Source organism: Peromyscus maniculatus, chromosome 11 (assembly GCF_049852395.1).
Source record: "Peromyscus maniculatus bairdii isolate BWxNUB_F1_BW_parent chromosome 11, HU_Pman_BW_mat_3.1, whole genome shotgun sequence".
Classification (NCBI taxonomy): Eukaryota; Metazoa; Chordata; class Mammalia; order Rodentia; family Cricetidae; genus Peromyscus; species Peromyscus maniculatus.
In genome coordinates, this window is record NC_134862.1 from 41,652,412 (window position 1) to 41,717,078 (window position 64,667).

Below are 64,667 nucleotides of genomic sequence, written 5' to 3' on the forward strand. Positions count from 1 at the left end.
CCGCCCTTGGAAAGGTTTTGAAGCAAAACTGGGCTACTGTGCATGAAATGCCTCAGTACTTAAAAGGAGTTACTTGGTCCTCAGGGGAAAGGCTCTCCTGAGGAAGAGCACAGCCAAGCAGAGCACATGCCCTCTGCAGCACAGGTAGATCAGTCCAAGAGAACACCAACAGGCGCTGAAACCCTGGGGACCAGGGCAGACCACACGAGATACAGAATTTCGAGATCATCTGGATTCAAGGGCTAGCAACGCTGTATCTTTAAATTGTGTTTAAATGGTGTGTATTTGGGTGGCCTTTGTCACAGTGGGCGAGTCCCATGGCCCTTGCTGGAGGATGTAACACCAGAGGGCTTCCTGGTGGAGGGGAGTTAGAGATGCGCTGGAGGGGTGGGGGAACAGCTCATGAGACACCAAAGCGCTCCCTTAGGCAGCACACGGAGTGAAAATGGAATGAGACGGAGAAGATTAACATGGCCCCCATGCAAGGGTGACACACAGACTCACGAAGCGTTCCGTGTTTTCTTCTAATTTTCTCTATGTGCATATTTATGTAGAAGTGAGTGTAAGCAGATGTCATGAAACTGAAAGGGGCCCATGAAGGGTTGGAAGGGGGAGGCTTTAATACAGTTCCTCATGTAGTGGTGACCCGTCCCCAACCATAAAACTATTTCATTGCCACTCCATAACTGTAATTTTGTTACTGTTTTGAATCATAATGTAAACATCTGTGTTTTCTGATGGTCTTAAGCAACCCCTGTGGAAGGGTCAGTCGACTCCCAAAGGGGTCACAACCCACTGGTTGAGAACCGCTGTCCTAGAGGGTATCAGCATGACAACACCAGCCATAGCAAATAATGTCACCCGCCTGGGAACAGTGGCCCAGGTCACAGTGCCAACTACTTGACATGCAGAGGCAAAAGTCAGAGCCTGGACAACATAGAGCTTGTCTCTAAAATAAATAACTAGCCCAACCCAGGTTCTTCCCCAAAGAAGAAGCCAATAGCTACACCTCTCTATCCATCCCACCTCCACTCCTAAGAAGCCCCAAATGTATCAACTCTTTCAGCACCCATGTCCACTTCCCAGTGATGTCGGCCCATGACTTAGCAGGTGTGGGCTACACAGCTAGAGCCAGGCAGGAGGACACCTGCCCCTGCTCCCTGCTGGACCGGAAGCTCCACAGACAGCCCTCCTCTTCCCCCAGCATCTCCCCAGTCCCCTGATTCTCTATCACCACTCCCAGATCCTGCCAGGCTGTCCTCAGTACCATGGGTAAATGTCACTCTGACTTAGCCCCGCCTATTCTTAAGAGCTCTGTCGCCTGTGGCTTTGGGATGGGGTTTTTGCCTCTTCTCATGAGGTTTCAGTCCTTGAGGGATGAGGAATTACCCATTAGTCATTGTTTGACAAGTTCCTGGCCTGTATATAGCTCATTGATAGGATAATTGGTAAGCATGTGTAGAGCCCTGGGTTCCATTCCCCCACACCACATAAATAATACAAATAAATTGCCAAAGACTTTCTTCTTTTGATGCAAAAGAAACTTTTGGTAAAGCCTGTATGTTCCTTTGAGGAGGACCTACTAGTCCCAGCTTCCGGGGTTCAGAGTTGCAAACTTAAGGCACCACAGCTTCAAACCCCTCTCCTATCCCCAATGCTGGGTCACTGTGGACATGTCACATGACCGCTCTGGGCCTTCATTGCCTTCTCTGGGAAACAGCCAATGATGGCGCTCTTCACAAACTCCTCACAAGGGCCCACACGGAGACCTCCATGCAGCAGTGGCTTTGCTGCCTCCACTCTGCATGTCACTGCCCCCTCCTTACACCGGGAACTCCAGCTTGCTCTCTTCCCAGGGGATCCCAGCCCAGGAATTACAACTGGAAATCACGTTCATTTTTCTTTCATTCTTCACCCATGACACGATCTCAGGAAGAATGTGTTAAGTAGAATCTACTTAAAATAATCTTGTGAGGGGCCTGGAGAGAGGGCTCAGGGGTTAAGAGCACTGGCTGCTCTTCCAGAGGTCCTGAGTTCAATTCCCAGCACCTACATGGTGCCTCACAACCATCTGTAATGAGATCTGGTGCCCTCTTCTGGCCTGCAGGGACACATGCAGGCAGAATACTGTATATGTAATAAATAAAATCTTTTTAAAAAATACCTTGTGAGGCTTCAAAAAATGACTTTAGAGATGAGCAGTAGTGACACACTCCTTTAATCCCATCTCTGAGAAGGCAGAGGCACACAGATCTCTGTGAGTTCTAGGCCAGCCTGGTCTATAAGGCAAGTTCCAGGACAGCCAGGGCTACACAGAGAAACCTTGTCTCGAAAGACCAACCACCACCACCACCCACAACAACAACAACAAAACTAAAACAGAGATGACTCTATCTGAGTTCTTTAATTTAAATTTTATTTTATGTGTATGAGTGTTTTACCTGCACGTATGTCTGTGCAGCACTTAACATGTCAGGTGCTTGTGGAAGCCAGAAGAGGGCAATCGATCCCCTGGAACAAGAGCTGCCACATAGGTACTAGGAATGGAACCTGGAGCCTATGGAAGGGCAGCCAGTGACCTTAACCACTGAGCTATATTGCCAGCCTTGGGTGTTTATTTGTTTGTTTTGTATTGTTTTCCTGGAGCTTTAAATGTGTCTGAAGTAAACAAAGGAAGAGAGTTCATGACAAAAAGCATTGGCTCACAGGTTACTCAGTGCAGCCTGGCTACCTTCTGAGGGCAGGAGTGCTCCATCCATAAGGGCATTTAAGCAGACTGGGGGACTGGTGAGAAGATGGACAGTTTGGGGGACATCACTCACTCTGACAGGTCACAACAGGTTCCTGAGGAAGGCAGCCAGGTCCACTTCTGGTTTGATTCTACCCCCCACCCACCCCCCTTCGTTTTGAGACAGAGTCTCACCATGTAGCCTTGGCTGGCCTTGAACTCATAGAGATCCATCCCTCAGCCTCTTGAGTACTGAGGTCAAAAGTGTGCTGCACCATGCCTGGCCTGACCCTGTTCCTTAAACTTCTCCCATTTGCTACACAGGGCAGCCAGGCACACCTGGCTGGTTAGACAGTTTCTAGGATTTCTCTAGTAAGACAGTCTCCAGAGCCTGGGGAGGGATATCTGGGGAGCTTTTTGTGCTTTTCCAAGTCCCTCCTCCCAGGACTTCAGGATGCAGCCAGCCGTTGGCTTTCAACTAAATGCCCTTTGAGGACCACGGATTAATCTGAGGTTCTGGGATTCCTGAAGCCAGAGTGTATGAGAGCAGGAGGCTGCCAGGGAGGAGCGAGAAGAAAGACCTGCTCTTTCTTCCTGCCTCAGGCAGACATCCTCAAGTGGCCACCTTCAGTCACCTGCCATTGCTGACGGAATCCAGTGGCCAGAGTCCCAGCCAGTCTGGATCTGCCAGCAACAGGCCTGCGCCTCCTACATGCTAGAATTACGGAGCTCACACACATCCACCTGCCTCTGCTGCCTCGATGCTGGATTAAAGGTGTGTGCCCCAACACCTGCTCAGAATCATTTTTACGGAAACATGAGTGTTAGAAAAATTTTTTTTGAGCCCAGCGTGTTAAAACACTAGAAGTTAAAAAATAAGTACAGAAATCTTTCCTTCTAGTCCGATCAAGGAGAAAGCAACTGTTTCAGAAATGACAAGCACGGCTCCAAGTGGGCGTTGCATCTGCGTTTCACAGACTTGAGCAGACATAAACAGGGGGAGCCGCTGTTGCAGGAGACTGCAACTGTCCCGCGGTAGCCGCCGCAGCCGCCGCTGCAGGTGTTTCCAGTCTCCTGAACTGAACGCGACTTCCACCTCCAGGCTCAAAGGTGTCTGAAAGTCTAAATGGATTACCATAAACAGGAAGCATCTGCTATACCGGGAACCTGTTGGAACCCACCTACCCTGCCAGGCCCCCCTTTCCGAGCAGCATGCTGGGGCCCCACACGGGAACCCACCTGCTCTGCCAAGCCCCGCCCCCAGGGGCCCCACTCCCTTGAGCTCAACCTCTTTAGACTTCACTGTGTTTTCTTGTTCCCCGCTCTATGCCCGCAGGTGTTCCTAGTCACAGAGAGGCTCTGGGGAGCTTCAGCACATGCTGCTGGCTGGCCGGTTAGCATCAGGAAGGGGCTGTGCCCACTCCTCAGCAAGGCGCCTTGTCCTGCTCCCTTTTGCATGCTCTGCGGTCTCACTAATCCATGGCCCACGTACCCGGAAGGGGCCACCTTCTCCAAGCCTTTGCACCTCTCGCCTGGATGTCCTTCCTACCCCTCTGCAGCACCTCTATCCCAGTGAGCCTTGGTCAGGCCCCTTGCATGCGCTGGGACTCAGTGCTCCCATCTCTATCATGAAAATGGGCCCTAGATGCCTCATTGTCCCGGAAGTGCTGGGCATGGAACTCATGCATGCCGAGCATGTGCTCTACCACTAACGTACAACCTCGGTTCCTGAAGATGGGCTCCAGGCGCCTTCAGAACGCCCTCCCAGTCTTGAATAGCTTGCCAACCTATCCCTATACTGGGCACGACCCCAGGGATTTGCACATGCTAGACAAGTATTCTACTGCTGAGCTACATTGCCTGCCCCACTTTAAAGCTTTTAACTTAATTTTTAATTAGCATGCAAAGTAACAGATGTCCTTATGACATTCTTTTCGTGTGCGCGCGCGTGTGGTGTATGTATGTACAGGTATTTGTTTGTGTATGGCACACGTGTCTTTACCAGATATCAACATCACCTTTGTCTCAATTGCTCTCACCTTGTTTTTTGAAGCAGGGTCTCTCACTGGATGTGGAGCTCTGTGATTGGCTACACTGGCTGGCCAATAAACTAGGGATGAGATTCTGCCTGTGGTTGTGGGTGTCCTGTGCACCCCACCCAGTGCTGATCCTGGCTTTTTACCTGAGTGGGAGAACCCAACTCAGGTCTTCAGGCGTATGCCACAGGCAGCTTACTGACTGGGCCACCTCTCAAGCTCTTACGGCACTTTTTTTTTAGGATTATTATTTTTGCTTCATATGTCTGGATGTCTGTGGAACATGTGCATGCAGTTCCTGCAGAGACCAGAAGAGGGCATCAGATTCCCCAGGAACTGGAGTTAGAGACAGTTGGGAGCGGCCATGTGGGTGCTGGGAATCAAACCTTGGTCCTCTGGAAGAGCAGCTGGTGCTCTTCACTGCTGAGCCGTCTCTCCACCCCCAGCCCCCATGGCATTTTCATACATGATTTGTTTTGGGTGCCCCCTCCACTTCCTCTCCCCACCTCCCGGCTTATACCATCCCACCCCCAGAATCCCCCTTCCCACTTTTACACCATGCATCTTCTATTATTCTCCTCCTACCTACGTGGCAGCTCTTGTTCCAGGGGATCTATTGCCCTCTTCTGGCTTCCACAAGCACCTGACATGTAAGTGCTGCACAGACACACGTGCAGGTAAAACACTCATACACATAAAATAAAATTTAAATTAAAGAACTCAGATAGAGTCATCTCTGTTTTAGTTTTGTTGTTGTTGTTGTGGGTGGTGGTGGTGGTTGGTCTTTTGAGACAAGGTTTCTCTGTGTAGCCCTGGCTGTCCTGGAACTTGCCTTATAGACCAGGCTGGCCTCAAACTCACAGAGATCTGTGTGCCTCTGCCTTCTCAGTGATGGGATTAAAGGCATGAGCCACCACTGCTCATCTCTAAAGTCATCTTTTGAAGCCTCACAAGGTATTTTTTAAAAAGATTTATTACATATACAGTGTTCTGCCTGCATGTGTCCCTGCAGGCCAGAAGAGGGCACCAGATGTCATTACAGATGGTTGTGAGCCACCATGTGGGTGCTGGGAATTGAACTCAGGACCTCTGGAAGAGCAGCCAGTGCTCTTAACCCCTGAGTCCTCTCTCCAGGCCCCTCACAAGTTATTTTAAGTAGATTCTACTTAACACATTCTTCCTGAGATCATGTCATGGGTGAAGAATGAAAGAAAAATGAACGTGATTTCCGGTTTTAATTCCTGGGCTGGGATCCCCTGGGAAGAGAGCAAGCTGGAGTTCCCGGTGTAAGAGGGGGCAGTGACATGCAGAGTGGAGGCAGCAAAGCCACTGCTGCATGGAGGTCTCCATGTGCGCGGCCCTTGTGAGGACTTTGTGAAGAGCGCCATCATTAGCTGTTTCCCAGAGAAGGCAATGAAGGCACAGAGCGGTCATGTGACATGCCCACACAGGAACATACAGGCTTTACCAAAAGTTTCTTTTGCATCAAAAGAAGAAATTCTTTGGTGATTTAATTGTATTATTTATGTGGTGTGGGGGAATGGAACCCAGGGCTCTACACATGCTTACCAATTATCCTATCAATGAGCTATATACAGGCCAGGAACTTGTCAAATAATGACTAATGGGTAATTCCTCATCCCTCAAGGACTGAAACCTCACAAGAAGAGGCAAAAACCCCATCCCAAAGCCACAGGTGACAGAGCTCTTGAGAATAGGCAGGGCTAAGTCAGAGTGACATTTACCCATGGTACTGAGGACAGCCTGGCAGGATCTGGGAGTGGTGACAGAGAATCAGGGAACTAGGGAGATGCTGGGGGAAGAGGAGGGCTGTCTGTGGAGCTTCCGGTCCAGCAGGGAGCAGGGGCAGGTGTCCTCCTGCCTGACTCTAGCTGTGTAGCCCACACCTACTAAGTCATGGGCCGACATCACTGGGAAGTGGACATGGGTGCTGAAAGGGTTGATACATTTGGGGCTTCTTAGGAGTGGAGGTGGGATGGATAGAGAGGTGTAGCTATTGGCTTCTTCTTTGGGGAAGAACCTGGGTAGGGCTATTTATTTATTTTAGAGACAAGCTCTATGTCGTCCAGGCTCTGACTTTTGCCTCTGCATGTCAAGTAGTTGGCACTGTGACCTGGGCCACTGCACCCAGGCGGGTGACATTATTTGCTATGGCTGGTGTTGTCATACTGATACCCTCTAGGACAGCGGTTCTCAACCAGTGGGTTGCGACCCCTTTGGGAGTTGACTGACCCTTCCACAGGGGTTGCTTAAGACCATCAGAAAACAGAGATGTTTACATTATGATTCATAACAGTAACAAAGTTACAGTTATGGAGTGGCAATGAAATAGTTTTATGGTTGGGGGCGGGTCACCACCACATGAGGAACTGTATTAAAGGGTCACAGCATTAGGAAGGCTGAGAAGCCCTGTGATGGAATCACCCGGGAAGACAAGCCTCCAGGCACACCTAGGATTAGATTACTTGAGGTGTGAGGACCCAGACCAAAAGTAACTTGGGCTGTATAAAAAGAAGATAGCCAGCCAAGCAAAAGCCTTCATCACCCTCTGCTTTGTGACTGTGGATGGAGGAGATGTGACTTCTGCTGTGTTGGACTGGTCCTTGAACTATGAGCTGCAATAAACCCTTTCTTCATTGATTTTCCTTTGTTAGGGTACTTTAAACAAGTACTTATTAATTACTATTATTACTACTGTGTGTGAGACAGGGGTGTGTGCTTGTGTGTATCTTATCATGGGAATGGGAATGGACAGAAGATTGATTATCACTGCTGTGACCAGCCTGACCACGTGGTTCTTAGGCCTTTGGAACTGGTTTGTGGGAGAAATGTGGAACAGCCTCGGAGTTTAGCTAAAAGGCCCTAGCATGGAGGAAGCGGAGCTTATGGGTCATTCTTGTGGGAGCTTGGAAGGCATGAATGGCGCCGAAACCCTGGCCATGGAGTCCTGGCTCCTGCGGTTTCTGAGGGGACAAAGACTGTATCAGCACAGCTGAGGGTCATTCGATATTCGGACCCAGAATCTGGTGTCTTTCTACCTGTGTCATGAAAATGTGGGTGAAATTGAATTTAAAGATAGTGGACCAGGAGCTGGAGAGATGGCTCAGAGGTTAAGGGCACTGACTGCTCTTCCAGAGGTCCTGAGTTCAATTCCCAGCAACCACATGGTGGCTCACAACCATCTACAATGAGATCTGGTGCCCTCTTCTGGCCTGCAGTCATACATGCTGTATACATAATAAATAAATAAATCTTAAAAAAAGATAGTGGACCAATCTGTTTGGCAGAGAACATCTCAAGAAGAGCTTCCAGTCAGGCACTGGGGAAACAGCTGTCATCGAGGTCAGCACCACTGCAGGGCAGCCTTCTGTCCTGCACTGGGACAATAAGAAAGGTGTCCTGAGGGCAGACCCCACCCACCCATCAGAGCTTCCATCCTGAGCTGATGGCCAAGCTTAGTAGCACTATCCACATGGTCCAGCTTTTGCAGGCATGAAAGGTGCCAATTCCAGAGCAAACTCCAAAAGGCACTCCATATATCCAGAAAGGAGCTCAAGATGGACCAGAGGATCTCTGGCAGTTAGATAAAAGCCAAAATTTCTCAGAAACTTGTGAAACCAGTTCCCATCTGCCGAAAGGAGCCATTTCTCTTACCCCTGGTGTAAGGGACATGTGGCGGCTGTGGCACCTTTCTGAATATCAATGCTCATGCTGACCTCCAGGTTCCCTCAGAATCACAAGCGGCTGCCACACATTTCAAAGTCCATGTTAGCATCCCAGCCCTTCTCACCTCCTCCCATACCCTAAACTCCCTCCAGCTCACGGGCTTCTCTACCCCGAGCCATTATAGCCTTGCTAGTCTCTATTTTTGCTAGTCTATCTATCTGTCTGTCTGTCTATCTATCTCTCTATCTCTATCTATCTACCTATCTACCTATCTATCTATCTATCTATCTATCTATCTATCTATCTATCTATCTATCTATCTATCTATCTATCTATCTATCTTGCTCTCTTATTCTCTCACTATGCTCTAGCCTCCATCTCTTGCTATCTCTATCTCCACTACTCTCTCCCACTTCCCTAGCTCTTGGCCATGTTCCGTCTACGTCTTTTCTGCTCTGGTTTCTCCAGATACCTCTGGATATCCCCCCCCCCCTTTTATCTACAATAAAAGTCTTAACCATATCATGGAACGGTCACATCGGCAGTTCCTTCACTGTGCCCCTTGCGCACAAGGGACAAGATTGGGGGAGCTGTGGGATCTTGCTCCATTGTTACAGAGAGCAGCCAGGACCAGGAGATGTGTGGCAGAGTCAAAGTTCCTGCTAGTCGACTGTGTGAAACTGTGAAGTGAAGCCTGAGTTGCTATGGAGATCACAGGCTCCTGGAAATGTGTGTAATGTGGGCTGTCCACCGAGGAAACCTATGTGTAGAGCTGGGCTGACTCAAGAGAGATGGAGGGGTGAAGGGCTACCCAACCCTTTAGGAGTCCAGTTGATTTCATTAGGAGCCCCAAGTGCCAGACATGGAGCTACAGGATTTGGTGGTTGTTGTTTGGGTTTGGGCATTTGTTCCGATCATTCCTTGCTGTGCCCGGGTTCCTCTCTTTCTGGATAGACATGCTGACTCTGTGCCATTATGTGTTAGAGATATGTAACATTTCTTATAAGAACTCACATGGGAGAGATTGCTTTGAGCCTCAGATGAGACTTGAACTTTAGACTTTTAAAAGGTCTTAAAATTATTAAAGACTGGAGGGCTTTTGAAGTTGAATTAAATGGTGGGTTTTTTTGTATTATAAAACTCATGAGATTATAGAAGGTTATGAGTTAAGTGATGTGTCTGTGTCAGCTTGGCAAAGGGGAGGCTTGTGGCAGGTGGTGTCAGCCTGGCATGATCTAGAACCGCATGGGAGACAAGCCTCCAGGCACACCTGTGATGGGTTATTCAGCCTCCGGCATGCCTGGCAGTGCCTGATAGGTTAATGGAGGAGGGAAAACCACCCTAAAAGTGGGCTTGGGTGCTGGACGGTCTCAGAAAGAGGAAGTGGGTCGCACACAAGCACTCATCCCTCTGCTTCCTGAGTGCGGGTGCCACGTGACCAGCTGCTTCGAGCTCCGTGGCCTTGGCCTTCCTGCCATGACGGCCGGTGTCAGTGAACCGTGAGCTGAAGCTGTCTCTCCCTTGAGTTCCCTCTGTCCGCGTATTTTATCACAGTAACGGGAGAAGAAACTGAGTCAGGCTGTGAGTGCCACAGTCACTTACTGGGTAGGGACCTAGCAACCCAGAGCTCGAGAGAAAGGCGGCCACAGAGGGACAAGAGCAAGCGTCTGAGGTGGAGGGAAGTGGCTGGGGGCGTCACGTCACGTCACGGTGCTAGTGCACGCTGGCCTGTCCGTCGGAGGAAGGTCAGCACACTCATCTGGAGCGAGCCACTGACCGCCAGCGGTGCGTGCCACCAGCCAGCGTCACCGCAGCTGGAACAGGAACAGGGCCCGCTGCCCTTTTACATGGATGAGGGGCAGTGGGCCCGGGGGACCCAAGGGAGGGACGGGTGAAGGTAGGGACACTTGACAGAGCAGGGCACAGTGACTTCTGGCCACTGGTGGGCTGGTTCCGCTTCGGCCTGGGTGTCTTGCTGTGAGTCTGGAGCACATGCTCTTCGGGACTTTTGCTGGACTATTCTCCCTGGCTGTGCACCCAGCTTCCCCCTTACTGTTCCTACCCCCACCCCCATCAGAGGCCTTTGACCTCACCAGCATGCCGGCCCTCACATATGCTGCTGCTGCTGCTGCTCCATCTTCCCCCGTTGGACTTCTGGCCAGTGTCCAGCTGGGCAAAGCTCATTTCCCTGCTTGCCCAACTGCTCTGTCCCCAGAGCCAAGCACACCGCCTGGCGCACAGAAATCTGTCTGAAGACAGGCCAGCTTGACCTGCGGGTCGGAGCTATCGGAATCCAGGAGGAGTATCTTGCACCTGGTGACTGTCCTGGTGCCCAGCCTGGGCCAGGGCACGGACGCTGTGACCAATGCCTATACTGATGATTTGCTTTGCATACAGAGGACTCAGAGGGTGTCGTGGAGTCTCATACCAGAAGCAAATGTCCAAACAAAGGTGAAAAGAAACGGACCACAAGCAGCCCAACCAAACACTTCGAGGAACTGATGAAGGGGACCAGGTCTCATAGCAGTACTGACAGGTGGCTGGCCACAGAGGCCAAGAGCAGTGAACAAGGGTGGTTTGCCAGGCGTCAGCCGGACCTGCAGCTCCAGGCTTCAGAGCAAGGTGTAGAAGCCCCCGCATCTTCCAGAACCTTCCTGTGGGGCCGCCTTTTGTGCGGCTGTGGGTGTAGAGACGTGAGTCTCACAGACATGAGTCTGCGAGGAGTCATCACGCCCAAGGAGCTGGTTTAGAAGGCTGACAGGGTCTAGGGATGGATTCCGAAGGAGAGGCCTGTGGTACCTGGAAGAGTGGGGCAGGGGAGAGCCAACCCTAGGTCCCATCAGTGGGAGCGGCTGACGGCAGCTGTTAAGTGGGCACGGGGGGGGGGGGGGGGGTCAGATGGGGCCCTGGGCGCTCCTGACCCAGGAACGAGGACAGTAAATGTGATGCCAGAGGGGACAATGACTCACCAGGGACACCAGCAGAAAGGCGTCTGTTTAGGAGAGCCGCACATCATCAGGAAACGACTTCTGGATACCCAGGAAACAGGGCTCCAGGGTCTGGGGCTGAGCCTGGTCCCTAGGGCACTAGCCCTGGCTCCTGGAGCCCACCAGGCCTGGCCGCTCATGGCTGGTCCCTCAGCCTTGCCTTGCTCCTGTATCCAGCTCTCCTCTCCAGAGCCAGCATCTCTCCCGGTACATGCAAACCTGGCATAAGCCTGACCTGCAGGGTCTAGCTCCCATCCCTCAGCATTATCGGCTTTCCTAGGGCGAAAGTTCCCTGACCCAGACACCCCTCCCTGTATCTCCACCACCACAGCCACAGCACAGGGACAGCTGCATAGGAAGACTCCGGAAGACGCAGGGGCTTCTGTTCACGGTGGGCCCACAGGGAGATAAATGATGGCCTCCACGGCGCTGCTGCTCCAGGAAGCTGCATCTTCCTGGGCCCTCCTCCTACCTGCTTCCTGGGTCTCGCTGTTCACATGATCCCTTTCTCTCTCCTCCTTAAAGACCAAGGAGGGCTGGGCTGCGCACAGACCTGGAGTTCTGGGATTCGTTTTTCGCCGATTTTGTTTTTCCTGGTGCTGAGTTTGGAACTTGGGGACCCCTGGAACGCAGGGACCTTGTCCGTGGTAGGCAAGCCTCTGCCTCTGAGCCCCACCCCCAGGTCCTAACAGACTTGGGATTCTAATTTGTTGTGTGACCTGAGGCCAGTCACTTCCTCCCTGGGAACTCCAGTGTTTGCTTGTGGGATCAGGGAGGAAGGCTGTGGTGGAGATTCGGTGAGATGGACCCCAGCATTGGAGGTGGGCACAGGGAAGGCAGCTTCGTGCATGGGCTGTCCTAGTCGTCATCTCCCTGGATCTCAGCCTGGATAAGGCCTTTCCCTTATAGGAAGCACTAATTATTGTCCGAGAAGTTCTGCACTTTGATGCTCTGACGGGGACTACTGTGGGAAATGGTGTGGGGCCAAGGACCAAGTCCTGGCCTACTCCAACTTCCATGGCTTTGGTGAGGAAGCAGGAGCCCCCTCAAGTTCAAAGACACAGAAAGATCAGGAGGCCTGCCTTCGGGCTTGGCATCCTGCATGGTCTTGGAGCAGATTTGAGCAGTGGATTAGAAAACAGCTGGGTTCTCAGCACTTAAGATCTGTGTGACAAGAAGGAGGGCCAGATCTGAGGGAGGCATTTGAGAGCAGCAGGAACTGGGTTCGAGAACTAGAAAGGGCTGAGCTTGCCACTGCCCTGGCCGTGACTACCTCAGTACCAACTGACCACACATCTCTCTCTCTCTCTCTCTCTCTCTCTCTCTCTCTCTCTCTCTCTCTCTCTCTCTCTCTCTCTCTCTCTCTCTCACACACACACACACACACACAGACCCACCTGCCTCCCTCAGTCCTGGGGTTAAAGGTGTACATCACTACCCCTGGCCCAATTCTCTTTTTATCTCTGTGCCCTTCTGTCTCAAGAAGCCAAGTGGTGTTGACAAAGCAGAGTGATCCACGGAAGCCAGACCCCATGGACCTCCTCAGGGTTCTCTCTGGGCTCTCCTCACTGGTCCCACCTCATAGACACACCCTGGGCCAAGGACAGGACACAGAACACAGATGCCCAGACCTATGCATTTTCTGCTTCACCCATGACCTTTGGGATGCTTTACCAGAGTTGAAATGGCCTCAAATGTAGCAGGGAAGGTAATCCTGGTACCAAATGCCCCCTCCCCCCAGCCCAGGGCAGGTTCAGAGATGTACCCAGACCAGACTCTCTTCACCGGTCTGTATGTATGCATAGGCAAGCCCAGACACTCGGGTCTTGAGCTCCTCTGTCTTCGGTATGGTTCTATTAGTCACCTTTTCTGAATGAGACTGCTCACTGCTTTCTGTACAACATGAATTAAATATATTCTCTGTCTTTGCTCTGAGTCACAGGACATTCACAGTCAGTGGGGGGAGGGGGGTTGGGGAGAACCCAGGCTCCAAGGGGTTGGGATGGGCGTGTGGGGCCCGTGGAGGAAACATGGGCTTGACCTCCCCTTGGCCTTTGCCCTTCAAGTTCAGCCAAGTGTTGGGGAGACCCTGGAAGATGAGATGGGTGCTGAGGAAGGGTGTGCCTTCTCCGGGTTAGGCTGTAATGCCAGCACGCTTACGCTCAGGACCAGCCTTTCTGGAGGCTGGTGCCAGGGTCAGGTGGACAGGGCTAGGAAGGAGGTGGGGGATGGGGGAGAGGCTGCACCAGCCCCAAAGAGTCAAAGCCACCTTGGTACCAGTGTCAGGGCGACCTTGCATATCTGGGTGCCAGCCTCGGGACCCTGAGACGGGGTCGACTTATCGACAACCTCGGGGCCGATAACACCCGCGTGTGGGAGTGGCTTGGGGAGGGAGGGACAGAGGTGCTAGGTCAGGGCTCCGAGAACAGTGTACACTCTACCACCTGCCTGCTTAAGGCAACCCTTTCCAGACTGGGGGATGGGCAGGGGAATGGCCGAGGCGGCAGGAGTACAACTGGGAGTCCCAGATGCCCTCCAGATGCAGCTGGACGTGGGCAGCATGCTGGGCTTTTTAGCCTTGGTTCAAGCCAGAGGGTACAGGGCTCCTGGCAAGGAGGGGACCATAGCATATTGGGGATGGTGACAAGAGGGCATACTTTTTTTTTTTTTTTTTTTTTTGATGCTCTAGGGATGTCTGCCTTTGGGTGGGCTTTGCACACACACACTGGCACAATTCCAGGGCCCCAGTGCCTTGTTCCTGGACTCTTCCTTGTTCTCAGAGGAGAAGAAGGTAAAGCGAGTGTCCAGAGGATAAGAGAGGGGTCTGTGGAGCTGATGAGCCAGGCAAGCCCAGGGTCCCCAGATTCCCCCGCACCTCCGCCGGGAAGGGGTCCCAAGTCCCTCCTTGGCTCTCCCTTCCTCCCGGGGAAGTAGCTCATGCCCCATCCCAGAGTGGACGGCAAAGGGGTCGGTGTCCAGGTAGAGGTCATCCCAGAGGTGTGTGGCAAGCAAGGAAAGGAATCGACCGCTACCACCAGGGCTGCCGAGTGGTCCTCCAGACTGGCCACAGGCGTTCATTGCTCAGCCCTCGGATGGCCACACAGGCCCCATACTTCCTGAATCCATGTTCCGTGTGGCCTCTCGCCCCGTGAGTTGCAGCAGGGTGGACGTAGCTCAGAAGATGCTCTGCCGCCGGTTCTTCCCTCGTCCTGGAGAATGGAGGGGGGCAGGAAGGAACAGGGGAAGGGGACGGGGATCAAAGGGGCACTTGCCCTTCCCATGCTCCGATCCAGTGAGCAAGGGCAGGCCCTGGGATCCAGGTCTCGTCTCTGTTGCTGGTGAGCTGTGTGGAACCGTGCCTTAACTTCCAGGGGCCTCGGTTTACCGAAGCGGAGAACATTTGGGGTGCCAGCCCCACAGGGTGTTTTAAAGATTGTATGAGACAAGGCATGGGAACCACGGTCAGTCCAAGGCCACTTGGCTGTGCTAAGGACAAAGTTCGGACTGGCCAGGAGCTCAGGGTCTTCACCGAGAACACACCAGGCACAGGGCCCACCCTTGCCAGGGCTTCTGTAAAAGGCAGTGTTCCATCTGGGTGGGGGTGGAACCTTCCATAAGGTATGTATGTGGGGTGTTGACTCCCCATCCCAAGGGTAGACTGCTGGGCCCATCTCTTTTTTTTTGTTTGTTTGTTTTGTTTTGTTTTTCGAGACAGGGTTTCTCTGTGTAGCTTTGCGCCTTTCCTGGAACTCACTTGGTAGCCCAGGCTGGCCTCGAACTCACAGAGATCTGCCTGGCTCTGCCTCCCGAGTGCTGAGATTAAAGGCATGCGCCACCACTGCCGCCCGCCCCATCTCTTTCTTAAAGGAGCATGTCGCGTCGTCCCCGCCCCCCCCCACACTCCCTCCTCTTGGAATAGGTGGCCTACTTGGCTACTTCTAACAAAGGGTATAGGGAGAACATGTGGCCCTACCTGGGTGCTGGAAGGCCAGGCCACGATAGCCTGGGTCCTTTTGGAGCTGGATCTCTTTCAGGGAGAAGATGGAGGCGGCTGGGCAAGAGAAGGGGGGGGGGCTGGGTGGAGCCACACTGCTCGCTCCTGTACCCCACTTCCACTAAATCCACAGAGCCGAGGCACCCTCTAGTCCAGACTCAGTTCTCCAAATGAGAACTGTGGAGGGGAAGCCATGTATCCGAGACCACTTCCCTGGATCCAAGGGTCCAGCCTCTGCTATCGCCCCACCCATGTCCGCGGCCCCCTCCCCTAGTTCTGGCCGGCCCTGAGCCCTGGGACACTCACTGTCTTCAAGCTGGTGTACACGCTCTCCCAGAGACAGGAAGTAGGGGTGATTTAGGGCCGCCTCCGCTGACATGCGACTCTTGGATTCGTACTGAAAGGCACAGGGTAGGCTCTTGGGTCCTGCAGGAGAGCCTTCTAGAAAACGGGACTCCCGTGCTAAGTTAGAGAGCCAAGGTGGGAGAAGGTCCCACCTGACCCAAACCAGGCAGCCTCAGTTAGGATACCAGGGTTCAGACACCAGAGAAAACCCGAAATGGGACTTCATGGGAGAGTGACTGCTTCTTGGGATGGGCATACATGACAAGGCCATGACAACCATCACCAGTGGATTCGCAGTCAACTACCCTTTATCCTGGGCTTGCTCCCAGGGAGGCGCTGCGCCATCCCCATAATCTCGGTGTATCCCCAGCATCTTCTCAAGGACGAACTGATAATCCTTCTGTCCTCAGGAAATGCCCAACCAGGCCTTGGGGGCCAAGCCCAGAGACTAGGGTCCCCGTCGGACTTTGGAGTCACAGGTGGTGTCTGAGCTACCGGCCTGGCTGTCTTTGGTTGTCTCTCCCCGGAGAGGATGGGAGGAAACTCACCAGGAGGAGGCTGGTCAGGAGGTTGATGCCGTCCGTATCCAACCTGCAAGGAGGAGGCGCTGGCACAGGCGCAGCCAGGGGCAGGCTGGGGACCTGAACCTCTGGGAGGGAGACCACAATGGGGAGCGAGGGGCCTGGCAAGGGACTACCTGGGAGCGTGGCTGAGCAGCGGCTGCGGCAGGTACCGGGGGAAGTTGTAGGCTCGAAACTCGGAGAGGGACGTCACACCCGGCCACGTCTCTTCTGTAGGAGTCCCTGGAGACACAGGACCGGTAGGAAGTTATGAGTGGAGGGCTGAGGCCAATACGGCGAGGGTGCAACATTGAAGGTGACAGCAAAGAGGAGTAGCCAGAGCTAGCTGGTTCCCCACCCTGCCCGGTCCTCCATGCTCCTGGGTGGACAGGGTTCTGGCGCCCCCTGGTGGCCAGGTGGAGGGTACAGAAGGAAACTAACCCAGGAGACGGAAGATGAGGTGTAATTCCTCCTTGACGGTGGAGCCTGGGAAGAGGGGCTTCCCGGTGGCCATCTCATAGAGTATGCAGCCCACGCCCCTGGGGAGGCAAGGGCAACGGTGAGGCCAGGAAGCACAACAACCCCTCCAATGACACCCTAACACAAGCCTGAGAGGTCACAGCTGGGACTTGAAAAAGGCTCCTAGAACCAACCAGACTCCCACTACAGTGAGACTCTCCTCTCTGTGAGCCCTGGGTCCCCTTAATTCTGCTAGGCGGAAAGACAGGTGAATATTCTCACACTCTGTGCTGGCTTTCAAGTAGAGTTGGTTTTCATTTGACACCAAACCATACATTTGTCGATTTTAACAATAAAATAGCATGTCTCTTCCAAGATGTTCTGGGGGGAAGACTCATCTACCCTCTGGCAATTCCCACCTCTACCCCTGGGGAAGCATTTCAGAAGTACAGCATGAGGGGGTCTACAAGCTCGGAGACCCTGATGCATTTCAGACTTAATTTGCTAACGGCAGCACAGCAGGAAGAAGTGGAGCTCTGAGCAAGGTCAGGGTCCTCCCGGGCAGAGTCTAAAGGCGCGGACAGTCTATCCTACACCCCTCTGCTGCTCTGCCCACTCACCACATGTCAATGGGGGTGGAGTACTCTGTGGATCCCAGCAGCACATCTGGGGGCCTGTACCAGAGGGTTACCACCTCGTTGGAATACGTCTTTGTAGGCACTGATTTGGCCCGGGCCAGGCCTAGGAACAGACAAGTCACTGAACCTCTGCTAAAGGGTCCCGAAGAACCAGGTATTCAGGCACCCCGCAGAATCCCTACATCCTGAGGAGGTTGTGTACCCCAGGGGTGAGACCCACTTACCAACCCTGACCCCTGACCCGGCGCATCAGCCTCACCAAAGTCGGCCAGCTTCAGCTCGCCCCGATCATTGATGAGCAGGTTCTGGGGCTTCAGGTCTCGGTGCAGGATCTTGCGGCGGTGGCAGTAGGCTAGACCCCGGAGCAGCTGGAACATGAAAATCTGGAGGCGAGAGAAGAGGAACGAGAAGCGTGGCAGGATGAGGTCCCACGTGGGAGACCCTGCACCTGGGGTCCCAGGCTGGAGAGGAATGGAGGATCAGCACAAGTCTCTAGGAAGGCTTCCCTGGTTCCGTTGCCCACCCTGCAGGCCACCTGGGACCTGTACACACCGGGGAATCACATATGGAGGCAGAGGCCAGGTATGCAGAGGAGGCAGGGAGCGTGAGGGGGCTGGTGCGGTATCCAGATGTGAAGTACGAAAGTACAGTGAGTAGGGGTCCCATAGGTGGGGATGTATGTGCTTGGTTATTAATCAACAGAGCCGGTCATTTATTCTCCTAGCTTCTCAGAAGCCTCCCTTCACTCTCCCAGGTAACTCATGCATGCTTGGCACTCAGAGTTAAGAGACGGATCTGTATCAGTAGCTAGTCAGGAGTGGAGGGTAAGTCCGTTCTTGGCTGAGATGCTCAGGATGGCTTCTAGACTAGCCGAGTGGCCTTTCCCTCCCTTCCAGTATTTGAGGCTCCGAGCAACCTCAGCAGCTGGTGCCAAGAGGAGCATCCCACACTGGGCCTGATGACAGATGATGCCCTGGGCTGGCCATGCTGAGGTCCCTACCTCAGAGGCCCTCACCTTGACGTTGTGCATGTTCATGAGGTTTCCACAGTGGTCTAGATACTGTTTCAGGTCACTGTCCTGGAACAGACAGTCAGGGTCAGTCTTGCCCCCTGCCTAGCCAGTGGTCTGGATTCAGGCTGAGAGGAAGCCCTCTTCAGTCTGGGTCCATGCCTGCTGGCGGCCCAAGGCCCCGGCTCTGAACCCTTGGCCCACTTCCGCATGGGAATTGAACTGGCAAACAGAGGCTCGGGTCCTCCCCTCCCCCCACCCCTCCCAGTCCCGCTCTCCCTCTTCTTCCCTACCCCACTTCACCCACCACAGGGGAAGAGGCTGCCAGCCCCAGGCCAGCTCACCAGGTACTCAAACACCAGGGTGAGGGACCGATCTGTGTGAATGAGGTCATGCAGGGTCACAATATTGGCGTGTTTCAGGTCCTTCAGCAGAGACACTGGGGAGACAGGCCCACCTGGGTCCCCAGGCCCACCAAACACCTCCCAGTCTCCCTTCCTGGGGCCAGCAATGGCCCCCCACCCAGGCTCCCACCAGGTGTGGGTTGTCGAGCCCCTCGTCCCAGAGGCCCCGGGTGCAGACCCGGACATTGTACCCTCTCGAATGGCAGTACAGGGCGCCCCTTCCTCATGCTCCAGCCGGATCTCCTTCAGGGCCACAAGGTTCTCTGTCAGCTTGCTGCGCCCCTTGAAGACGGTGGCATAGGTCCCCTGGGGCAGAGAGCATCCCTCGTCAGCCCTGGGAGTATTCGTGAGTTAGGATTCAAGCCTTACTCCCTCTGTCCAAATTCTGTTGGCTCCAAAGTCTGCTTCTCCTTAACATCTCCCTATCAACTCCCCGGCTGGAACGGACCGCCCACTCCTCTGTTCCCATGCCGGCTGCCCCTCTGTTGTTATAGCTCAGCCTCGCTCTTAGGTCATGGTCATATGGCTCTTGAAAGACAGGGCCTTCTTCCTCTTCGCAAACCTATACCCACTCCAGGCCACAAAGCCTGACACAGAGATGCACAAGCAGTTTAGCCGCAGGGCGCTTGCTGTGTGCCAGGCTGCCTGCCCAAGACAGTGTGACTCTGTCCGGAGGCGTGAGGGGCAAAGGAGAGTCAAAACCATCCTACCTGCTGCCCAGACGGAACCACCCCGGCCTTACCTCCCCCAGTTTGTCCAGTTTCACGTATGTTTCCAGTTTCCCAAAGCCGATATCTGACTGGGAAGGAGACAGGGAGACTGTGAGAGTCAAAGCCCCAGCAGATCTTTCTAGATAGCCCACGTTTCCTCCCCGTCCTCAGGAGGGAAGAAGTGACTCATCCACCGTACAGAGAGGACCCAAGGAGGACAACTTCAGAGCCTTCATTTTCTCCTCTCCCTTCATCCTCATGAGAGGTGAGGGACCCCTTCCATGGGGGGCTCCTTCCTCTATGAGTCACAGATGGACACACTGAGCTACACTGCCTTCCCAGGGTCCACCTCACTGCCTGCCTGGCTCTCTTGCTCCATAGGTTACTGACTCCTCCGGGGCGGGCCTGTCATTCTCCCCATGTGGAGTTAACTTCAGACTCCACCCCAGTTCATCTCTCCTCAGTTCATCTCTTCTGGCTCAGGACAGGACGTGTCTTAAAACGTCAGAGTTCTGAGACCCACTCACCAGAGAGGCTCCTAGGAGCGCCTCACAGGAAGCTGGGACCTGACAGCATGTGATAATGGGTGATCTGACGGGTCGGTCTTTTTTACTGGAGAGGTCTTTCATTCTTATTAAGCATTCCATAACATATGTGTGCTATATAAAGACTGCATGGCCTTCCAGCAGAAATAGATGACCATGGCTGAGTTTTTTGTTTTTCTCACCAGTCAGGAAAAGGCTTCCCTAATCAATGTTCTCCAAGGCCCTGAGCACACGGTAGTGACTGACCCCAGAGATGTGCCTATCTCTTTCCACCAAAGACCACCGGTGAGCAAGTGGAAACTCTCTAGTCTGGGTTCCCACTAGTGCATTAGTGAACGTGTGGGTGCACACGGGCATGACGAAACACATGCCCACAACAGCGAGGCCCGGGGGAGTCTCGAACCATGTCTCTACACAGTGAAACACAACCTGAACCCTATCTGGTTCCTCCGGGTTTTGGTTTTTTTTGAGACATGGTTTTACTATGTAGCCCAGGCTGGCCTTGAATTCTTGGAACTCCTTCTGCATCAGCCTCCCAAGGAATGCTGGGAGTACAGACATGAGTCCCAACACTGGTTTATTGGTCTTAACCTGGGAGACCCTGGGGCCTAACTTAGCGCCGTTGGTACCCAGGTGAGTCATTGACTCAAGGAGACGATTTACTGGAATCTGCAGACGCCAGCAGGTGGCGCCAAAGGCACAGGAATCTTTCTGGAAATCACTCTAGTCCTCAGCCGGGATGAACAAGGCCGGTAGTGCTCGACCCACACTGGTGTCTCCCGCTCAGCCAACAGCCAACGCTGACCCTCCTCGGACTCACCAGGGAGGCACGACGGGACATTCGGGTGAGTGGCTTGGGCAGCCCTGGGTTCTCCAGCTGTAGCTTCTGCAGGAATTCCTGGGGCAGGCGGATATCCATGGGCAGAGAGAGCCTCTTGTTGAGGTCCTGAAGTGGCAGAGAGGAGGGCAACACCCGCGTTGGTCCCAGGAGGCCCTTGCCCCTCGCCCTGGATTTATCTGTCCCTGTAGAGCAGGGCCAAGCCACAGGCGGTGGCCTCAGGCTCACAGCTACCTGGAGGGTGTACATATGTGAACCCTAGGAGGATTACTGTGTGTCCTTTAGGAAGTTCCTTCCCCTCTCTGGGCCACAGTAGCACTGACTGCAGAACATACGCCTCACACCCTCGCACCATAATTCTGTAAGCATATTTCTCCTACACTTGGCGTAGGTAACTGGGTCCTAAGAACAGTCGATGTCTAGCCAGGAATGTTCTAGCACTTGGCATATATTCTCACGGAATCCCCACCATAACCTACTCCAATTTGAGCCCTCGGTGACTGACTCTACGGGACCCGCCCTGCTCTGTCTGCCGCCGAGGATGCGCCTGACCTTGCAGCCTGAGGGGCACCCTCACCTCCATGGAGAAGCGGCGCTGACTCTGTCGTTGTTGATACTGCATGCCGGGGGACAGCTGCCCAGGCTCGTCCCCGCCATCTGTGGGGGAGAGCATGCTTGGTGTCAGCCCACAGGACTGAGCAGCTCGTCTGAGTAGGACAGGCGTCGGCTCCTCCCTCCCACTCCGCGGTGTCTGTCCGCAGCCCAGGGCACCCCACCCCACCACCCCGGCATGTACTGGGCAGCCAGTCAGCGGGGCTCACAGGGAGTCTGGGTGGGAAAGAGCGAGGTGGCCTGACCCTCACCCTCCTTCCTCTGGGTGTGGAGCTGGTTGAACTGCTCAGTGAACTCAGCCAGGGACTCCTCAATGGTCTCTGGGCGGGGCACGGACAGGGAAAGCCTTCTCTTGAAGTTCTTCATCTTGTTCATGGTCAGCAGGGGCCCGTTGTGAGTCCTAGGACAGAGAGGAGAGAACGAGGCAATGTGGCCACTCTAGACCCGTGGGAGCCAGGCACACTTTAGGTCACCCCGACCAGAGCTCTACGATGGCAGGATCTAAGCCTGTTCCTTCCTCCAGTGTCTCTTCTGTCCATGAATATTCCCTCCCCGGCCATCACAGCCTCAATGGGTACAGCTACAGGTTTGCAAGACGCCACTCCAGACACTCAGCCTTCGGCTGGGGTGTCTGGAGATCGCTGAGACAGGACGCCAGAACTGGATGGCCCTCAGGCCCTTGGCTCTCTCTGAAAGAGCCTAACTGGTTGGTGCCCACTTGTCAATAGGTTTCAAACTCCATGACACCTGACACGGGTCCCAGAATGTCCCCCTCTCTCATCCTGGATCCTCAGGAAGGAGGTCAAGGGAGAGCATGTCCCAGCCTAACCTCCGCTCCAGCTTCATGCCAGTCAGGAGCAGCGTGGGAAACTCAGGCAGCCCAGGAAAAGGGAAGCTGGAGTTGTTGGCCCCTCCCATGCCTCGGTCCTCTGAGCAGGCCTGGGTGCCCTGGGCTGAGGACACAGTGGAGCGGGAGCCGCCCTCTTCTATTTCCCTCTAAGTTCTGACCTCCGGATGGCACCACGAATGTTACTGCTGCCTCCCACAGACGGATGCTCCGTTCTCTCTTCCCCTCCCTCCTCCCTCCCCCCCTCCTTCCCTCCCTCTCTCCTTTATCTCTATTTTGAGACAGAGTCTCACTGTGTATTTCTGCCTGGCCTGGAACTTGTTATATAGACCAGGCGGGCCTCGAACTCACAGAGATCCATCTGCCTCAGCCTCCTGAGTGCTGGGATTAAAGGCGTGCGCCACCATGCTTTTCCCGAGGGCCCCACCCTCCCACAGGCTGCAAAAGCACTGTGCGCAGCCACATGGCCATCCTCCCAGGCTCCATACTGCTTTCAGCTGCAATGGGCTGCAGGCGCCAGAGGCCACACAAGCCCCCCTTAGCTCCCCACCCTGGCCAGGAAGGCTTCAGAAGGACCAACCCTGTTTGGGAGGGGCCATCTGCACTCTTCCCTAGGCCTACTTATAACCCACTTCTGGAGGATGCTCAGGCCTGCGGCAGGCCAGCACCCAGTTGCCAAGGCAACCAGGCCCCTCCTGAATCCTCCTGGTTTAAAGGATTATGGGTCAGTAACATGTTTGCTTTGCTTAACGATCATATCCTCTGTGAGCCTGGAAAAGGTCCTCTCCCTGGCACTCCATGCTCCTGGCTGCCCCTACCACTACGGAGCCAGGCCCTCGGGCTCTCTGACCCAGGCCTGCACTGCCAGCTGAGACCTCCTCTGCTGAGAAGCTTGCAGACCATGTCAGTTCAGGATGACCTGGCCCACCTGGGTCCACCCTGGATTCCCACATGGCCTCAGCCTGTATGACGTCACAGGCCTGCCTTCTGCAGGACTCTGAAGGCTCCCAGAGGATAGCCACCCTGCTACACGCCCTTGTGTGGGGCAGTCAGCTGAAAGGACCCCACAGAGGCTCTGGGATGGTGACTGGACAGATGGGCTCCGGTGACAAAAAGGCTCAGACGCACCACACACCCTGCCTGGTTAACTCATTCCCAGCAAGACTAGAGGCCAGCGATCACTCTGTGTACACGTCCATCGCTGTCCAGCTAGGGTGACCAGGGACATCGGACACATTCTAACTACCAGCTTCTGGAACTAGGGCCTGGGAAAGTGCTTGGGATTGAACCCAGGACCTTGCAAGTGGTAGGCAAGGAAAACGCCTTCAGGATTTTTAAAAATTGTGTGTGTGTGTGTGTGTGTGTGTGTGTGTGTGTGTGTGTGTGTGTGTATGTGTGTGTGTGTCTGGTTGTGTGTGTGTGTTGTATGTATATGTATGCACGTGCCCCTAGGGAGGGCAGAAGAGGGAGTGGGGTCCTCTGGAGTTGAAATTTCAGACATCTGTGAGCTGCCTGAAATGCACTCTAGGAACTGAACTCAGGTCCTCTGCAAGAGCAGCAAGCCCTCCTAACCGCTGAGCCACCGTCCCGGCCCGTTCTTCTTTGGCCATGGGTATTTCGATGCAGCCGTGGCTAGATTTGGATCTCCAAGCTTCCTGCCTCAGTCTCTCAAGGGCTAGGATTACAGGCCTGTCTTGGAAAGACAGGCAGAGAAGATACGTATTTAAAACAGGGTCTCCAATCATCAGCAGGGGAAGACAAGGCTGGCCGGATCCGGGGTTCAGGTGAGGGCCGACTGTCACCCCACCTTTCCAATCTACCATCTGGGTAGGAGGGGAACCCCTGGAGCTGGAGCTGCAGAGGATGCAGGAGAGAGACGGACACAGCTTCAGGAGCCCCACAGGGGAGCGGCCATGACTGGGGACCACACATAGAGACTCGGAGCAAGCCAAGGGGAATGGTGTGTGTGTGTGTGTGTGTGTGTGTGTGCGCGCGTGTGCGTGTGTGTGTGCGTGTGCGTGCGTGCGTGCGTGCGTGCGTGTATGTGTGTGTGTGTGTGTGTGCGCGCGTGCGCACGCGCACACCACCATGGCTTCCTGAGGGGGCATGGCCAAGGCTCTCAAGGGATTCAGGGGACACATACACTTGGCTCTTCATGGTTTCAGCTCTATCAAGACGGACTAACCCTGTCCAAAAACAACCCTCCCATAAGGCCGTCCTACAGTGTGGGCTTATGGGATGGTGTGAAGGGTCGCTGGCTCGGGATCTCCCGGGAGCTGCTATGATTTACACCCCGGGTTTTTGTTCAGGGCAAGTAATTTCTTCAAGACAAAGATCAAGCCGAAATCCCATCTGCTCTTTCTAGGTTCAGTGGGGAGAAAAGAGCCAATAGCTGGCCTAGATGGAGTGGAGGGCAGAAGAGGGAGGAAGGGCTGGACCTGCAGGATGGAGCCGAGGCTCTGGGCTCCAGGCTTGACCTGAGCAGCGTGTCAGACTACCGCGTAGCAACAGCAACCAGCTGTTCTCTCTGCCGGAGAAGAGGCCAAGAGGAAATGGCTGTCACTGCAGCATGAGGAATCGAGGTCAGACGTGAGGATGGACTTCCTGATGGTGACATGGAGCAGGCGGCAGGAATGGTGACCACAGCAGAGAGTGGCCACTTCTCTCTGCTAGGGACAATTAGGGCATTGAAGCCAACAGGGTCTTGGGTGTGACAGGACAGTCGGGGCAGTGAATGGTTTGTTGTTCCCCGACTCAAGACATAAGACGCTCTGTCACTCTTGCCTTGGGAGAATCAGCTCCTCGTATCTGGGGGCCGAGGGGGAAGGGAGACAGGAAAAGGGCCTGTCACCTTGGTGCTGTCTGCTCCTCGTCCCCAACTAGGGACAGAAAGGCCCAGTGTGACCCAGCCTCAGGCCCGCCCAGGGCCAGGCACAGTGTGGCCTTTGTCCCCCAGGCCAAAGAGCCATCTGGGTCTGTCCCGTGCAACTGGTGCCAGGGGAAGAGAAGTGTGGGGTGGGGTGCCAACCCAGCAGGGTGGCATGGGGGAGGTCACAGCAGAGGCCCCTCTGGAGCTGTGGGCTGGGTAGGCAGACCCTGGCCAGCCTGCCTCCCACCTCCTTCCTGCCCAGGTAAGCCTCTGTCTCCTGGGCACACACCAGCTGCCAGCACTTCCTGTTGGTGCCAGAGACAAGGGTGTCGCAGGGGGAGGGAGGAGGAGCCGGGCCTGGAGGAAAGGAAGACTTTGCTAGAGGCCACTGCATATCTCGAGAAGGCCAGCCGGGAGCCAGCAAGGAAAGGGCAGGTGCTTAGGGGGCACTTCGGTCAGCATCCACCGACTGCAAGACGGGACCGCCCTGTTTGAACGGAGGCAGCGATTTCCTGGTTGCCAAGCGCATGACAGTGACCACATCACTCCTCCTCCCCTCCAGCTGAGGTCCCCCGCCTCCCCGCAGTCCTGTCCCCTCTAGCCACACTCCAGCCTGGCCTCGCGCCTTCTGACGGGGTGAAGAGATAAACAGCCAGGAAAATGGGCCGAGTTGTAGAGGGCAACAAATGAACCGAGGAAGATCAAGTGGGAGGGAGAAATAGGGGAAGAGGCGTGAGTTTAAACAGGGTGATCAGAAAGGGCTCCCTGGGGCTGGCGAGATGGCTCAGTGGTGAAGAGCACTGGCTGCTCTTCCAGAGGTCCCACGTTCGATTCCCAGCACCTCACAACGTGGCAGCTCCCAACCGCCTGTAACTCCAGTTCCAGGGGACCGGACACCCTCACACGGACGTACACACAGGCGAAACACCAGTGCACAGAAAATAAAAATAATAAATTATTAAAATGAAGGGGCTTCTTAAGAAGGTGAAGCCTCAGAAGTAGTCCAGAGTAGAATGCAGGGGGGGGGGCAGGTTGGGGGAGGGGGCAGCAGGGGCAAAGGACTTGAGTGCTGCTGGCCTTTTCAGCTGTACTAGGGAGTCGGGGTGGGGGTGGGGGTGGGGGTGGGGTGGGGGCGTGAATGCAGAGCAGCTACTGTGTAGAGAATCTCAGCGTGAGTGGCAAGATCCCACTGATGTCTGAATGGACTCCCTCTGGCTGCCATGCTAATAACAGACGGTACAGTCCTGTCAGGCGGCTCCAGCAGAAACCCAGGTGAGAGACAGTGGCCTGGACCCCACACGGCAGCAGTGGAGGAGGGAAGTAGAGGCTGGGGGTATGGGGGGGGCGGGGGTAGATTTTATGTGGGGCGAGAAAGTGGTCAAGGACGTGTGGCCGAGCAGTTAGAGCAGGGAGGAGACCCTGGGGCGGTGGGCGTCCTGGGAACTTAGGTTTAGGTGGAAAGACCAGGAGCTGGATGGAGCAGGTAAGGTTTTGATATCAGATGACCTCTGAGTGGAGAGGGCTGGGTGAGCGGGCATCACTTGGGAAACATCAGCGTAGCCCCACAGTGGCTCCGGGTGCTGCTTCAACCTGACCACACAGCCCCCCCACCCCCCACTGTCTCCCCACTGGCCCAGACGCCAGCAGGGAAGAGGGCAGGCCCTAGGGACAAGAGGTCTGGGTACACTGGGTACACTGAGGAGTGGGCAGGCCCCCTCCTCAGACCACTCTGCAGGTCACACAGGGCCATGCCAAGCAGGGGACAGGGTCTTACACCCCTCTTAGGAGGAAGCAAGCGCCACGCAGTAGCTCAGACCAGCGGTAGAGGCCCATGGTTCAGATGGAGGGTAAACTTAGCCTGTTGTCCCCCGGCCCAGGACAACCTCAGATACCTCCTACCCCTGTCCTGAGCTTGGGACTCTGGCCAGGAGAGCATAGAGGATGAGGAGGCTGGCAGAACACAGGGCACTGGGAAGGAGCCAAGGGTCAGGTGAGCATCTCTTCTTAACTTCAGAGGCCAGCCCCGAGAATCCGCTCCAGGCACTCCGGGGCCTCCCCCCAGACATGACGGCAGTTACCCAGCCTGCACCAAGCACTGTCGGGACCTGGGCCTTCCTGATGGGCTTCCCGCCTCACCACCCCCTGCTCCATAGGGTCTGCCTCCAGCAGGGCTTTACACATGGTGCTTTGGGTCTTCAGTTTTGCCAACCCCAACCCAGGACAGCTGGGTGCCATACCTCCAGTGGGGCCTGACTTTACTGCTTGTCCCCACACCAGGGCACTGTGGTTCCGGTGCCTTGATGGCACCCGACAGCAGCCACGTGTGGACACCTTCCCCGTGTGTGGCGTTTGGGGGGGGTGAGGCTTTGTTTTGGCCTCCGTCTCTGGGCCAGCAGCCAGAGGCTGAAAGATGTAATTAGGGGCTGCCCACTTTCTGAAGCCCCAGAGACAGACAACCAACATCTGGGGACGTCCCCGACGCTCTCTGCTTCCCCTGCCCTGTCCATATCTCAGGCACCCAGCCACTGAACTAGAACTGCAGGCAACAGCTGACCAACTCTGCAGACGTCATAAGCAGGGCCTCAACACACATTCACCTTCAGGGAGAGCTGTACTTCAAGGAGCTGGCCGATCCCATCATCCTCTGCCCGCCACCTGACCCTGCTGGAGGATGAGGCACAGGGAAGCTGGCTGCCCTGGCTGCCTGGGGCAACGGCAGCAGCCGGAACTCGCCTCACGGACACCCTATCCCAGCTGGATGAGAAAGGCTGTGGGCCTGGGTCCTTCAGGGTGGCCAGGGCTGAGGAAGACAGACAGGCCTGCAGTCACGGCGCCAAGGAACAGATGCTGTGGACAGTCACTGAACTCAGAGAACATTCCTGCAGATTCTGGAATGCAGGAAGCAGGAGAAGGCCTTCTGTGACCAAGCTGGGCAAAACCTACAGGAAGCCCGGCCAGGAGGCTAAGTGCAGGGCTCTGGGCCCTGCAGCATCTTTGTCCGGCTTCGGTGCTGGGATGTAGCTCAGTGGTCAGATGTGCACAGTGTCTCATTCTGACCAGAAAGATCCTATGGTGGCAGCCACAGGCCGTGAGCCCCACTCGCCAAAGTTCCCCGTCTGTGACAAAGCATGTACACGTCCTGGCAGTGTGAGCTGGAAGGTACCCCATGTCATAGTCATGCCTGTTGGCAGAAGTAATGCCTAGTCTCTAATCCAACTGTGATGGACACCTATGCGCCACCTCCGTATGCTTCCTTCCAACATGACGCCCTGACAGGCTGAAAATCCCTCAAGTGAGCCCAGCCTTCACAGGAAGCCCAAACTCCAGGGCCCAGCACACAGGACTCTGGTGTCTGGATCCCTTGCCTCCCCCCCCCCCCCTCCTCCTCTTCCTCCTCTTCTTTTCCTTTTGGTGGTGTTTTTGAGACAGGGCCTCTCTATATAGTCCTAGAGTCCTTACTCTGTAGACCAGGCTGGCTTCGAACTCAAGAGACCCTCCTGCCTCTGCCTCCCGAGTGCTGAGATCAAAGGTGTGTGCCTCCACACCCAGCCCTCTTGTCTTCTTGAGGGTCTGCTCTTCGCCCTTCCAGGAGGGTCCCATTCGGTTGACCACCCCCACCATCCTCACACCCCACTGCTCTGCACACAGCACCCTTCTGGAATGTTCTTCCTCATTCCCTACCCCCCCTTGGTGCCGCCACCTGGGGAAGCTGTACACAGGCACAACTCCTGCCCCCAGATGAATCGAGAGGCATTCTCCTGCCACCATCTGCACAGCCTGCATGTGCTCAGAACCGGGCCCGATGTCCTTCTGGACCAGGAGAGGGCCCTCCTTACTCACTGTGTGGCCCTATTGCCTACCACACAGCGGCGCCTCGACTCAGCAGCTCCTCGGAAGGAATAAACAAGTGACTGAGGAGGCCGCTGGGCCCCCAGGTCACAGCAGCTTCGGGCTTCTTTCTTCTTAGATGGACACAAGCACTAGACACCTCAAGGACAAAGATGTCACCTTGGTCAACTGTGAGCTCCAGGACCCACTGCCACGTGTGGTCAGGGACTGGCGTCCTTCCTACTCTTTCAGGCAGCCAGAGACCTGTGGCTGGGTTTATCTTCCTCTTGGTAGGGCCATAGGAGGGCATGTCTGACTCTGCTCTCTCCTTGGGTACCCTAGAACAAGCTGTACAGCCCCCCGACACTGGATTCTCTCCCTTGGCTCTCTTTGGCTTCAGAGGGAACTGGATTGTAGTGAATGGGTGGGCCAGGGACCAGGGGAGAGCCAACTACTCACCCCCCAGACGCACATCAAGTATGACCTTCTCCACTGTGCCTCTGACATCTCCTCCAGCCTGGGGCTCTGGGGTCCCCAGCCATATCATTCTGGCACACCTGGCAGGACACCTGAACCCGCTCACTTCCCTTGCTTGCCCACGCATAGACAAGGGCTGGGGCTAACTCATCACCCCACCCGTGATCATGGTCTGCCCAGAGCCATGGGTGAACATGCAAAGGCTAGGCTCAAGGCTCCCCTTATCCCTAGCCCTCCTCATATGGGAAGATGGGGCAGAAGGGGCAGCTTCCTGGCCAGTAGACAGTCTCACAGGAAGTCACACAGCGTCGTCGGAGTTGGAGGCGTGCCAGTGTGGGCGGACAGTGAAAAGAACCAAATGCATCTGGCTGCTTCCAGAGCTGTGGGATGGGCTGGTGCTGTTCTGGGGCCGCTTTTTGGACTCCCATCACTCACAGGCAGAGTGTACCAGAGGCTCACAGGGCAGGTGCTCCACGAGGCACAGACCTAGCTACAACCCCACCCCTAGCTAGCCCTCCTTGTGGACACCATATCAGCCCTCCTGATAGCCACCCTCTGTACCTCTTGGCTTCCTGGAGCTCAGGGACCGCTGCACATATGGGATCCAATAGCTTTTCCTTGTGTGAGAGGGATGGGCCGGGTCCTTGGTTACGGTCCACCTGTCATTTTCCAGGAGGTTCTGGGTTTCCCGGGGATGAGTTAGGACAAACTGCCTCCTCTCCTCTGTCACAAACCATCTATCTGGGCTGGCAGGGCCTTCCTCCATCTTTCCCTTGGCAAAACCGCTCCCAAACTCAACAAAAGTGCCACTTCCCCGAGAAGCAGCCGGTATATGACCACACCACAGCCTGGAGCAGGGGCAGGGCAGGCCCAGCCTCCATCTCCCATCTCCTCTGCTCCCACTCAGCCTTTTTTCTCTCCTGCTCCTCTTGGCCCTCCATCCTAAAGGTCCTCAGCAATCCTGCCGGGAGGGTAGATACCCACAGGAAGGGAACTCTGCCCGAAGAACCTCTTCACTGACACATTGCTCTCGGTGCCCACGAAATAACAACAGCCAAGAAAGTCCGGGGCACATGCGTGGATTTTAAAATGGGGACCGCTCTGAAACCGTTAAGAAGGAAACCTTGCTGTTTATGCCATGAAGAGCCAAGTGGACATGACCTTTTCCAGTGCAATAAGACAAGACACAGACACAAACAGCAAGCTGCTCGTGTAGAAGTGGACGGTAGAATGATGGGTACCAGGGGCTGGGGCAGACAGACGGTAGGAAAAGGGAGAGCCAGCAGGACAGAGCTGGAACAGGGCACGGAAATCCTGCTCTCGTGCACAGGACGGAGGCTAGAGCTAGCTAGAAAAGACTGGGGAGCCTTCCTACCACGGAGGAACGATAATCCCCAGATTTGATCACTATGTGACGGATACATGTAACAAAACATCACCCTGTCCTCAAACTATGAGTAATTCTTATCAGACAACTAAAAATAAATCTGTGTATTTTTTTTTTTCAAATCCAAATTCTGCAACCTTATCTGGGGTTTTCTTTAAATCCTAAAGGAGCATCTGTTTCCCTTCCTTCCACATCTGCAGACACCACCACCACCACCACCACCATCACAACAAACAGCAGGAATGTAGGATGTCAAGTTCAGGCCCCTTTGATTTTCCTCGGTGGCCCATCACATCTCACGCTTTGTCTCCATGCCTAACTTTAGCACAGTGCTGCAGGGGCCTTTAAACACCCGTGTCTCGGGGGACCTCGAAGTCCCACGAGCAGGGAGTGTGTGTAGATGGGAATTTCCTGGCTTCTTTCAACCAGAGTCCTATTTAGTCTCCACCCCCCACCCACCAGCCTGGCCTCCGCTAACCCCTACCCACCTTCTGACGGTCCCTCTCTTCTAGCCTCCCTTGTTCCCATCAAGAGTGGCGCTCCCAAACAACAGTGTGTCACACTCCCACAAACACCACCAGGCTCTCCTGCCTAGCCCAGGCTTTGGGTAATTACACCAACCCTTTCTCCTTCTTGAACTCCACACAGCCTCCCCTTGGGGACTGGCCCAGGTGACCACCCTGACCCGGGCCCATTTCCCGCTCCTCCATAGAGAGAGCCTCTGGGTGGCCCTGGCTGGTCCACTCTTCTCTAAATATCTCTGTCAGTATCACTCACCATCCAGGGCACATGCCCCTCCAGGGCTCACTTCCACTTCCTGGGCTCACAAGCACGTGGTCGGCTCCAGGCCCTCTCCCAAGCCCTCAGCTCCTGGGCCTCCTCCATTTCTTCCCTTTCCCCTCCCCCCATGTCTAGTGAACTCACTTCCTCACCTGTCCCTGAATGGTAGCACACTCCAAGTTCCCTCTTGGGCTCTTGGCTCTTCTTCCTCTCTACAATAGATTTCCTGGGTGATCTCATCCTCTCCTGGGGTGGAAACCACAACCCCGTGCTGGTGACTCTCAGACCCACAGCTCCAGAACCCCGGAGCCCTGGGCCTCAGCACGCAAGGGCCGGCTATCTACCAGGAACCTCTGGCTGAATGTCTCCCATGAGTCCAGGTTGAGAGCCATTTTCAAGTAAAAAGGGCAGCTGTGTACAGCCTGGGAAGCTGCACGTCAGGATACAGATGCGTGCCCCCCTGCCCAACCCCACCCCCCCACCCCCGCCATGTACATATAAACACCATTGCAGCAGACGTAAAGCAGGCAATGGTCTAAATGCCATCAGTGGTCACCTGGGTTCTAGAGCTGTGGGTGGTTTTCATTTCTCCTCATCTGCATCTTCTAACATCTCCATACTGAACACTTAACGCTTACCTAGTACGAAAACAGCAATACCTCTTTGTAAATAAGAAGTATTTTTAGCGTGAGATTCCAGAATGATTTAGTGAAAGGCCAAGAGAACAGTATGATTACTCTGAGCAAGGGTCAGCAAGGTTTTCCTGTAAAACGTCAGCCAGCCACTATTCCCAGGCTTGTGGCTGACACTCTCTGCTGCAGCCCTGCAATGCCAACCTTGAGAAGGATGAGTGTCTTGTGTTTTAGGAAACGTTTACTTAAAGACACTAAGATCTCAATTTTACAGATTTAAATGCCATAAAATATTATTCTCTTCTTTTGAGTTTTTCCCAACCACTTTAAAAAAAATATAAAAGCTACTCTTTGGCCTGGAGTGGTAGTGCATGCCTCATGAATGAGAGACAGGAGGATTGCCACAAGTTCAAGGTCAACCTGGTCTACACAGCAAGTTCCAGGTCAGCCAGGGCTACATAGCAAGACACCGTCTTGAAAGGTCAAAACGGGCCTACAGATATAGTTCAGTGGGCAAAGTTCTGGCCTAGCATGCATGAGGCCCTGGGTTCAATCCCTGTACTACATGAACTATAAACGGTCACACAGGCCAAGAGAAAGGAGGACTGGAATTCCAAGTTGCCCCCAGCTAGCTAGTGAGTTCCAGGATAGCATGGGCATACCTAAGACCCCCAACTCAAAAGAAAACAAAACAAAACAAAACTATTCTTAGTTCATAGCATTCAAAAGCAGGCGAGATTTGAAAGGGGCCGTAGCTCTCAGCCCCGCCCTTGACTACCCAGCATCTACGCAGCATTTGAATCCTGCATCTACTTCTTGGGAATACTTTTCTCCTCCTACCCGACTGGAGGGTGAGGCCTCCTTGAGTTTCCTTGCCCCTCTGAGCCACGGCAAGGACTGGGTACCCAGACTTCAGTGGAGAGAAGTTTCTGGGCTGTGAAGTTTGGAGGGTGGCAAGGCTGAGACCCTCCTGGGGCCTCACAACACAGCTCACCGGCAAAAGATGGCGGCATGAGACGGGGGCTTGACAAGGTGTAGAAATCTGTGCTTCTATGTCTCAAACAAGACAGTTATTTGTCCAAGGCTCTTCAGAGTGACAGAGCAGAGCTGAGACCAGAAGTGAGCTTGTGACATAGATTTCAATGTCCTTTCTGCTCCCCACAGCTACTGGGTACCATTGTCAAGGAAGCCAGCAGCCTTCTGTCTGCCTTGCTTGGCGATGAAGCTTTAGGAGAGAATCTGCTCAGAACGTGGCACCCGGCTTAAACGCAGCAGTTAGATCCGGGAGAGGCTCTGAGACCCCCTGGCTGGCCGTACCTAGTCCGGGGACCCTGCCCTCCAACCACACACCCCCTTCCAGGCAGGGCATCCCATCAGTACATGGAAAGGGTAGCTAAGTCCCCTAGGTCTATTCACCCTGCCAGAATCTCCTTTTCTGGGTGGCTGGCACCAGGGGAAAGGAGGCTTGGTTCCCGAAGGGACTCCCCAGACAGAAGAGGGAGTGATGTGAAGTGTGTAGGCAGAAATCCCAGGAGCTCTCTCAGGATTTCCTGTGATAACAAGATAGAGCAGGTGTTCAAAGTGAGGGAAGGAATCCTGTCAGAGATTTCTCTTCCTACTTCGGGGACTGAGCCTTGTGTCCCTACCAGGAAAGATTCAGGTGCAGGCCCAGAAACTCCATGCACCATCACCCCTCCGTGATGACATCAGGTAAGGCAAGAAGGTGAGGCACACGCAAGACATGACGTCACTGCGATCCTCCCAACCACACCAACCACTGTGAGTCAGGGGGCTGAAGCTTGCAGGGAGCAGACTGCTTCCCCAAAGGCCACCCGACATTGAGCGGCGGGGGTGGATTTTATACCAAGCCTCAGCCTGCATCAGCGGCCAGCAGAAGACACGCACATGTAAACAGTGAATGAACAAAGTCAGTCGCCTCTTCTGGATCATTCTTTCCACTTCAGCTGTCTTCCAGGGAAGACTCCAGCTGATGGCGGGGAGAGGGAGGACATGAGTTCAATCTCCAGCATCTATGGAGAAGCCAGACACGGCAGTGTAGGCTTATAACCCCATTATCAGGCAGCAGAAACAGGTGACTCAAAGGACAGGTGGCTGGCCAGTCAGCCTGAGACTCCAGGCCCAGCCAGAGACTCTGGCTCAAGAAATGAAAAGATAGAAAAAAAAAAAAAAAAAAAAAAAGTGGGGCAGACACCTGACATCAATCTCTGGCTTAAACACACATACTGCTTGTTTGTTTGTTTGTTTGTTTGTTTGTTTTTAAGAAGGGTCAGCTTGGCATGGTGGCACACACCTTTAGTCCCAGCATTTGGAAGGGCAGAGGCAGGCCGATCTCTGTGAGTTTAAAGCCAGCCTGGTCTACATTGTGAGTTAGAGGACAGCCAGGGCTATGCAGAGAGACCCCCGTCTCAATAGGGGGATTCAGTATATCCAGGGTGTGTATCACCGTGTGGTGCGGTCCCTTCCAAAGTTTGGGACAATGTCTTCCGTGGCAGAGTCTCCTGACTTATCAGGGTCCTGCTGGCTGTCAGGTAGCTTTGCGACCTTCTCCAGTTCAAAGCCAAACTTCAGACTGCCTCCCAAGCCCACCTCCTCAGCTGACAGGGCCCTGGGAACATCAGGAGCAGATGCTTCCTGCAGGCAGTAGGTTAGGCTGAAATGCACCCGCATCTTTCCCCCTTTCTCCTGCTGCTGTGCCGCAGGCTAGTTCCGCCAGGCCTGGGGTCAGCTAGAAGCAGACCGATCCCACCTCTACATGGCCTTGGGAACATGCGCCCCGGTGCGGGAGTGATTACCCATAAGCACATGCCGCTGTAGGAGCCAGGGCTAACCTTGGTGTGTTCCCACCCTCTGAGATGGGAAAGTGCCTGCTCAGCAGCAAAAGCCTAGAGAGCGAAGGTGAGGGTCCAGGGAAGGAGAGAGAAAGGGTTACTAGGGACACGGAGCCCAGGGAAAGAAACATGACTTATTCCCAAAGGAGTGAAGCTAAGCAGGGAGGTCTGGACCTCAGCCAGCCAGTCCCTCGTGGGCAGCAAAGCACAGGGACTGTTCAGATTATGCAAATAATGAAGAGCCAGTGAGGGGTCCTTTCTCTCCAGGGGCAGGGCCCTGCTAGAGGGCTGCAGTCTGGCAGTTCCATGCCTACCTGACCCACCGGTCCAAGCACCGAGTGCTGGCCCTTCCTGGCATGTTTCCATTAAGCTCCCCCAATTCTCTTAGAGGGAACCTTCCTCTCCAACCGAAAGGGACAAAACTTCTAACTAAGGCCTTGGCTTGATGGGGCTTCATGGTCTTTGAACCCTAGAGTCAGCCCAGGGCATTCCCAATCCTTAACACACACACACACACACATACACACACACACACACACACACACACACACACACACACACACACACGCACGCGACCCCCTCTGCTTCCATGTGTTATCTCACAGAAGAGTATCTACAGTTCACACAACAGCCCCCCCTCTCAGAAGCCCCTCTTCACACAGGAGTTTGCTGGGAGCCACGGCATCAACGGGAGCAGGACATGGGTTCCAACAATGGCTTCGGTTTGGCCATCCTTCTTCCCCTTCAGGTCCCAAACTCAGGGAAGGAAAGAAGGAACCAGAGGAGGGGGAGGGAAGGGAAGAGAGGCAAAAGGAGGGCCTGAAGTGAGGTAGGGTGAGAAGACACAAGCCAGGCGCTGGGAGCAGGCTGGATTAACCAGCAGAGAACATCTAGTCTGTAGAGAAACACAGCCCCATCCCCTCTGGATCCCAGGGCAGGGACCCCCTCCCTGCACAATCCCAGACGAGGAATCTACTTGCTCCTCAGAGCTTGCCCCTCTGGTAAAGCCTGGTTCCATCTGCCTGGCACAGGACAGGGGAGCCTGATCGCTTAGAGAACTCCCCCAATCCTTCCTTCCTGAGGATTCCAGCACAGGCCGGGCCCTGCCCAGGTGGAGCAGGGTTGGGAGCAGGCTTGGGGTAGAAGCAGACTGATCACAGCTCTACATCGCCTCGGGAACATTCATTCCAAGGTCTGTTCCCCGGCTAGTGAAACGGTGATAACGACGCTCAGGAAATATCACGAGATTATTGTGATACCTTGCTTAGCACACAGCGGGGACTAGGGACCGGAGCTTGGCTGGGGCAAAAGAAACCTCTCTCTGGGCCTTTCAGGATGCAGCCCAAACTCACAGCCACAGCTGCCTGTTGGCCACACCCCAGAAGATACCCCAGGCCCAAGGCTTGATGAAGACAAGAGTTCTCTAGGACGCAAGGATTTGGCTCCCCGGCGCCCCCACCCCCACCCCACTGGGTGCTCTGTGTCTACTCTGACTCTCACATCTGATGTGGTGGGGGGCCAGCTGGTAGTGTTTGTGAACCACAGGGCCCAGGCCACAGACCACAGCTGGGTAGGCTGGGGAGGGTTGCTGAGGGCTGAGCTGGGCTGGGCAAGCGGGGCTGACCGCAGCAGTCAGAGCGCAAAAGATTCTGAGGACTGTCTCTATCCCACGGTCCTACCCCGTGCTCCCGTGAAAGGCTTAGCGAGAAATAAATGAGGCCACTGGGGCCTAGAGGGGTGCCGACCCCCTCAGCACAGAAAAACAACCACAGGGCCTGCAGAAGCCAGGGGCCTGTCCCCCCCACAGGGTGGAACACCCCGTTTTCAGAGTCCTGTTTGTGTCCTCCGATCGCAGCAGTCAAGCTACGACTTCGGAGCTCAGGTCTTGCGAGGCCAAGCCATCCACCCGCCTTCTTTCCCACACTCTATTAGCAGCGGCTGTCCCTAGCTGATGAAGTAGGGAGGGTCATTGCCTCTCTGGACTTCCCCAAGAGATAAGAGACACGTTCCCTAGAGACCCTCTTCACCACGCAGGCAGCCAACGCTGGGATCTCCAGGCTTCACCTGTCCTCGGTTTTCCCCAGGTCTCTGGCCTACCACCCACGGCCTGTGGAGCTGGAAAGTTCACTAAAGCCCAGAAAGCCCTTCAAGGAGGCAATCGGGCCCTGCACTCCAGGGTCCCTTCGTTATCCGGGACTCTTGACCCTTGTCCTTCCCATAAGGAAGGTACTTAGCGTCTGGCTTGCGCCTGGGTGGGAACTTTTGCTTTGGTAGGGCTCCGACGGAGCCCAGGGCCAAAGGGAGTCCCCGATCAGGAGTCCCCGCGGGGCACGCGTTCTGCCTCAGCACCTGGAACTTGGGAGTGGCTTTCCCAGGGCATCCTTCACCCACCCACCCCCAAAAACACAAGCGCGCCCGGCTGTCGCCCATCGCCCACAGCAGCCAGGGAATTTTGCTCGAATCTCTCGCTCCAGAGCAAAGGCAGACGGCCCCTTTAAGGGCCGCCCGGCTTACCTTTGCTCAGCTTGCCCGGCGCGGTGCCCCTCTCCGGCCGCCGCGCAGTCCGCGCGTGTCCCGGTCGCGGCGAGCTGGCTCCCGCCCGCCGCGGCCGCGCTGCCAAGGCTGGGTGCCCTGCCCCGCGCCCCGCGCCCCGCCGGGGTCCCTCCTCGGGACCCTGGCTCTTCCCGGCTCTGGAAAGGTGAGCAGTTCCCCCCCAAAGAAGCTGCCACCTGAGCTGCGGGAGGAGGGAGGAGGGAGGGGTGAGTAAGAGGAGGAGGAAGAGGAGGAGGAGGAGGAGGAGGAGGAGGAAGGCAAAAGCCCGGCCCCAGCCAGAGTTTTTCACGTGTACAAGTTGACTCCGCCCTTGTCCGGACCGGCCCTGCCCACAGCCGCTGCCAATCCCCTGCTCTCCTCCTGTCCTTGTGGTCACCCCTTTCTCCTACTCTGAGAACTGGGGCCGGTACTTCTTCCTGTTCTCTTCAAAGCTGTCCCTGAGTACAGGGTGAGGCCCTCTGGCCGGGACCACACCGGGACAGGTCTCTAAATGCCCCTACCCAACCTGCTGAGTGCCAACTTGCCCACTACACACACACACACACACACACACACACACACACACACACACACACACAGCGCCTAGCACCTAAGAGCTAATGTGCAAGCACAGGGCATAGGGCAGTTGGCCGTTCTCCTATCTTCTCTAAAGGAAGTGTAAGATGGTCAGGTATTGGCTAATGGCCTGGAGGAAGAACTCCTTCGGCACAGCATTCCACTTCCATTGTGAAGAGGAGCGAGCGCTGTCCTTTTGGCCAACTGAGCCGAAGACGTTTGCGGACAGCAATACTGATTGGTTCTCATTTTACACAGGAGGAAACCGAGGCTCAGAAAGGAGACTGAAGAGGCCCCAAGTCCTGCAGGGTATGCGTAGGGAGTCAGGATTAGAACCAGGTCGAGGATGATTCTATCCACACCATCTAACTTCAGGGGTCAAAAGAACCACCTCCCCCACCCCCACCCCGAGGTGGTGGGTGCTGGAGAGATGGTTCAACAGTTGAGAGCACTGGGTCCTCCTGCAGAGGAGCCAGGTTCGGTTCCCAGTCCCTATATGAGAGCTCACATCTGTCTGTAGCTCCTATTCTGGGGTATCCGACACCTTCTTCTGGTCTCCATAGCATCGAGAACATATGTTCTCACACACATAGACGCAGGTAAAACACACAAACACATGAGCTAAAAATAATAACTGTTTTTAAAAGCACGCACAACAGCAAAAAGCTGGGGTGGCTTGAAGGACAGTGCTCTCGTGTAGGGGGCCCCTCTAGCCTTATTTCCTGTGCTCTGAGGGGACTGGGTGAAGGAGGCCTATGTCCTCAGTCACAGGTCTGTGTCCTATGGCTTCCACCATCTGGTGCCCTTGAATCAAACTGTTGACTGAGGAGACTGCAATGTTGGGAACAGGACAGTTTTCTAAAAGACGTGGGTCACAACCACAGCTGGAGATAGAAGAAGAACCACACAGGGCCTAGGCATGAGAGTGACCTACCGGTGATTGACTTCCCACAAGGGGGGCCTCCCCACTCTTTGCCTCTTTTCTCTACCAGGGCATATAGAGTTTTTCTGGGCATGGGCGCTTTATAAAACTGTGGCTGCTCCAAGCTGGCGGCCTGCAGAGAGTGGCTGCCGTCAGACGCCTGGGGTTGGGGCAGAGGTTACACCCTGTTCCTGCTCCGTGAGTGAAAAAGAATGGGGTAGGTGTCGGGCACAGGCCTGTAAATCCTGCACACAGGAAGAAAAGGCAGATCAACCTGACCTCCAGAGTGAGTTGTTCCAGGCCGGCCAAGGCTACACAGTGAGACCCGGTCTCAAGAAGACAAGAAGATGGGGAAGAGGAGGAGGGGGGGAGGAGGAGGAGGAGGAGGAGGAGGAGGAGGAGGAGGAGGAGGAGGAGGAGGAGGGGAACAGTAACAGGGAGCAGGAAGGCAATGTCAAGTCCAGGGAGGGTTGGAGGGCTGGACTACGGCTAAGCATCTAGGGGATTAGAGATGATGGGACCAAAGGGTAGAGTTTCAGAGAGCCAGGGGGTAAGGTCAAAAGGGCTCCCAAACAGTTCTGAATATCTTCTGCATGTCAAGCCGAAGCCAGGCCTCTGAGCACAGAGGATAAATAAAACCCAGACCGTACTCTCCAGGAGCTTGTGGGGCAGGGACGCAAATGGGGTGGTCAAGTCCACTTTCCATTGCTGTATCAAATACCTGAGAGAGCCAGCTTATGAAGAGAACATGGGAGGGAGGGAAAGAGAGGCGGGGGGGAGAGAGGGGGGGTGCAAACATGGTTTTGGAGAAAACAACTCTGTTGCTTTCAGAACTATGGCAGCATAGTACGTCATGGTTGGGAGCACGTGGAAGATCGGAGTCACTCATCTTGGGGCTTGAAAGCCAAAGAGAGAAAAGAATCGGGCTGGGGTCCCCTCAGGGGTTCACGTTCAGTCACCACCAAGCCTGCCGTGTGGCCACAGGATGGCAACTTCGCCTTCAGAACATGGCCCATTGTGACACTACCAACGGCACAGAGGTCAGCGCCCGGTGGCCCAGGGACAGTCCCTGTGCTCCGTCTGAGCTGAGGGCCACTGGGAGAGAGAGAATCAGCATCCTGGCTGATGCTGAAGCCGGGATGACATGGAGCCACGTAGAGCATCTCAGGGAGGAGATCTCACCAGGTCATCTTAGGACACTCCAGCAGCCGAGTGGAAGGATGCTGGGGGGTCAAAGCCAGAGATGGAAGTCCCAGCCAGGGGCCAGTCCTAGTGAAGAGTGATGCAGTCTCAGACTGTGGCAGCCCCGGCCATGGAGAGAGGGGACCCGATTCGAGAGATGGTTAGAACAGTCACAGGACCGTGTGTCTGTGTGTGTCGCAAGATCAAAGAGTGTTAAGAGAGTCAAGGTTGGGAGCAGCCGTGTGATAAGCTGGACAAGGCCTTGAGGCTTCTTAAGGGTGCCCTCATCCCTGGCACCCTCTTGTATCACTGTGTGATCTTGGGCAAGTGACCTAACCTCTCTGAGCCTAATTTTGCAGTCTACAGGACAAAGACACTGAAGTCAATCTCGTGTGGTTGTGGTGAATATCAGGGGTAATGTATGCTAAGGGCCTAGCCCAGGGCCTGGCTCACAAGGACTCAATAAGCAGCAGAGATAATTACCATCATTTGTTCACCCAACAAACATTTATGAAGCGCTTGTTGTATGCCAAAGGTACTGGGTCCTTGGGCTCAGCCCCTGTTCTCATGGAGCTCACTGTCCACGGTGGGGAGAGAGGTGTGCAGAGGAACTGTCACACGTCAAGACAACGCTGCCTGGGGCAGAGGACAGAAGCCTTACTCTGCCCCAGTGCAACTTGACAAAGGACAGATGACAGTGTAAACAGTATAAGGTCACCTACCTGGCACAAGACTGTCAAATCATCTCATCTCCACTTGGGAGTTGCATTCAGAATTTCGAAACCACTCCCTTTAAAGACGTTGTCTTAGAGGAGCTTATGGCTGCAGCTTCTGCTCCTCAGGAGGCAGAGGCATAAGGATGGGAATTTCAAGGGGTGTCTGCTCTACATATGGAGTCCAATCCAGTCTAGGTATCTGAATAATGCAAAGGGCCGGGGTATAACCCAGTGGTAGAGTGCTTGCAGACCAGGCATATGGCCCTAGGTTCAATTCCCAGTACCAATAATAAAAAATAATTAAAAAAAAATAGAGACATTGTCTTAGCTGGGTATGGTGGCACCTGTGATCCCAATCCTGGGGGAGCTGAGGCAAGAGGATAATGAGCTGGAGGCTAGCCGGGACTACTTAGTGAGATCTCCTCTCCAAATAAACCTAAATAAAGGCATCAGTGGCTGCAGATAGGTATCTATATGACGCCTAGAGAATGGCACACAGCTCGTCAACATTCCCAGGAAAAGACACGGGAAGAAGGGCTAGCTAGGTAAGAGTGGAGGTGTGATGTGGGCAGGGCTCCAGCTGGGTCGTGAGTATGCGGTGGGCACTTCCTGCCCCTCCAGGCATATGAACCGACATGTAAAGCTTGAGCCATCCCTACCTGCTCCCCATCAGTAACAGTAACAGGATGGTAACCGTCGCTGTCTCATGGAGCTGCTGTGAGTTCAGTGAGATGTAAAGTTGGCACCCCAGACTTTACACCCCATCGATATTCCTTCCCTTCTCTGCAGCCCATCTGCCCCCATCTTTGCAGAGGATCGGACAAGGGTTCTCAGTGGGGGTGTTCCTAACACCCCTGCTCCTGGGGTCTTTCCTTCAGCATCCCCTCCCTTCTCTCTGGGGGAACTTGGGAATGTTCCTGGGAGGCCGGGGCAGTGGCCTGACTCTGGCAGACCTGGGCAGCACAGGGTCGGGGTGAGGAGCAATCCAACTTCTCCCTCTCTGTTCCCAGCAACATGCCACTGCTCTGCAGATAGGATGGCCTCCTCAGGTGCCCGAGGGATGTGTGGGGAATCTGGAAACTGCTCTCCCTCACAGACTGTGTGGGCAGCACATTTGAATAATTTCTGTAAACCTAAAGTTCAAGCTTGTTCCACTTCTTTCCCCAAAGGCTCACAGCATCCAACAGGGAGAGCTGGGCCAGCTGTGAGGCTCTTCTGGTGTACACACACACACATGTACACACACACACGTGTGTACACACACACACACACACACACACACACACACACATACACACACAGGTAGGTGGTCTCCAAAAGCACTTCAGGGACCCTTGGAAGACCAGAGCCCAGGGTCTTCCATGAAAATGCAGGAGGTGCTCTAGCTAGCCAGACCTCAGTCTCAATTTTTCTCTTCACCAGAATGGCACAGTCTGAATGTCCGTGTCTTGGGGCATCAGGATTTAAAGGAGCATGACTCCCATAGGCTGGGCGAGCTGCAAAACCATCTGCTTGAGGTTTGGGAGTCCAGTGAAGGTCAAAAGTAAGAAATGACAATCAGAGCGGCTTACCCTAAGAACAGGTATGTCCTTGGGAGGGAGGACAGAGATGGACTGCAGAGACCTAAGACTAGACCAACCTGCCTCAGCCCAAGTGGCCTCAGGTCTAATAATCAATAGGGACAACAGGACCTGGCAGGACAGAGCCCATTTTAATCCCTGGTCATTGTTTTTGAATGATGTATACAGATAGGGAATAATATGCAGGAAAACGTCATTCCAGTGTGGTTTCAGCTGAGTTCAGGATTTTTGGTTTTACCACTGTACCACAGGTGTCTTATCCTGCCTTCCCCAGTGTGCTAAATGCCCAGGCATGTGTATGCTCACACACACACACACACACACACACACACACACACACACACACACACACACACACGCACCTTGCATAACCACTCTAGACTTCATCGGAATGACAGCTTTGTTCCCAGAGGGCTTTAAGACAGGGTAGACACACCTGTCTTGTTGACCCTGGCAATCATCGAATTAGAACCCCACCCCTGCATTCGGCGGTAGTCCCAACACTTACCACACACAAGAGTCTGTTCTCTCTCTCCCTCTCCCTCTCCAGATTGATGCATTGCCATGGCAACAAAGCCATCCCACAGAGCCTGAGTAAATGGGAAGGTGTCCCTTAGCAACAAGCCTGGAGCAGGGGTTGGTGAGGATGCTGGTGAGGCTGCTGGGGCAGGCAGGCCACCGAGAGGCTCTCCTGGCAAGGTCCAAAGGAACAGTTCTTGGAGCTGGGTCTGGGGCTTGCTCCTTCCTGGGATGGGGTTGAAGGCTCGTCCCTCTGTTTCAGCACATACTCTGAGCATACAGTCACTTCCCAACTCATCGATGGGGATGGGAGCGATAGACTTCCTTCTCAGAAAAACCTTAAAAAAGTTGAAACTTTTGGGTACGAGAGTTGATTGACTGCTACAAAGACCTACGCCAAACCCTAAAACTCATCATGTTAAGTTTATTGTAGAGTGACCTCAAGTCCGGGTGAAAAACATCTGCTCGGTTGTCTACCCTGTGAAGAAGCCGGGTATTGGTTTCAGATGTGGTCAGGCAGACTGGGAGAACATCCTGGTGGAAACCTGTGGACCTGTCCAGGAGAGTATTGGATGGGCTGGGAGCTGGGAGCTGGAGACGGCTCGCTGCCTGGGGAGGCTGACCCCACCGGCTGCGCTTGGAAACTGACCCTCGCTTTGACCTCTTACAACTCCTGCTTCAGCTGGCCACCGGAGACTGTGACTAAAAATAGAGCTCTGACAGTGAGTTCCTCTGCCCAGTAGCTTCCAGTGGTGGCTGGGGGTCACCCAGTGTGTCTTTGGAACCTGATGATCCCCCCCTTCCTAAAATCAAACCCATGTATGGACCACAGCCTTTTCATGTTTAGGGGCTGTGGACCTCTTCAAGCAAGGGGCTTTGTCATAGAGGCGTGACATAGAGGCAGGTCCTTTGTGACCTGGCCATGCCTTCCTCATGCTCACCTTGACTCTCTCCCTCTTAGGCTGTGTACCCAGTTACATCAAATTACGTTCGTTTCTCTTTTATTCAACTCTACTTATCACTCTCAAGCTTCCCACGCATTCCTACCCACGAGAGAGGCTTTCTCCTTCACCTCTGGCTTAGTAAACTCCTATTCATCCTTCAAAACCCAGCTCAGTTACTGTGTCCCCGACACACATGGTCTCTGATGCTGTGTAGACAGGCTTGGTCACTCCTCATCCCGAAGCACTTGTATTCTACATAGAGTGCTCGTTGCGTATCTTCCAGGCACGGGGTCTCCACGTCTATTTTACTGGCTCGCGAGCTGCTCAAGACCAGAGACTCTGTCTTTCCCCAGTATCCAGCACAGAACAAACAGGGATTCTCCAGGGTCTGGAAAACCAAGATGGTGGAACTGAAGAACAGGAGCTAACTGGAGAAGAGGGGGAGCAAATGAGAAGGTAGGACCGGAGCCGGGAGGAGGGGAAGTAGTGAGGGGAGTCCGGAGGCGCCGAAGATCCGGGCTGTTAACGACCCCAAGGCAGCATTGAACTTGACAACCTGGAAGCTTTGGGGAGCCGGCCTGCTGTCTTGGTTTGCCCAGGACTTGCCCAGCCCTGCTGTCTTGGTTTGCCCAGGACTTGCCCAGTCCTGGCGTGAAATGGGCCTGATCACCTGACTGGTGACCTCTTCCAGGGCAGGTCTGGAGTCAGGAGCAGGCCGGAAGCCTGGGTGCTAGTCCAAGAGGTGAGTGGAGGGCGGGGGGGGGGGGGGGGGGGGGGGGAGCCAGGCTGGGGAGACTGTGGATGCTAAGCCACTGTACCTAAAGGAGGAGGGGCCTGACGTTGTGCCAGCCTCCTGGGCTATCCCCTGCCTTCTTCCCTGCCGAGAAAGCAAACAAAGTCACTGGCAGGACATCCTGTTCACACTTCATGGCTTCCTCCTTAACGCCAGGCCCCCAGCCCACTACCTGGGTCACTCAGCTCGTCCTGCCGGCGCTGCCCTAGTCCCCAGAGGAGGAGCAGTCCTGCGTCTCCTGACATGCTGGGCGGGCATCTGGGGGCTCTGTTCGGTTGGCACCATGGTTCCTGCTTGGATTAAGGCAGCTCTTCTCCGTAGAAGGTGTTGTCTGAAGTCTCACTTGGGGGCTGGAGTGTGGCTCAGCAGCAGAGCACTTACCTGCCATGCTGAAGACTTTGAGCTCCATCTGTCCCTAGACCTCCGCAAGCACACACACCTTGCCTTGTATAGATGACCCAGCCTGGAGACGGGGATGGGCCTCCCCGCTTCCCTCTCCCCCACCCCCTGTCCTCTTCTCTTAGTAGGCACTGAGTGCTGCTTGTTTCAGCGGTCAGCACTTCCCCAGCCTCCTGACCCCCCAAGGGAAGGGCATGTTACACCCCTGAGTTGCAGGAGGGCTCCAGATGTGACTTCCTCCACAAACAGTTTATAAACCCATCCTGGAGACTATGAGAGAGGGGCATGTGAAATACAGGGACAGGGGACTTGTTCGTCTAAAGAGAGAGTCTCCGCACATTAGCATGCTCGAGCAGTCCTCCTGCTGGGTTCCGGTCTATCTATGTGATGAATCGCTACGTTGTGCCTCAGTCTCTTAGTCTGTAGAATGGGGGAGAATAGTGCCCTTCTTACAGGGTCATATGATAGTGGATGGAACGTGTGACTCGGTGTGGTTCTTGGAGTATGTAAGGCCCTGGCCTCTGAGCCGAACTGCCGCCATTTCCCTGAGATCCGCTGTACCTGGGGACCACCGACAGGTGGGGAGGGTCATAACCACTCCTCTCAGCCAATCACGTGTAGCCTTGGGGTCTCAGGTAGGGACTTAGGCTGGAAAGATTGGGGGACTAGGGTTCGTCTATGCAGCTACGGGGAAACATCATCCGTGCTGGGGGCAGACCTTCTAGTCAGCTGCTTTAGTCGCCTGTGCTCCTGACAGGAAGCCCTCACCAGGGCTCTCTACAAGTGAACCCGATAAACTCATTGGCTGAACTGTGGTGGACTGAGCTTTGGTTTGTCATTAGGAGGAGGGAGCAGGTGTCGTTAACACTTCCCCCCAGGGAAGGAATTTTAGCTTTTAGTGACAGCCTAATGAGCTGAATCTTCAGCTGTTGTCAGTTTGCAGAGAGAAAGTTTTTGTGGGGGTCTCAGAAGGTTCTAAGATCCCCCCCCCAGTAGGTGACAGACACCCCCCACGTACAATGTGGCAGCTTCTGGGGCAGGTGCTGATGAGGACTTGTCTGAGGTGCAGTGGAGGACCTTGAAGCTCCTTTCTGCGTCATCCTGTGCCAAACAGGACACTGCTCTGAACAGCCGCTCAGAATAAAAGGCCACTGGGACTCACCCCCTCCCCCAGTGCCACTGAGAAGCGTGCCATGTTGCAACACGTTGGAGAAAGACCAGAACTCAACCCCTACCCCTTCGTTGAGTCAGAAAAAGCCAGAGAGGCTTTTGCGGTGATGGAGTTAAAGGCACTCACCACCACTGTAATCAGGTCCCTAAATTACAGAGCCCACCTGCCAACTGCCTGGTACCATCTTATTAGCCGGGTGCTGGGAGAAGGTGCCATATGCCCTAAGGGAGCACCTGACCGCCAAGTTCCTGCTCCATAATTAAACTCAAAATCCCCGACCTCACCCACACCTAACCCCTTCTCAGGAAACAACAAAGTTGAGGCCATCCGCCTCCCCTGCTCCAGGAAAGAGAAAGTCGAGGTGTGAATTAGGAGCTTCCAGCCTGGCCCTCCCCCCTCCCATGACTATGGGATTGAGGGAGACTTGAAGAGGTCATGTAGAACAGGAATGAGCCCTACATCTTGCCACACGGATACCCAGAACCCAGCCAAAGGCAGCAGGACACACTCATATACACATACACTCATATACACATTACCTAAAAACACAAGTGCAATTGCATGTATTCCCCATCATACACAGAGCGTGCATGCACACACGCACACGCGCGCACACACACACACACACTACATAAAAGTAAATTTTAAAGGGGAAGAGCAGGGGCAGGAGTAATCCTGCCTCAAGGTTTGTCCTAGAACAGTTAAGCACACCCACACACAACCTCACCCCCCCCCCCACTCCAGTGAAGGATGCATGGATGCCAGGTGACTGACAGAGTCAGTTGAGATACTCTCAGGGTCTTCTAGCCAGAGCTGTGTGAGCTGTGTCTGGCTGACAGACACACAGAGCATCTCGGCATGCGGGTAGAAGTGTGGGAGGAGAAATGGATTCACAGGCGAGTGTCCCTCCCTGAAGAGGCTTCCCTAGAGCCAGAGTGCTGGGCTGACCAGACAGAGGGGAGGTACCAAGTGATCGGCTCGCCATAAGTGCCCTCATGGCTCCAGCCAGCCAGCCGTGACCACCAGCCAGAGAAGAGAGGAATGGACAAGCCCAGCATCTAAATCCTCTGCAGATACTGCTGCCCAGAGAGAGGGTAGGGGCTGGAGGACAAGAGGGAGGTCATTGGCCTGGGCCTGGAGAGGACGCACCTCTTCCCCATCCTTACCCCAGAATTCTCTGGTCCCATTTGAGCCTTCTGGTTTTGCATGAGGCCAAGTTGCATGGGCTAGCTCGGGATTTGGTGGGAAGAACAGAGCTATAAAGAAAACTGTCCAGCCTAAGGGAGAAGGTGAGTTTACTGGGACAGACAGGATCAGGGCTTCCAGGCCTCTGCAGCAGAGATAACAGTTGTGGCTTCGGCTGGCGCTTTATATTAAAGCCAAGTGCTTGATTGCACTCAGCTCCCAGACAGAGCCCAAGAACTCGCCTCTGCTATTAACAGCCAGGAAATGTCCAGAACCTTCCCTGGTCCTGCCACTCCCCAAGGTGAGTCTGGCTCTGATTGGCACCGTGCCAATACTGATTTTGTCCTCCATCCCCCCTTCCACCCTCCCAATGTGGGGATGCAGAGGTGAATGAAGACAGCCTTGTGGTCGGTCATGAGTCATGGCCTCTGAGGGTAAGCACAACCCAGAGAAATGCCTAGGCAGGCTGTGCCCCCTTACCACTTGATCAAGGTCCCAGCTCTTAGACAGGGACTGGGCCAGGCCTGACATGTCCCGAGGGCCAGGGGGAACGCTACTGTCCGAGGCCCGGCACTAGACCTGGGGCCGGCAGGGTGTCCTTTGCAGTCACATCAGGTGAACCCAGCCCTGGGAAGATTGTAGTCTGCAGTTGTTTGCTTCCCTAATTTCCTCTCTGGCCAGCTTCCCCTTTTCCTGCAGCCTCGGAGCCCCTGGGGCCCCAGCGTAGCCAGGTGTGGCTTGAGTGATCAATCGTGGGGCCTGGTAGAACAGGGAAGGGCGAGCAGACGTCAGCATCAGGAGTCACTGTGGACAGGCACAGGACACTGAAGAGTGAGGAAGAGGAAGGGGCGTAGCTTTATATCTGGTTTCCTCCCAGACAAGCCCTGTGACCCGAGTACTGTGAGCCCCGAGAGTCTCCCAGGAACACAACCTGCCTATGTGGTATGACAGACCGGCCCACTGGCACCCGTCTGAGTGATCAGCTTGGTCCAGGGGACCTTATACCTGAATGATTCAGGCACGTCTGAATGTGCGGTCACTGACAGGTGAATGCTCAGGTGACCAAACAGTGGTGGCGTGACCAGGTACAATACCTAAAATACCAGGCCGTCCTGAGTCGGACAGGTGCCAAATGGACTGGCAAGAAACTACCCCCTCCGGAGGCCTGCATTCCAAGTGCCCAGCCCAGCCTCGCAAGTTGGTGGCAACAGACAGAGGCTCACGTAGCCAGGGGAAGGAAGGAATTTGTGGTTTGCGCTTCCCTAGAGCTACTGTTGGCCCCAGGGAGCCTGCCAACAGCTCCTGTGGACACAGCTATCTCTGAGCATTTCTTCCCAGGATCCCTGCCACGCACGGGCCATGACTGACTGCTCTTAATTAAACAACTGGTAGATGGATTTAATCTAATATTTACTCCTGGAGAGAGAAAGAAGGAACACGCGTCATCCAGGCAGCCTGGAGGTCAGTGGGCCAGGCTTCTCTCTGGAGTACCAGAAGGTTCTCAGACCTGAGGTTTCCTTCTACCTCCCCTTTGTCTTCTCTTCCTGGAGGGGATCTTTGTCCTTGAGAGGAGTGAAAGCTGAGAGGATGAGGGATATCCAGGCAGCACTCAGCAGAAACACAAACTGCCCTCTTGAGACCAAAGGCACCCGGAACTGTCCTGACCAGGTACCAGATGGAAGCTTCCAGAAAGGGAGGCACCCCACAGGAGAGGGCTGGACTCGCTTCCCTGAGAGGAGGCAAGGGGCAAGCCAGGGACCTGGGCGAGACCTTTGTTGTGTGATGGAATAAACGGGGACCTTCCGCGAGCACAAGCTGGCAGCCTTGTGCTCCAGCTGCCTCCTCACAAGGGAAGACTGTGGTAAGAACCCAGCAAAGGCTGATTTCCCCCACAGTTGACATTTCCTTTTATTTCCCCCTGGTGTGAGTGCAGTAAGCAGCCCTGGAAATCCAGGAGACACTGGTAGCTGTTAAGGAGTGGCAGCTGAGAACCCCCTGGCCAGTGCACCTGGAGGAGAAGCCGGGCAGATAGAGAACAGGTCTTTGGGGCTTCAGAGGAGGGCTGGGCAGCGCAGACTCAAAGACGAGCCCGAGTGATGCCCTGGAGAGGAGCACGTGGCAGTTAAGTAGCGGGTCACATTTAACCCGAGGGTTAGACAAGTGCTATGATTTCCTTTTAGGGATGTGAGGGGGGGGGGGGCTAGCAGAGGTGAGCGACTTTCTCAGTCACTCATTTCATGCGGATGTGTCTATCCAGAGCAGGTGTGCTTTTCGTCTATGGCTGAAGGGAGGTCCCCTGCAAGGCAGTCTGGGGCAGGTCCAACTCCAGGATGTGTGTGATGGATCTCTGCCACACATCAGAGTGCAGCTCCAACCCCACTGAGACTCTGTGAGTCATAGACCATAGAGCCACTGGAGAAAGAAATGTTCTCTGAGCACAGGAGAGTCTGGCTTAGATACTGTCAGGATGGCCTGTGGCCTTGGGCACTGGGTTGACTCCCTAAATTTTGCTTCCCATAAAGAAAACGTGGTCTGACTCCTTCTAGGGTCATTTGAAAGTTAAGTGAAATATTGTTTATAAAACGTCTAGCATGGGCTGGGGGCAGGTCCATTGCTGTGCAATCTTGAGAACCTGAGTTTGAAACCCTGCTGTCGCATTAAAAGGCCATTGTGGCTGTGCACACACATGCCTCTGACCCTAGTTCTCGGGGTGTGGCGGGGCAGAGACAGGGGGATCCCTGTGGTATTCTGGCTAGCTCCAGAGAGACCCTGTCTCAAAGGAATAAGGTGGAGGGTAATAGAGGAGGACACTCAACACACACACACACACACACACACACACACACACACACACACACACACACCACATTGTAGATTGCTTAAGAAATGGTAATTCTTGCCAGGAGGTGGTGGTACACCTTTTATCCCAGCCTTTAGGAGGCAGAGGCAGGAGATCCCTGAGTTCAAGGTCAGCCTGGTCTACATCATGAGTTCCAGGACAGCCAAGACTACACAGAGAAATCCTGTCTCAAAAAACAAAAACAAAAAACCAAAAATGACAAAAAAGAAGTAAATCTCAGAGCGGGAGAGACGGCTCAGTAGGCAAGAGCACTTGAATTTCTTGAAGAGGACCCAGGTTCAGTTCCCAGTACCTTCATGGCAGCTCACAGCTTTTTCAACCTCAATTCCAGGGGATTCAATGCCCTCTTCTGGCCTCTTCAGATACCAGACACACATGTGATGCATGTACATGCATGTAGGCAAACATTCATACACATACAATAAAAATAAATAAAATCTTTAAAGAGAAAAGAAAGAGTCCTTAGCCTCAGAGTATGTGACTCATCCTGCAGTCACCTGGACCCTGAACCCTGAATCAGCAGGGTCCCTCAGCGGTCCCATGCCTGGCTGAGTGGCCTGTTGCTGACTCCATGAGAGTCTCTAGAGTGCCCAGGCTGGCCTTGAACTTTTAATCTTCCTTGACTCAGCCTCTGGAGTTATGAAATTGCAGGGATGTAACCACCACACCTGGCTAAATTATTTTTTGTTTTTGTTGTTTCTGAGACAGGGTTTCTTTGTAGCCCTGGCTGGCCTAGAACTTGTTATGTAGACTCAGCAGGCATGAAACTCAGAGAGATCTGATGGCTTCTACCTGCAGAGTGTTGGGATTAAAAACTAAAGATGTGCTCACCACCTCCAGCTTTCTGATTAAATTCTCTCCCCCTTCCCCGAGACAGGGTTTCTCTGTGTAACAGTCCTAGCTGCCCCAGAACTCACTCTGTGGACCAGGCTGGCCTCAAACTCACAGAGATTCACCTGCCTCTGCCTTCCAAGTGCTGGGATCAAAGGCATGCGCCACCACTGCCCAGGCTGATTAAATTCTTAATACCACTGAACAAAGGACCCTGCATTTTTTTTTCATTTTCCTGTGGGTCCCCCAAATGATCTAGCTCATCCTGGATCTCACTTTGGGTTCAGCTCCCTGAACCCAGAAGGATTATGGTACCCAGCTCAAAACCAAGGTGCCATCTCTCCCTCCCATGATGCCCCAGGTGCAGGCAGTATCCCTCTGCCCCTCCCCAGTGTACTCTGTCACTTACACGAAATCGAAGCTCGGCAGAATTGCATCTCTCCTTGGCCTTCTGGACCCTGCAGAAGGATGCTTCCGAGGAGAGGGACTTCACCCAGAGCTTGAGCCCTGGTACCCGGCCATCAAGGGACATTCCCCAGGTGCCACCAGCTCAATTAAGGATCAAGTGCCTTTCAGAGTGAGGAGCCTGCTGTTCCCAGGGTGTTGTGGCCCACTCGGCACCAGCTGGGCCAAGGGCTGCAGGAACAGCAGACAGAGCCAAAGCACAAGGTCAGGAGCCAGGCTGCAGGCCTGCAGGAGGCTAGCCCACTGCCTTTCTGGGCTTACTCTGCTCCAGGCCTCTGACCTCCTGTGTTGCCCCTTAGTTGTTTTTAGATTTCTGCTCCCAGGGGTCCTTGCAGTTGCTAATTCGGCAGTCTGAGCCTCCTGATTTCTGAGAAGCAATACTGCCTGGAAGAGGGGAGAAGGGAGGTGTACCTAGAGGCTGGGGACTGGGCTACTTTCCTTTTTTAACCCATTTCCAGCTCTAGGGGACACTGGAGTGCCAGCTTTCACTTTTCACAGTGCTCCCCACTGTGTGGGCTGAGAAAGGAGACTCCACCAGGCCTAGGGGCAGGAATCTCAGTACTTCCACATAGGGAATTCTCCTCGAGCAGGAAGTCACTGCTCTTGGATCTAAATCCTGTCCTCCTCCAGCCAGCTCTGTGTGTTAGCGCATGTCTGATGCTGTGCACTTGGAGATTCACAGAACAGGAAGAAGTCTGGGTGAAGAACATCCCTAAGGGTCCAAAAACAGATCGTGATGCTGGGAGAGGGTGCTGGTGGAGGGAGAGCTGGCCCCAGACCGGTAGCTGGCTCTTCCCACCGTGCCATCCAAATCCTGAGGCTCCTGGGGCAGTACGGTGAGGCTGCTTCTGCCCGTGGCTTAGGTGAGTCCCAGGCTTAGATTTCTGGGGGGCCTCCTCTTGGAAAGGAGGGACCTGAGGGCTCCCTTTCAGGAATGATCTTGAAGATAACCATCATATGGTGGATCTGATGGTACGAGCCTGTAACCCCAGCAACTCAGGATGCTGAGGCAGAAAGATTACAAGTTCAAGGCCTGCCTGGGCTACAGAATGAGTTCCAGTTCAGTTTGGGTAACTGAGTGAGATTTTCTCAAAAGTCTCAAAATAAAATTGAAAATAAAAAAGTAAATAACCATAGTAATTGTTATTAAATGTCTCTAAACATTCTCCAAGTCCCAAACACTTCCACGTACATCCTGCACTCACCCAATTCCATGAAATAATGCCATCAGTATTGTCTATGTATGTACTCAATCATTGCTTGTATTATCATACATCCATACATATTTTTAAGTTTTATTTCTTAGGGCTGGAATTACAGATGGTTGTGAGCTACCATGTGGGTGTTTGAAATTGATTCTGGGTCATCTGGAAGAGCAGCCAGTGCTCTTAATTATGGAGTCATCTCCTCAGCCCCAGAGTGTGGATTTTTTTTTCCCCCGAGACAGGGTTTCTCTGTGTAGCTTTGCGCCTTTCCTGGAACTCGCTTTGTAGACCAGGCTGGCCTCGAACTCACAGAGATCCGCCTGCCTCTGCCTCCCGAGTGCTGGGATTAAAGGCATGCGCCACCACCGCCCGGCTTAAGTTTTCTTTATTTCAGACAAGGTCTCAATATGTAGCTCAAGCTGACCTATAAACTCAAAATCCTCCTGCCTCAACCTCATGTTCCACTATGTCTGAATCTTTGTCTCTAAGAGGAGACTGAAACATGGACAACGGCCACACAGCCCCATCCAGCTGGGATTTGGGGGCAGGCAACCTCGGGGTGTAGCCCACTCTCCCCAGCTCTGCTCCGGTGATCGCGGCTTTGAGTTCCTCTTGTCCATGTATCCATTGAGCCTATCCAGTAGGTTTTTAGTTGAAAAGCCCCAGGAGAACCACTCAGATTCAGGGTCCCACTTTCTTGCCTGTGGATCACAATCCCCCAACACAGGAGGTAAATCTAACATCCCTTCCCAGTCTCCAAGTACCCTCCTCGGTGACCTCTGCTGCCACCTGCTGGCCTACTGATCTTGGGGTGTTTTAGAGTTCTTTTTCTCTAAGTGACATCATCCTTTCCCCATAGCTGTGGGACCGTTTCCGGTGTCTATGGGCCTTTTGACCCTTAGACTCCCAAGCCGCCTTCTCTTCTGAGATCCAGGTTGGTATCCCCGTGCAAAAGGCTCTAACCCTCCAGCACCCCATAATTCCTCACCAAGTAACACGCCCCTGAGTGTAAAGCAGGCCGAGGGACTGTGTAGTCACTGCACCAGGAGTCCCCAGAGGGAAGTGACCCAGACCCTGTGCGGACTCGCGGCCAGGCAGGGTTTAGATCCAAATCGGAGAGGTGATAAAACGGTTGCTTTCTCTAGCACGCTGTGTGACCCACGGACCCCTGAACCACACAGCGATGGAAATGTGAGCCCAAGCTTTCTGCAGTGGTTGGATGCAGGCTCTCGGCTGGGGTGTGGCCTGAAGGGGTGCTTGAGGGGGTTCCCAATCAGTGGAAACTGGAAATGAATGGGTCCCATGAAGAGAAGACGGAGTGGGAGCAGGACCGTGGAAGGGTTCTGGTGAGGGGGATGGGGAAAGAAATGGAACAATGGGAAGGGCCTAAGCAGGAGCCGTCAGACCAGAGCGGAACCAGAATGAATATGGGGGAGACTCCCACATCTTAGAGCAAAGGTTGGGGGTTACAGCTTGCGGCCTGTTTTTGTACACCTGCAAGCTAAGAGTGGTTGCTCTTTTTCTTTGAATGCTAAGGATTGCACCCAAGGCCTTGGGCAAGACTTTTCATTTTTAAAATGCTTGAAAAAGATACAAGAGATTTTTTTTTTTTTGGTAATGAATAAAAATAGTATGGGGCTCCAAGGTTCAATGTCTGTAAATAAAGTTTTATTGACACATAGCCATGCTGTTAGTTAGCCTTTGTCCTTGACTGCTTCCTGTGAGCAGAGGTGGGTAGTTGCAAATCAGGCCTCCTCACAGTCTTAAAGCATTTATTATTTGGCCCTTTCCCGAAAAGCTTGTAGTACTATACCCTAGAAGGAAAGGGCGGTGGGCCTTGGAGAAGAGCCATGGGAAAGAAGGGGGACCTTAGGCTTCTGATGGAGGTGGAGGGCACAGGGGCAGTGCATAGGCTGGGTTCCCCACAGGCCTTTCTAGCTTCGGCCACAATAAAAATTTTCCTGTAATCATGAACCTGGGTCTTCCCGGGCCTGTTTCCCACAGCTTGCTCCACCACTAGGAAGGCAGTTTTAGACCTCTAAGCCTGAAGATCCCTGTCTGTACTACGGGACGACAGTGCCGACCTTGAAGGCTTGTTGCAACTTCTGTAAGATACCAGCTCTCTTGGGCCTTGGCGGTGTTACCATCAACTGACAAGGTTGTGAGGTGTATTCACTTCCCAACTCGTCCACTAGAGGGCAGGAAGGCCCTGCTGGCTGCTCGGAGGTCTGCAAGGTGCCCAGCCTGGGGAGAAATGCCCTCCCCTGCTGTTTACCACCGTGCCCTTTGATCCGCTCCCGCTCTCTCACAGCCTGCCAAGGACCAGGCTAATGCAGAGAGCTTCCCGCTGGGGCCGGCTGGGCTTCATTCTTGCCCTTTCTCGGTTTCTACCTCGCAGAACAGACTGAGGTGAGGCCTCCAGGTAAATGCTCCCTGCCCAGGTCTGCTTGCAATTTGCAAAGCCTTTTCTTCCTTCACCTTGCAGGAGCCTCCAGTGGCCCTGGGATTCGGCAGGGCAGGTGACATAATACTCTTTCACTGGGGCGAGGGAAATGGAGTTCGGAGAGACTGAGTGACTTGCTCACACCCGTGAGCTGGAGACTAGGGTGTGGGGGCTCAGAGCTGGGGTGGTGATGCCATGCAGAAGGCTGTGCTTACTGACCACAGTTTCCAAGGAGACTGTCTCCATCTTCCAAAGCTTCTCTTTGTGCCCCTGCTCCCACATTGGGAGGAAAGCTGGTAAAACTTCCCAACGTCCCCCTCTACACCCACCCAAAGGTGCTTCAGACATGAGTTCATTTCCACAGACTTGGGCTCCCCTGGGGTTAGTGAATAGGGGTGGTTCTCCAGGAGAAGTTGAGAACACACACATTCACACACTCATATATTCTCTCTCTCTCTTACACACACACACACACACAGAGTCAAAGGTCAGACAGAAACAAAGAAGCCATGGGCTGAAGTGGTCAGGGGAGGTGGCCTGGGCAGGGAGCTGTCTATCTCAGACAGGAGGATGTGTCATATTTACAAGTGTCTTCGGGCACAAAGGACATGTTCCTCTTTGCTCACACCCAACACCAGGACAGTTCGGCATCTGTCTGCTTCCATTCCCTTCTGCAGAGAATGACCTGCCTGCCTCCCTCCCACCGGCCCGCCCTTGTGGGCAGGCATGTGGGGCAGCTGGAGACATGCTGGGTGAAGGAGACTGGCAGTTCCAGAGGCGGTAGGCACTCTGCCCTCAACATGGCATGCAAGCTGCTCCAAGGAACGAGACCTTCTAAGCAGGTCGGCCTTTCAGTCTAAGAGACTGTGGCTGCCGGCAACGTTCCTGCATCGAGGGGCTTCCCCACATGCAGACGCCCGCCCTGGCATGACCTGACCGGTAGGGAAAGTAGACAGAATAGCTCCAGGAACCAACTGCTTTTGCTTAAAGTATTCCGGAAACATCTCACTGAGCCCTCCACCAAGGGTGCCCCTGCAGAACTGTGCTCCAGGACCCATGGGTTCCCGGCCCCACGGGAGTGTGAGCCAGGCTGGGTCAGGAAAGTCTAGGCTATCTGTTCTCAGAGAAAGTCCCTCCTAGTCCAAAGTGCTGCCTGTCCCCCCCCCCCCCATATTCCCAGCCTCCCCTACCCAAGCACAGACATGGGAATGCCCTCTAGGACTTCTCAGTGGGTCACCTTGCAGATTGCCACAGTCTCCTTCAGTTTGGTACAGGTTCACTTCTGGGGTTAGAGTCACACACCATGACCTTGTCACGGGGAAAGAGGTCATATCCCGGTGTCAGGAAAAACCTTGGGACACTCCATCCCACCTTCTGAAGAGCTCAGGGGCTGGCAGGAGCTGTCTTGCCCCTCCAGAGGAGGCACATACGGTAGGAGGAGGGACCCTGGATGAACAAAGGGTCTGGGGGATCCAGGCTTCTTTAAGAAACAGTGAGGGAGCAGGGGACCTGGGGGGAAAATGGGACAGGGAGGGAGGTGCAGGGGACCATGAGGCTGCATCTCCACCTGGGTGTCCCACAGGGACCTCCCAGGTAAGCGTGTCCCAGCCTGAACCCAGCGACCTCCAGAAGGCCTCTCTGTTCCTGCAGCCTGGCTGCCTGCTGGCACACACACACACACTCTCCCCTCAAGCACCCTGCCAGAAACAGGCAGATCCCCCTCACACCTCCCTCTTCCCAGCTTGGCACTCCTGCCAGCTCCACAGTTTGCCAAGTTTACCTCTCAGCTTTCTCAAATCCACCCCTGGCTCCTCCAGCAGCTCCTTTGCCTTCTTCCTGCCTGACTGCAATGGCCTCCCGCCTCCCTCCCCACCGGCTCCTGTCCCTGGGGGATGGCGGGAGGTTCCTCTCCGCACTGCTAAAGGAATGGCCTTCACCTTCTGCCGGCCTCAGTAGCACAGTGTGGGATTAGAGGCTAACGCCAGATATCCTAGGTTCAAATCCACCCTGCGGGTTTACGGCTGGGCAAGCCTACTTTATATCTAGGGAAAGCGAGAGTCTCGCTGTCACCATCCCTCATCAGGGAAATCAGAACTTAACAAAATAGGTCTCAGACCCGCCCTGAGGAGTAATGGGCTTCTCTGCATGTGAGTTCCTAGCTCCGCCCATTTCCTCTCCTGCTCCTCCTCTGTTTAATACTCAGCCCTCTTCTTCCTCCTCCCCTTTCCCCCCTCCCCTCCACCCCCTGTCATACCTACCTCAGTGGACCTGCATGTTCTGTCTCCTCTTTTCCTGCTCATTTTTCTTTTTTCTTTTTTCTTTTCTTTTTCTTTTTTTTTTTTTTTTTTTTTTTTTTTGAGCTGAGGACCGAACCCAGGGCCTTGTGCTTGCTAGGCAAGCGCTCTACCACTGAGCTAAATCCCCAGCCCTTCTGCTCATTTTATACTGCTCTCCCCACCATGCTGCCCCCCCTCCCCTGGCCAGTGGCCACCCCATTCTTCTTGGTCTCCCCTTCAAGACTGAGGGCTGCTGTGGGCAGACCTGGGTCCTCAGAGCTCTCATTCTGGTCTGCGCTGTAGCCATGATGCTCGCAAGTGCTAGGAGATTCTGTGAGCTACAGTCCAGGTATGCCTGCAACATCTGTGCGTTCCCCAGGCTCCATTCCTGCTCTGTTGCCTAGAGCACTGAGGATGCCGTGGGGACCAAGCAGGAGGGGGACTACATCATGGCCTCGGGGATCCACTGGGGACTTCTGAGCAGAGTGGCCAGCAGCGGGATGGGACAAAAGGAAAGGAGAGTGTGGCCAGAGGCTGCGGCTCTGACTTTGCTGGGGCCAGGAGGGGGTCCTGGGATCCACTGGACTGGTCCCACGGTGATGCAAAAGCGTTTTCTGGGCTGGAGTCAGAGCCAGGATCTATTCCAAGGTTCAGCCAGACTGGTACGGAGCCCGGAGACAGGTGATGGCTTTTAGACTGGCTTCCTGTGGGGCTAGGATGCGTCCATTCACGCTTCTTCACCCATCCAATCCATCCTTCAGAGCTTTGTGTATATGTGAATGTATGTGCACATGTGTGGACAGGCGTGCCACAGGCATGTAGGTGCCAGATATCAACTTTGGGTGTCTTTTCCTCCACCCTGGTAGCAAGTCCCCAGGATCCGCCTCTCTCTCTTCCTCATGGCTGAGCCCTCTGAGTGCTAGGAACCCCAGCTCAGGTCCTCACACTTGACCGTGAACACCTCAGTAATGTTTATGTTGTCACTGTCACCATCGCCAGTCGGTCGCCAGTCGTTTCTGGCAGCGGAACCCACTGCCTCTTGCTTGCTGGTCCAGCACTCTCCACTGAGATTCACCCCAGTCTCGCTCACTAACTTGATTGCATCATCGTTTGGGGAGCTGGGCATGGCACTAGATACAAGACACGGGACACTTGATAAGACACATTCAGAGCCTGGCAGTGGTGACACGCACCTTTGGTCCCAGCACTCGGGAGGCAGAGGCAGGCGGATCTCTGTGAGTTTGAGGCCAGCCTGGTCTACAGAGCGAGTTCCAGGACAGCTAAAGCTATACAGAGAAACCTTGTCTCAAACAATCAAAATAAATAAATAAATAAATAAATGACGTGTTCAGCACTGGCACCCAGTGAGGACAGAGCACCCTGGCTGCCCAGGAGTGGACAGTGGTCCTCTGCAAGTCACAGGGTGCTGACAGGGGTGATGGCTAGCTGTGTTTTATTTGTCCTGCTCACGGATCCTAGGACATGGTGGCCATCCGGCCGTGAAAGGCAGGCTGGGTGCATCCTCTAGGTGCATCCTCTGAAGCAGGTGCCCAGGGAAGGACTGACTGGCCCACCACCGAGCTTCTGGACCAAGGACGGCTAAAGGGACAATCCACATGGCCCTGCTCAGAGGAGAGGCAGTCTGCCGGTTAGGTACAGGAAAAGGGTACCCTAGGGATTTTGAGGTTCCAGGAAAGACAGGGTACACCTGGTAATCACCATAATAAAGTGGGAAGGAGGTTTGTACCTTCTGGGACAGGACATGGCTGGCCCTGGCCAGCAGAGCAGGCCTCATGAGGAGTAGAGGAGCCCCATGGTTTCCCAGCTGGCTCAGGGCTCAGGCTCCGATCACCGCATGCTTTCTGGCATCATGAAACACAGAGAGGTTGCCCACTCTTGGGCCTGGAAGCTCAGCAGACCCCTGAGTGAGCTCAGTAGGGCTCAGCCCCTGTTCTTGGCACACCCCCAGGAGGACGATAGCACCTTCTCATGGGGATTGCGTTCTGAGAACTAGATTTCCTTTTGTCTAATATGAGGCCTCGAGTCCCGAGTTCAATCCTTAGAACCTCCAAACAAACAAACAATAAAGGTAAAATAAGGTAGGGTAGGGGGCTGGAGAGATGGCTCAGCGGTTAAGAACACTGACTGCTCTTCCAGAGGTCCTGAGTTCAATTCCCAGCAACCACATGGTGGCTCACTACCATCTGTAATGAGATCTGGTGCCCTCTTCTGTACACATAATAAATAAATAAATAAATAAATAAAAAATAATGTAGGATAAAGGAAGGGGAGGGGTTTCTTGGCTAATGGTCAAGAGAGAACTGGAATGTTTGATTTCAGGTGAAGACTGTCTTTCTGCTCATACCTGCTCCGAAAATGGCCAACACCAACCTCTGTTTTCTCCTGTCAGCCTTTAAACCACGATAGATAGGACTGCTATGCCACAAACAGCCAGAAGTGCCCCCTCGCCCCTCCCCCGCCATCCTGCCGAAGGGACCGAGACACATAGGAGGGGCTTCTCAGGCCAAAGGACCCACGGAGGAAGCTGAAGGGTGCACATCCACCTTTCATTCATTTTCAGATTAACTGATGGTCTATTGCAGAGACTCCACACGTGGTTCTTGACCCCTTTGGGGGTGGAATGACCCTTTCACAGGGGTCACACATCAGATATCCTACGTATCGGATATTTACATTATAATTCATAACGGTAGCAAAATTATAGTTATAAAGTAGCAACAAAAATAATAGTATGTTTGGGGGGGGGTCACCACAACATGAGGGACTGTGTTAAAGGGTTGCAGCATTAGGAAGGTTGAGAACCATTGTTTTTGTTTGTTTGTTTGGTTGATTTTTTTTGAGATAAGTTTCCTCTGTGTAACTGCTCTGGATATCCTGGAACTCACTCTGTAAACCAGGCTGGCCTCGAACCCAGAGCCCCACCTGTCGCTGCCCCCAGAGTGCAGGGATTAAAGGTGTGTGTCACCACAGCCTGGTACCAAACTGCTTTCAAAGCATCTGTACCGCTGTACATTCCCATCAGCCTTGCATGAGGCAGGGCGAGCTGAGGCAAGGTTTCCTTGTTTGGAATTTATTTGGGGTTTTTGTGTTTGAGAAAAGGTCTTACTCTATCTCCCCGGCTGCCCTGAAACTCTCAATCCTCCTGCCTCAGTCTTCCCAGCTCTGGGGTTACAGAGTGCATCACCAGGCCCTTGCTGAGGCCACGCTTTCTTTGTAGAACTTTATTTAAGAAGTGGTCCCAGAGTACAGGTAGAGGCATAAGGAGGGAAAAGAAAGAGCTCCCAGCCAGTGAGGGTCAGTGGGTCACGGAAACACCAGGCTACGGAGTGACTCTGAAGCCAGCACGGAGAGCTTACACTTCAGCATTGAGAAGCAATCAGGCCAGGGCACAATGTACCCCCAATTCCAGCAGCCCCGGGCTGGGGACATCTGAGTGCGTATGTTAATTTCTGCTAATTCTCTCTTGCTTGGGGAAGCGGGCTCTGTAAGGGAAGCGGCTCTGCAGGAGAAACCCTCTTGGCAGAGAGGCGTCCCTGTCTGCAGAGGGCCGCAAGCCTGATGCACTGTGGGTAGGCAGCAGGGGCCTCCAGCACCATCAGTGTGGCAGAACCTAAGTTCTTTCCACGTGGGGTTTGCATGCTCCTGAGAGAGTTATAGACAAGCATATGGGCCATATAGTCAGGCAGCGTGGGGCAAAAAATGGGTGTGGGGGTGTGGTGGCACACATCTATAACCCCAGCATTCAGGGGTTCGTGGGTAGGAGAATCAGGAGTTCAAGGCTACTCTTGGTTATACAGGGAATTCCAAGCCAGCTTGGGCTGAGATCAAAGTAAAATACATTTTAAACGATGCTTGCGGGTCAGTATGAAGGCAGAGTGGGAGGCTGCATGGGTTCATGGCGGGTATCCCTGGCATCTCCCAAACAAGAGAGATTTCAGCAGAGACCCCAGTGAGCAACAGGCTGCCCGAAGCCCTGTGTGTCTGTCTACCTTAGAGGTCAGGCTGCGGGAAGAGCAAGGGCTGAAGCATCCCACAGGATGCATTTGTGGAACCCCTGGAGATTTGAGCAAGCAGGGGAGGCAGAGGCCAGAAGAGGGAGCAGACCTGGAGGCTGGCCCTCAGCTGGGTCAGGGACAGGCTGGAGTAGATCCGGAACCCTTTTCTTGATTTGCTTGTTTGTTGCTTTTGTTTTTGAGACATTGTCTCACTGTGGAGCCTTGGCTGCCTGCCTGTTCCCAGCTTTTCTCCTGCCTCAGCCTCCCGAGTGCATGGATTACAGGCATGTGCCACCACGGCAGCAATCACTTGGATTTTTAAATTTTTTTTTTTTTTTTTTTTTTTTTTTTTTTTTTTTTTTTTTAAAGACAGGGTTTCTCTGTGTAGCCCCCGGCTGTTCTGGAACTCCCTTTGTAGACCAGGCTGGCCTCGAACTCACAGATTCATCTGCCTCTGCCTCCCCAGCGCTGTGATTAAAGGCGTGCACCACCACAACCAGGGCCTTAGTTCATATTTTATTTCTTGCTATTGGGTTTTAGAGACTTGGGCTCCATGCACCAACCTTTAGTTAGCCTGTTAGGCCCTCAGGCCACGCCAACACCTTGCTCTCCAATCAGTCCATCGCTCTGGGCCTGACACAGCTCTGTTGTTTTAGGCACTATGTATGCCTCAGGGACTGTAGACCTGCCAGGAGCTGGCTCTCGGGGTTGGGGTGGGTGAGGGGTGAACGGGAGTGCAGAGTGAGCCTGGATATGCAGCAGACTCCTCCAGGAGAGCAGTCTGGAGAAGCCTCTGCCTCATCTCCAGGGAACGTGCCCCTTTCCTTTCTAGCAGGGACCCTGTAGCACAGAGAGAGTCACCCTCACCGCTGAATCTCCAGAGGTTCCAGAGGTGGACGGAGACCGAGACCTCAGAGAGGAGGACCAGGTGGTGCTCCTCTGCTGATCCAGGCACAGAATGCTGAGAGGAAGATAGGTGTGTGTGTGTGTGTGTGTGTGTGTGTGTGTGTGTGTGTGTGTGTGTGTGCAGGATAGGGGGAGGGGGAGGAAGAGGAGGGGAGGACAAAGTAGGGCAGGGGAGGGGAGAGAGAAGAGGAAAGAAGAGGAGGAATGGGGAGGGAAAGGAGGAAGAGAGGGAGAAGGAGGGAGGGAGGGAAGGAGGAGGAAGTGGCAGGAAGGGAGATGGAAGAGGAGAGGGGGGGGAGCCGGAAGAAGGAAGAAAGGGAGGCGGGGAGGTGCCGGGAGGGGAGAGGCCGGGAAGGGCCTCAGCGCTGACAGCCACAGGGGAATATTGATGAGTTTTCTGGCAAGAAGTGACAGAGTGGGGAGAGACGGTGTAATGAAGACAGATGATCCCAGGCCAGCCCTGCCAGCTCCCTACGGGGAGGAGAGTCACAACTTAGGGTGGGGTGGGTGGGGAGGGCTTGCCAAGTGCCCGCCGCCACCGCGCCCTCTCCTCTGGCATCTCAGCTCAGCAGCGGCCCCAGCTTCAGGCTGCTGCTACCCTGCCATCTCCTCAGCCAGCCTCCTTCTCCTCTCCGGCCTGCCCTGCTTCCCCAGGATGAGGCCCTGCCCCTCCGTCCTCTGCCCCTCCGTCCTCTGCCCCCTCCGTCCTCTGCCCCTCCGTCCTCTGCCCCCTCCGTCCTCTGCCCCTCCGTCCTCTGCCCCCTCCGTCCTCTGCCCCCTCCGTCCTCTGCCCCTCTGTCCTCTGCCCCTCCGTCCTCTGGCCCCTCCGTCCTCTGCCCCCTCCGTCCGTCCTCTGCCCCTCTGTCCTCTGCCCCCTCCGTCCGTCCTCTGCCCCTCCGTCCTCTGCCCCTCTGTCCTCTGCCCCTCCGTCCTCTGCCCCCTCCGTCCTCTGCCCCCTCCGTCCTCTGGCCCCTCCGTCCTCTGCCCCCTCCGTCCTCTGCCCCCTCCGTCCTCTGCCCCCTCCGTCCTCTGCCCCTCCGTCCTCTGCCCCTCCGTCCTCCTCCCCGAGGCAGCCTCTACCCCACAGCCTCCAGACAACTCCAGGAGAGCCCTCGGCTTTTTCTCTGGGGGACCCCAAGTGCCGCCTACTCTGATGAGCAGCCAATTCTCACACCACCTGTCAACAGGGTATTGACCGTCCCTGTGTGGACAGCTTGTAAACAAGGAGAAAAGGGCCCAGAACTTCGTTTTTCCCTTATTCATTCACCTTTTGAGGTCCCCCCCCGCCTCCCCCCACGCCCCACCGTTCCTTTTTTCTATCTTTATTTTTTATTTTTTTATTTTTTTGGTTTTTCGAGACAGGGTTTCTCTGTGTAGCTTTGCGCCTTTCCTGGAACTCACTTGGTAGCCCAGGCTGGCCTCAAACTCACAGAGATCCGCCTGGCTCTGCCTCCCGAGTGCCCGGCTTTCTTTCTTATTTTTTTTTTTTTTTAAGACAAAGTCTCATGTAACCGGGTCGCAAACTCTGGAAGCCCAGGTTGACCTTGAACGTCCCAACTTCCTGCTTCCACTCCCTCAGCGCTGGGATGGCAGGCTCGCTGCCAAGCCTGGCGTGTGATGCAGAGCTTTGTGCGCGCCGGGTAAGCACTCTGCCAACTGAACCACACCCCCAGCCCCTTCCTCGCTTTCTTTTCAAAAACAGTCCAATATTTTATTTTGTAGACACCATCTGCTACCTAGCTAGGGCTGGCTTGGATCTTGCTGTGGAGATTATGCGGGCCATGATCCATGATCTTGTAGTAATCCTCCTGTTTCTGCCTCCCGAGTCCTGGCATTACAGGTGTGCCTAGTCTGCCTTTCTTTCTTTCTTTCTTTCTTTCTTTCTTTCTTTCTTTCTTTCTTTCTTTCTTTCTTTCTTTCTCTCT

General features: G+C 54.4%; 1 protein-coding gene and 1 non-coding gene across 5 annotated transcripts; one reads left to right on the forward strand and one right to left on the reverse strand.

Moving 5' to 3' along the window:
- The first annotated feature begins 415 nt into the window (after positions 1-415).
- On the forward strand, positions 416-522 carry LOC143267912 (U6 spliceosomal RNA). Its single transcript, XR_013043573.1, has one exon. It is a non-coding gene; the product is annotated as a U6 spliceosomal RNA (small nuclear RNA).
- A 13,951-nt stretch (positions 523-14,473) lies between these two features.
- On the reverse strand, positions 14,474-44,116 carry Cdk18 (cyclin dependent kinase 18). Of its 4 annotated transcripts, none has more exons than XM_076547365.1 (16): positions 43,238-44,116; positions 21,804-21,952; positions 21,518-21,597; positions 20,923-21,048; positions 19,590-19,646; positions 19,039-19,153; positions 18,788-18,882; positions 18,450-18,512; positions 17,694-17,817; positions 17,417-17,537; positions 16,779-16,876; positions 16,475-16,580; positions 16,326-16,368; positions 15,739-15,829; positions 15,412-15,489; positions 14,474-14,647 (listed from the first exon to the last, which is right to left on the reverse strand). In XM_076547365.1, exons 2-16 carry the CDS (start codon positions 21,925-21,927, stop codon positions 14,613-14,615), a joined length of 1,356 nt encoding a protein of 451 aa, XP_076403480.1. In that variant the 5' UTR covers positions 21,928-21,952; positions 43,238-44,116; the 3' UTR covers positions 14,474-14,612. The 4 variants fall into 4 exon arrangements, with proteins under 4 accessions (XP_076403480.1, XP_042114051.2, XP_006988878.1 ...); XM_042258117.2 differs by having other exon boundaries at positions 21,762-21,952; positions 43,238-44,089; XM_006988816.4 differs by lacking the exon at positions 43,238-44,116 and adding an exon at positions 37,736-37,869.
- Between the last annotated feature and the right edge of the window lie 20,551 nt (positions 44,117-64,667).

Coding starts and splice junctions, on each gene's coding strand:
- Cdk18 (XM_042258117.2), bottom strand. CDS start 21,927: ATGAACAAGATGAAGAACTTCAAGAGAAGGCTTTCCCTGTCCGTGCCC. Junction 21,049..21,517: donor AGCGCCGCTTCTCCATGGAG/GTGAGGGTGCCC, acceptor CTGCCACTTCAG/GACCTCAACAAGAGGCTCTC. Junction 18,513..18,787: donor CCCTGGTGTTTGAGTACCTG/GTGAGCTGGCCT, acceptor TGTCTGTTCCAG/GACAGTGACCTGAAACAGTA.